The sequence below is a fragment of the Zingiber officinale genome, chromosome 2B (assembly GCF_018446385.1).
Source record: "Zingiber officinale cultivar Zhangliang chromosome 2B, Zo_v1.1, whole genome shotgun sequence".
NCBI classification, from domain to species: Eukaryota; Viridiplantae; Streptophyta; class Magnoliopsida; order Zingiberales; family Zingiberaceae; genus Zingiber; species Zingiber officinale.
In genome coordinates this window covers 664,238-736,326 of record NC_055989.1, presented here as the reverse complement: position 1 = coordinate 736,326, position 72,089 = coordinate 664,238, and the positions used below count along the sequence as shown (strand labels likewise).

The window sequence follows — 72,089 nt, the reverse complement described above, 5'->3', positions numbered from 1 at the left end:
ATCCTACAACGTCATTTTGGGACGACCGGCGCTCGGCGAATTCCGAGCGGTTGTCTCAACCTTCCACCAGAAGATAAAGTTCCCGGTGGAGGACCAAGTAGGAGAAGTGCCTGGAGATCAGCTAGCAGCTCGGCGGTGCTATATAGAGATGATTCGGGCAGAAGCTTGCTCCGCTCGGAAGGCGCCCCGAATCGAGGTACACGTCATAACCGAGAAACCTCCTGCTTTAATTTATGATGAAAAGGAGGAAGTTCAGATCCATCCAACCCGATCGGAGGCCACGACTTTTATCGCCTCGGATCTGGAGGAAGAATAGAAGGAGAAGCTGATCCAATGCCTCCAACGAAATCATGATGTCTTCGTCTGGTCGACACATGAATTGCCCGGAATTTCGCCGAGCATAGCGCAGCATGAGTTACATGTCCGACCGGACGCTCGGCCGATAAAGCAGAGAAAAAGAGATTTCAGTGCCGAGCAGAATGCCATCATCCGGTCGGAAGTAGAAAAACTACTGAAGGCCAACCACGTACGCGAGGTGCAGTTCCCGAGCTGGCTGGCCAACGTAGTATTGGTCTCCAAGCCGGGCGGCAAGTGGAGAGTTTGCATCGACTTTCGGGACTTGAACAAAGCATGTCCCAAGGATTTTTATCCTCTGCCCCGGATAGATCAGCTGGTGGACTCTACGGCCGGCTGCGAATTAATCTGCATGCTTGACGCCTACCAAGGATATCATCAAGTGCCGCTCGCCCGGGAAGATCAAGAAAAAGTAAGCTTCGTGATGGCCGTCGGATTGAAGAATGCCGGGGCCACCTATCAACGCTTGATGAACAAAGTATTCCGGGAGCAGATCGGGAGGAATCTGGAAGTTTATGTAGACGATATTCTTATTAAATCTGTCCGAGCGGTAGATCTCTACAAGGACATGGAAGAAACCTTCCGGACGCTGCGCAGATATGGAGTCAAGATGAATCCCCAGAAGTGTCTGTTCGGAGCAAAAGGAGGGCATTTCTTGGGATATATAGTGACCGAGCGGGGAATTGAAGCCAACCCCAGCAAGGTGAAAGCTCTGCAAAACATGCTTCCTCCTAGAAACACAAGGGAGGTACAACGGTTGACCGGTCGGATAACTGCATTGTCCAGATTCATCTCCAAAACCGCCGACCGGAGCCTGCCATTCTTCAAGATCCTGCGCAAGGCTACTAAGTTCCAGTGGGATGAAGAGTGTGACCGAGCATTTGAAGAGTTGAAAACATATCTAAATTCTCTGCCTGTGCTGGCCAAGCCGAGCGGGGGCGAGTCACTTTATATGTATCTATCGTCAACTGAGCATGCTGTAGGCTCAGCACTTGTGAGGGCGAACGGCGAAGAGCAGCCGGTGTATTTTCTGAGCCACATTTTAAAAGACGCTGAGTCTCGTTACACCGGGCTCGAGAAGTTGGCCTTTGCTTTGGTTCTAGCCGCTCGTCGCCTTCGACCGTATTTCTTGGCTCACACCATCATTGTCCGGACGAACAGTCCACTCGGAAGGGTGCTGTTGAATCCAGAAGCGTCCGGACGGCTCATCAAGTGGACGACAGAATTAAGCGAGTTTGACATCCAATATCAGACCCGCTCGGCGATTAAAGCCCAATCCTTGGCTGATTTTGTGACCGAAGTGCAAAGGCCTGAGCCGGAAGCTATGTGGAGAATATATGTGGATGGATCCTCCACTCGGCTCGGAAGTGGGATCGGAATAGTACTACTCTCACCTCAGGAAGAAAAGATGCACCTATCCGTCCGGCTGGATTACAAAGCTACTAACAATGAGGCAGAGTATGAGGCCCTTATAGCCGGACTGCAGGCAGCACGGCATGTGGGAGCCGGTCGGGTGACACTTTATTCGGATTCACAGTTGGCCGCTCAGCAGCTCTCCGGCACCTTTGAAATCAACTGTGTTCGGCTCAAACTCTACGCGGAGGCCTTTGAAAAACTCAAAGCTGCTTTCCGAGAGGTGCTAATTCAAAAGATTCCCCGAACGGAGAACCAGGCGACCGATGAGTTAGCCAAGCTCACGAGCTCGATAACGCCAGTCGCCCTTCAGCAACCAATTGAAAAAATACTGCTGGTAGCGCATGTCGATCGGATGCAAGGCCTCACGTTTCCAAGTGACTGGAGGACACCTATTATAGAATTCCTCCGTTCGGGCACCACACCATCTGAGGAATATGCAGCCCGGCTCCTCAGAAGAAGAGCCGGTCGGTTTACACTCATCGGAGATCAGCTTTACAAGAAAGCTTTTTCGCGTCCTTTGCTGAAATGTGTAAGCTCGGAAGACTCAGCTTACATCCTCCAGGAAGTACATCAAGGATCATGCGGGGGACATCCGGGCGGGCGTTTGTTGGCCAAGAAGATCCTCTTGGCCGGATACTTTTGGCCAACCTTACAAACAGATGCCGCTCGGACAGTATTTACATGCCTTTCATGCCAGAAGTATCATAACTTCATCCACCGACCGGCAGAGGAGATGAAGGCATCAACCATCTCATGTCCGTTTGATCAATGGGGAATGGATATTGTGGGTCCATTTCTGATGGCGACCGGGCAGAGGAAATTCTTACTAGTGGCGGTAGACTACTTCTCCAAGTGGGTGGAGGCCGAGCCGCTCGCAAAGATTACCGAACAAATGGTTACAAAATTCATCTGGCAACACATCATTTGTCGGTTCGGCATCCCCCGCCGACTAGTGTCCGACAACGGGCGGCAGTTCACAGGGAAAATGTTAGAAGAGTGGTGCAGGAGCTACGACATTGAGCAACATTTCACGTCTGTGGCTTATCCTCAGAGCAACGGTCAGGCTGAAGTCGCCAACAGGGAAATTCTCCGTATTCTGCGTGCTCGGCTCGACCATTTGGGGGGAAGTTGGCCAGATGAAGTGCCGAGCGTCCTGTGGGCCATCCGAACGACGCCAAAAGAAGGGACAGGAGTCACACCGTTCCATTTGGTATATGGCGGTGAAGCCGTCATTCCAGTCGAAGTCGGCGTTGATTCAATCCGGATCCAGAGCTATGATGACGACAACGCCGAACGAAGAAACATGGAGCTGGACTTGGTAGAAGAGGAGAGGGCGAAGGCAGCCGTTCGGCTGATGGCATACCGCCAGCGGATGAAGCAAACTTACAACCGGCGCGTCATCCCCAGATCATTCCAGGTCGGCGATCTTGTCTGGAAGAAAGTCAAGCCGGTTGGCGACGTCGGCAAGCTTGAAGCTCCATGGGCCGGTCCCTTCAGAGTCATCGAAAAGCTCCGCTCGGGCGCGTATTATTTGGAAGACAAGGACGGTCGGCAGCTAGATAGGCCGTGGAGCGTGAACCACCTCCAGCCTTACCGGGCGGGATGAAAGAAATGAAGAGTCAAAAGAGCGAAAATGAGACATTATCGTGGGTCGAAGGCCCTGTACCGTTCGGACGGCGGTAAATTATCTTAGCAAAAATGCTCGACAAAGCAGACCCTGAGCCGTTCGGCCAGGAATACGTTCTCCACACTGAGTGAAAGGTGCGCTAAATGTAACTGTATATGCTCCTCGGTCGCCTATGCACTTGCGATGCAGGAAGTAGAGGGATAATAGCACAGGGTATCCTCTGCGAAACGGAAGGCCAAGGTCGCTCGACCTTGTAAGGAGTTAGCCCTAAAGCCGTCTAGCCCAGACGTTAAATCGGAGAGCCGCGCCGATCGGCTATAAATATCCGCGCCGACGAGCACCGTCGTTAAAAATCGAGAGACGGGCCAGCGTCTATAAATAATCCGAGCGGAAAGCCGACGAGCACCGTCGTTAAAAATCGGGAGCCGCGCCGATCGGCTATAAATATCCGCGCCGACGAGCACCGTCGTTAAAAATCGAGAGACGGGCCGGCGTCTATAATCAAGCGGAAGCCGACGAGCACCGTCGTTAAAATCGAGAGCCTCGCCGATCGGCTATAAATATCCGCTACCGACGAGCACCGTCGTTAAAAATCGAGACGGGCCGGCGTCTAAATAATCCGGGCGGAAAGCCGACGAGCACCGTCGTTAAAATCGAGAGCCGCGCCGATTGGCAATATCCGCCGACGAGCACCGTCGTTAAAAATCGAGACGGGCCGACGTCTATAAATAATCCGAGCGGAAAGCCGACGAGCACCGTCGTTAAAATCGAGAGCCGCCGATCGGCTATAAATATCCGCTACCGACGAGCACCGTCGTTAAAAATCGAGACGGGCCGGCGTCTAAATAATCCGAAGCGGAAAGCCGACGAGCACCGTCGTTAAAATCGAGAGCCGCGCCGATCGGCTATAAATATCCGCGCCGACGAGCACCGTCGTTAAAAATCGAGACGAGCACCGTCGTTAAAAATCGAGAGCCGCGCCGATCGGCTATAAATATCCGCGCCGGCGAGCACACGAGCACCGTCGTTAAAAATCGAGACGGGCCGGCGTCTATATAATCCGAGCGGAAAGCCGACGAGCACCGTCGTTAAAAGTCGAGAGCCGCGCCGATCGGCTATAAATATCCGCGCCGACGAGCACCGTCGTTAAAAATCGAGAGACGGGCCGGCGTCTATAAATAATCCGAGCGGAAAGCCGACGAGCACCGTCGTTAAAAATCGAGAGCCGCGCCGATCGGCTATAAATATCCGCGCCGACGAGCACCGTCGTTAAAAATCGAGAGACGGGCCGGCGTCTATAAATAATCCGAGCGGAAAGCCGACGAGCACCGTCGTTAAAAATCGAGAGCCGCGCCGATCGGCTATAAATATCCGCGCCGACGAGCACCGTCGTTAAAAATCGAGAGACGGGCCGGCGTCTATAAATAATCCGAGCGGAAAGCCGACGAGTACCGTCGTTAAAAATCGAGAGCCGCGCCGATCGGCTATAAATATCCGCGCCGACGAGCACCGTCGTTAAAAATCGAGAGACGGGCCGGCGTCTATAAATAATCCGAGCGGAAAGCCGACGAGCACCGTCGTTAAAAATCGAGAGCCGCGCCGATCGGCTATAAATATACCAAGCGGAAGGACGAATATCGGAGTTTGAAACTGCGGAAACTATAAATATTAAAGCATTCAGGCCCGAAGGGGGGTTGGTCCTTCGACACTTGGCGTTTGTTGACTTCACGCAAGCAGGATACGTGCAGAGCGAGTAGATCTGCTCACTCGCACTTTATGCAATGAGCCAAGCCGATCGGACGCGTAAGGGAGAAAGCTTAAGAGCACGTCTGGCGAAAATTTTACAAGCATTAATGTTAAGCAAACAGAAGAATATTATGGACAATGAGTAGGAAGACAGGAAAAGGGGCATCGTTTCATTAGAAGAAAAATTAGGCCGAACGGCACGTACAAAAATTTCACATCCGCCGAGCGGAGGAAGTACAAAAAGTGCTTGAATAACCCACATCACTCCGGATCCTCAAAATTAAAAAAGGTGTCCGGGATGTCATCGATCATGGCCGCCAGTTCGGGAGGTGGAATGCTCAGGTCAGCAGGAAGATGCCCCCCCTTCTTGAAGTACGCCGTGGTGACCTTGACCGCCTCGAGGAAGGTTGAGGAGACGTTGCCACCAAACTTTTCGCCAAATCGCTCTGAGCGGATGTATTCTTGGCGCGCTACAGCTAGGCGACTCGGCTCTCCCTCCTTGTATTTTTTGAGCAACGCCCGGGAAGCAGTTAAGGAATCTTGGAGGGCCTTCAAGTTTGCTTCAGCCTTTGTGCATTCAGCCGAACAGACCTCCCGTTCGGCGTTCAGCTGGGCCTCCAGATCCTTAGATCGCTGATTTAGCGCATGGACATCTACTTTCATTCTGTCCAGGTCAGCGATCGCCTGCCTCTTCCGGCTACCGACGCGCTTCACCTCTTTGTCACGCTTCTTCACCAAGTCCTCTAGCCGAGCTACCTCAACAGCCAGGTCGGCAGCCTTCTTCTGTTCGGCCTCAAGAGCTTGTTTCTCCCGCTCGGCCGTGGGACCTTCCGACACTTGGAGTTTTTCCAGAAGGCCCTCCAACTCGGCTAGCCGATGGCTAGTGGCAATTTGTTCAGCCCAGCGCTGTAAGGGAAATAATAATGTCAGGAATCAAACAATAGCATGACACGGGAATGAAGATGGGTTTACCTGAGTGGCCTGCTGCATATTGTTATCGCCGAGCTGCTTGGGCGTCATAAGGGCCACCTGAATCTGGGCGTCCTCGAAGAGCTTGGCGAGCGGACCAGTCAGGGTTATTTCGTGAACGGGGCTCGATGGCCGATCGGCAGACAGTAAATATTCCTCCGATGGGAATCGGAGGGTAGTCTTGATAGTAGGGTGGCCGGACGGCGCTTCTTCAGTCGCGGCCGCCTGATGCGAGGACTCCCCTATGGTGGAAGTTTCGCCCAACCGACGCAAGCAGCGGCGAGGTCGGGAAGGAGAGCCAGAAGACTGTGCGGCAGGCGAAGCCATAGGGGTCCCGATCCGTGACGGCGTGCGGTCGGGCGAAGTTACGCCGATCGGTGCCTGTGGTTCCCCCTCTTGGGCTGATGGAAGGCGGGGGTCTCTTCGACATTTCCGCCGAACCTCCAAAGGTGGATCTCCAACCTGGGGAACGCCCAGCTCGGCGGGAGCCGAGGAAACAGGATCGATTTCCGCCTCAACCGCCGCCGAAGCGGATGAGGCAGCTTCTGTTTCAGGAGCGGACTGTGCCCCTCCCTCTCCTGCACCTGCCGGGCGGCTAGGGATTAAACCCCGCTCGGCGAGCTCCTTTTTGGTGGCCGCTTCAATTTCTACAGACTTCAATTTCAAGTGAGCGGTAGCCTTGGATCGCCACATGACGTCAGCTGCAGTGAAAGAAATTAAAATCAGTTAGACAAAAAAGACTAAGAGAGTAAAGAGTCCTTACTCATGCGGAAGGGGAGATTCGCCCGAACGGGAGATAATCCGAAAATATATAGCACCCCCTTCAAGAGCAACTGGTCGATCTTGTATCGCTGGCCGGACAACCAGTTCGCCGCATGAAGATAGGCTGGATTACTTCTGAGCTTGCCAAGCTCCGGCTGGGTCGGCACGGCGGTCTGCCATTGGGTGCGGAAGGCTGGCCGATCGGGAAGTCGGATGAAGAAGAAAAACTCCTTCCAGTGTTTGTTGGAGGTCGGCATGTTATCAAAAAATTTAAAGCCTATTCTACTTTGGAAGATAAAAGTGCCCGGCTCGGATTGTTTGGGGTAGAAGAAGAAATGGAATATCTTAGGGTCAAGAGGAATACTGTGCAACCTAAAGAGGACGACCATCCCGCTCAGCAATCTAAAGGAATTCGGCACAAGCTGGCCGAGCGGGATGCGGAAGTAATTACAAACCTCCAGAATAAATGGATGGGTAGGGAATCTAAGGCCGCCCTGGAATTGGTCTAAAAAGAAACAAATGGAGCCGATCGGCGGGTCATGTGGACGATCGGTCGGGCCGGCTATAATTATTTCGTGGTCATCAGGAAGCCCGTATGTCCGAACAAGGCGCTGGGCATGCTCCTCATCGAATCGGCTCTCCATGGTCAGGTACCAGGGGCCCGAAATGTTAACAGCGGGTTCGGAGGAACTCGCCATCTCAGAAAAAAAATCAAAGGAAGGGAAACGAAAGGAGCGAAATGAGCAGGGAAGACCTATTAAGTGAAGGCAGAGGACTCACTGGGAAGGAAACGGGTGGAAAGAATCACCGATGAGGTGATCGCCGCCTAAAACCAGACACTAGATCGCCGGAGGCCGCAGCAACAGAACGAAGCAGAAGGCAACGCGCGAGCGAATATGCGGCCAAAAAAGGGACGGAGGCTTTATACGGCCAAGGCCGGTCAGCCTCCGCCGTCCGATCTAGGTCACGAGAAACAAGGACGCCATCGGGCCGTCCATTTCAAACGGGGGCTTCCCATCGAAAGTGACGCCGCCGCCACACAAGGGTCGACACGTGGCGCCCTGTCACCGAGTGCAATTAATGCGCCCATACCGCGCATGCTCCGACTTAATGGAGAGGATTTGCATAATTTTCGAGGAGATCTAGACAAGCAAATATCAACATTAAGCGACAAGACAACCAAAATAAAGAGCCGAGCGACTGAATTTGGCAGAAGGGCCGGACGGCCCCAGTGATATTATAAGCTACGGAAAAGCGGCGACCGCCCGCTCGGACACATATAGTCCAGTCAGTCGGACTCACTGCCTCCTTCGACTAGACTTGAAGGGAAGGCAAGTGATCCGGCAGTAAGAATGGGGAACCCACTTCCTGAAGGGTCTCAGCCTGAGGACCGATGAAAGGCTGTGCGGTGGTTGGCCGAGCCGAGCGGATGGGTAGGTCCGAACAGAGCTAGAGATAAGCCCATCAATGGGCTCATGTTTCCGACGCCAAGGCAGGAAGACCGAAGGGCCGAGCGGGAGTCCGCTCGGCAGGGGCCAAGGGCCGAGGGGGTTGTCCGTTCGGCCAAATAGGGGCGAGGGTATAAAGGGTGCCGAGCGGCCTATGCGCTCGGCTCAGGATATGAGATATCAGCAGAAACATGTCTGATGATTAGGCCGTACACAAGATCGCACGATCTTGCCGTCACATCATGGAGAGGCTGATACAGTAACAGTATGGTCTCATGGACGTCTCCCTGACAGATCCATATTCAGACATGGCCCTTCTGACAGACCCATACCTGGGCATGGCCAAAGGCAGGTGGTTGCCTTGATTGGCACGCCCAGGCTTCTTTGAGAGATCTATATAAGGCTTCCATTTCTCCACTGGAGGTATGAAAAATCTTCATCTTGAAGCCACCTTTTTGTTATTCCTCGCCTGACTTGAGCGTCGGAGGGCCGTCGCCGGGGACACCCCTCCCGGCTCGGTTTCGTTGCAGGTTCACCGGAGCATTCGAGGATCTAGCAGGAAGCGCCACGTGCCCAGCGTCCACTGATTCCCGGTTCGGACAGGATCACTTTCTTTTTGGATTCACATCACATCCTTGTCCTTGCCCGTGTCATTGGCATTCATTCTATTGGTCGTCTAATCAATGAATTCAATGACTCAGCAATTTTTCTCTGTTGTAGATGTTGAATTGATATTGTGGTTAGAAAGACTAATACTTAGTCACTTTTGTTTCGTGCTTTTGCACTTGTTTATAATTTATTAATAGACAAGGAAAATATAGAACAATATAAATATAAATATACAAACACACACAACAAACTAAGATAAGTAATTTGACAACTCACATATATGATATATCATTGGATCGTGCTCGAGTGATCGATCTGGTCCCACGGAATTTTTCCCTTAGCCACCAGGGTAAATCGAGAAAAGTATATGATGGGCAATCCAGAAGCCCAACATCCTTTGGTTGCGCGTTTCATTTGAGGAAAAATTCCTACAAAGTGATACGGCGGAGATAGCAGTCGACGTGGAAGTCAAAGTTAGGACGGTCAATGTCAGGGAACCAACGAGCTTATCAAAAGTGGGCCGGACGAAGAGCGACTTCAACTATCGAGTTAGCCTAAAGGTTCCGATCAGCACAAAGCTTAGATCGCTTGTCCAACCGGGGTCAATATAGAAAGAACATTAGAGGCTCATAATTGACCAAACGAATGCTAGGCCGACCGGAGGGCATGTCTGGTCGGGCAAGCCATAGCCTACTGAACCGAGGTACTACGAAAGAAAGCAGTTGCTGGGATCGATCGGGCGGGGAGTCCTGGTTGAGCGACTATACCGCTCGGCTAAAACAGTGGGACCCTTCACATATCTCGTAATATCCATCTATGAGGAAATGCCGTTGACAACAGGGCATGGTCAACAGGCAAATGGTACGATGAAAGCTTCTACCATCATATCAAGGATTTGCATCAAGGATTTGTACATTAGTGTGAGCATTTAATCTGGGTGACAAACAATAAAGTAAGTCACATTACGTTGGTTTGTTCATAGGAATACTCGTTTGCCAAATCCATAGGGGCAAGATCGCTGAGTTGATTTCCAACATCTGCCCAAGCATCTATTAGATGACCCTCTAGCAGTATGGGGATGACAGATGAAGAGGTGGCTGGTGAAACAATTGTGTCCTGGGAAGATGGTAAAGCAAAAGTGATCAGCGATTCATAATGCCGACTCGATGCAGTACTAGTGGTTTTTGCACGAGGAGATACAAAAAATGTAGGCAGTGGGAAGTTGCTTGGTTGAGAGAGGCCCTCCTGTGTTGGGCTGGCTCCTTAGAGGGGATTGTTAGAAGGATGAGAAGATAAGGTTCATTTAGAGGATTGTGCTTCCTCTTGGATGAACTCTTCTGGAGCGGAAGGTACAAGCACGGGGGTGAGCCCATGGAAGATGCTCGTCTTTTAGGAGAAGGGATAATCTTGTTCCCTTTGCATTTGCGCTTCGGAGAACGTTGATTGCTCAACTTGGGGAGGTACGAAACATAGATTGGATCTTGGTTAAACTTTCCAGGGTCACGGGGAGGAGGAAAGGAAGATTGCCACTCGGTGGACCAGGTAGTAGGATTGGACATTTCCATGAAGAAGAAATGAGATTTTCAGCTTTTGTTCAAAGATAGCATGTCCTCAACGAAGACCGCCTTTGGCCGAGACTGGAAAAGAAAAGCTTCGAATTCTAATTTATTGGGATAGGAAAAGAGATAATGATTGCAGGGAGTAGGAGGGATGTCAAATAGACAAAACAACATGAACATCCCACACATATGTTGAAAGGCGTTTGGGACAAACTATTGTAATGAGATATGGAAGTATTGACTTATGACCGACAAAAAAGGATGGACTAGAGGTTGATTGCTAGATGGTTAGAAAATAAAGTGATGTGGTTAAGAGGAGGGTGATGAGGATGATCGTTTGGAGAAGGAAGGGTAAGATGATAATTATTAGGAATGACATACCTAGAGTATAGAAAATCTTAATCAGAGTCGTCAAAACTAGACTTGGTGAAAGTATACCAGGGGCAAGGGATTCTTTAGCCATAAGAAAGTGGAAAATGTGAGAGAAGTAGAGAATGAATGACTTATTGGATCGTGTAAGGCGTGAGAGAAAAAAGATTGAGAGAGAAGTTCGACAGAAAAGAAATTGGAGAAGATGAAGTGCGAAGTACTAAGGATGTTGGCTGCTTAGGGTTTTTATAAAGAACAATTTAATTGCAACCATTTGATCAAAACAACATGCTCTTGAAGAGATGTTGATTTGCAGGGAAAGGCGTACCAATGTGTCGCACGAAGTAGTGTGCGTCAGCGGTCACTCTGAGAGACAAGGAGTGATGCAATGTGGTGTCCACCCATAAATAGGCATTTATGATGGATATGACAATCAAAGCATTTTACTGCCCGAGTGCCTTTCAGCGCATGCTTGGTACTTTTTCACTGTGGAAGGGTTAGCCACTAATACATAGTTTTTGAAAAAATCGCTAAGTGCTGGGAGGTGCGAACAAGAGCACGAATAGTTAGATAACCCTTATAAAAAGGGTCGAGCGGGTGAAAACAGGACTTAGGTTCAATCAGTCGGCAACACCTCATTCGACTAGACTTGAAAGAAAGGCTAGTGATAAGAAGGTTCATGAAATGATCTAGCAGTCAAGGTTAAGATGACGTGGCAGCCAAGATCAATGACAATCAAAGTTGGGATAGGAGTGTACCCCAATCTAACCTCGTTGTTTCACCTAGTATCAAGGTTCTTGGATTTAGCTTGCGCAATGTGTGCTTGGTCAGCATCATAAAGCTCTATGTGTGCCCTATCAGATGAAAGACCGGTCAGGCCTAAAGCACTTAGCATCATAGGATATAAGTGTACCCGACCGGATGAAAGATCGATCGGGCCTAAAGCACTCAACATCGTAAAGCTCTATGTGCGCCCGACCAGATGGAAGACCGATCACGCCTAAAGCAGTTAGCATCATAAATATCTATGTGTGCTCAACCGGATGAAAGAATGGTCGGGCCTAAAGCACTCAGAATCATAAAGCTTTATGTTCGCACGACCAGATGAAAGACCGACGGAGCCTAAAGCAATCAACATCATAAATCTGTCCATGTATGTCCAACCCAAATCTTTCCATATATGTTCGTATGGATAAAAGGTCAGTTGGATTTGAAGCAGTTAACCTCATAAAGCTCTTCATGTACAGTCGGTCATAAGGTCGACCGGAATTAAGAAGCATAGTTGTATACTTATTGTTCAAAGGATTTTCAGTACACACAGTTTATCAGAGGGTTACCTAAGTAGATTTCTAGCATGCTTAACATATCATATGAATCTCTGATCAGATTTATGACAACATTCAATACATAATAGAGCAGCTCAATGCAAGGATAAGCATAAGGACAGTCATCCTTATTAGCCGACCAAGATATATTCAGCAGACAAGCAGCAGACAACATTTTAACAAGTTGTCAGAGTTGTCAGAGAATATTCCTTTAGGGCCTACTTCGAAGCTATCTTGTTTCCTATTAGGCAACCATTTATGACACCATACCCTTGTAACAGCTTCATCGAAGGTCTAAGCTAGAAGCGACAAAAGAGGTTCATTTGTGGATAGATAAAAGATTCCTCGGATACTCATTACACAACAAACTAAAAACTCCTACACACGATGACATCTCATGATCAAGGAGTTTATGAGAGGTGGTATAAAAAGGGGGGTCTTCTACGTTGGCAAGAAGCATAGTATCAAGGAACTATGACTCCTTTGTATAAAAAGGGGGGTCTTCTCCGTTGGTATAAAAAGGGGGGTCTTCTCCTACACACGATGACTCCTTTGTAGGGATCTTTTTCCCTAGTTTTTGCTCACTAACTCTCTGTTGGGTCATCGCCATATGCGCAGGATCACAAGGAAGCTTCACCAAGAAGGAAAAAGTCTTGCACAGTCAAACATCCATCCATCGTCACTAGTGCATCATCTCTGCAGTTCTCAAATAGGATCAACATACTTGATGAACCGAGCTAACCTACATGCATGCTATGAATGTGTAATGTATGATGAGTGCATAATAAAATGACACTCATGTGTATTAGCCATGTCTGAGTGTTATTCGAGTATACATCGAGCGACTTGTAAACATAAATATGCATCTTCCTAAAAATCAACTATGCATCAAACCTCATCCCTTTAAATATGTTGTGGTTACTCGCTTTCCAAATATGATGTACCCTAGAATACAAGATCTAAGGACTCCTCCTCATGTCGGTAGAAGGTTGCCCTTCTAATACTCCTGCTTAACGCCGACAGATAGCCTCCCATGTGTTAGCAACCATAGCATTTCTGTCAAACTATTTTTACCCATGGTTTCCTGGTCATGTTATCTCTGAAGTGATTATAGGCCTTCTGTACACTCGTTTACCCAGACGGGAATTCCACTCTATCAGTATTTGGCCTGCGGCTCATTTCTTTTCTATGGGGCCGAGTCGAGCTCGACTCGACCGTCCTTCTAATCTTCGTTAAGACGACGTAGGATTTATCCCACCATGCGTCTAACGCATGTATACTATATTTATCTCCCTTCATATCTGTGGGGCAAGCACTATGAGGGTCGTTAATGCAGCGGATCTACATTCTTTAAGAGTGTCCCTTTTTAATTTACCTCTCATTGGAACTATGGTGAGACGACCATTCCATCAAGAAATAGAACTAAGTACTACATGGCAAATACTCCAATCAACAAAGTGTCATTCCAATGGAATTTATTTCATTCCTCGACCCTTGATCGGAACATTATGTATGAGAAATATGATGTAATAATTTTTTTTTAATCAAATAGAATATCTTTTTCACAATTCTAATAATCAAGGATGTCTTTTTTTTTTAATTATTTTACTTATTTTTTTATGCACTTAATTGGGCAATAACCAATAAAAATTATTAATTACTAAACAACAATAATAAAAAAAATATAAAATCTGTAATTTATCAAAAATATCTTAAATATTTCTTATATCCACCTTCAATTCATTTTATTTAATTTTTATGTGACTTTATTTCTTTCTCCCCTAAAAAACACAATCATCCTTAAATAAATATTTACAACATATTTCTTTCATATTTAAATAAAAATCATTAATTATTCACTCGACTTGGTGATCCGGTAATGATTTATTACATTTAGTGGCATCTATAAAATTAACAAAAATATAATTTGACTAGTCAAGTGATATGACATGGTTTTACTTTTATTAAAAACTCTGCCGGAATTTTTTTTAATGTTATACAAGTTAAATTTCTACAGAGGTAGCAAGAGGGTTTGAGGAATGATAGGCACCAAATGGGAATGTAATTAGTATTTAACAGACACATAATTTAATATTTCAATGAACTATCATATGAATATATTAGGTGTTTAGTAGATTCTACAAAGGACGAATTATTAAATTTTAAATATATATTATATATTAAGCAGATTCTAAAACGGAGTAACTATTATTATATTTTAAGTATACATTGTCTCCATATTTGGCATCGTACGGCTCGCTATATATATAAGTACAAAAGGATCCTTCTGATATATCAGAAGATATAGCAATTTAGATTCCAGACATGACTCTTACCCCATGGCTACTCTTTCTTCTCCTTGTCGTCTTCTCCAATCCCTTGGTCGCCTCTCCTTCTTCTTCTGCGAGCCGTTACATTATTCAAGTGGAAGAGCCAACTTAACCGCTGTCGGAAGGGAGCCTGAAGAGGTGGCACGAATCTTTCCTGCCGCCGGCCGTCGAGCAGTCTAGCGTCGATCGGCGGCTACTGCACTCGTACAGCGATGTATTCAGCGGGTTCGCCGCCATGCTGACGGAGGAAGAGCTACAGGAGATACGGAAGAAGAATGGCTTTGTGCGCGTGTTCCCCGACCGAGTGCTGCACGTAATGACCACCCACACTCCGGATTTCCTCGGGCTCAAGGTCGGGAGTAAGGGGCTCTGGGACGACTCGAATCTCGGGAGCGGAGTCATCATTGGAGTTCTCGACACCGGCGTGACGCCCGGCCACCCTTCCTACGACGACGAGGGGGTCCCGCCTCCACCCTCGACGTGGAAGGGATCCTGCGACCTCGAGACCGGTTGCAACAACAAGCTCATCGGAGCCAGGTCGATGATCACCGGTTGGCGTCACCCCATTGACGAGGGCGGCCACGGGACCCACACTTCCGCCACGGCTGGTGGTAACTTCGTCCGAAACGCGAGCTACTTCGGCTTCGCCAAAGGCACGGCCGCCGGAATGGCCCCTCGGGCTCACCTCGCCATCTACCAGGTCTGCGGCGGTGACGGCAGCTGTAATTCTGCCGATATCCTCGCCGGGTTGGACGTAGCTGTCAAGGATGGCGTCGACATCCTTTCTCTCTCGCTCGGTGGCCGTTCTACGCCTCTCGACCAAGATCCCATCGCCATCGGTTCATTCGCGGCGGCAAGGAAGGGCATCTTTGTCAGCTGTGCTGGCGGCAATGATGGACCTGACTACTTCACCCTCTCCAACGAGGCGCCATGGATGCTCACTGTTGCAGCAAGCAGCGTCGATCGAAGCTTCAGGGCATCCGTGAAGCTTCCCAATGGGAAGGTAATCCCCGGAGAGTCTCTCGACCAACCTAGCAACTTCCCTGAGAGCTATCTTCCCCTATACTACTCCTCCGAGTCCCCGTCTTGCGCCATGGATCCTCCTAATGATAGCCAGAGGGGTAGCATCTGGGTATGCGAGGTCGAACTCGGCCACCTTTTACGTGTAGCGGCATTTGCCAAGTCCCGCGGAGCCAGGGCATTGATCTCCATTTCCTCAAAAACAGAGGGCGCTACCATCTCGATTAGGAAGATGGACTTTCCCGGAGTAGTGCTCACCATCCAAGAAGGTTCCGACCTCATATCGTATTTGAACTCTGCTTCTAACCCCTCTGCGTCGATCGTCTTCAACGGGACAGTTCTCGGCGTATCCCCCGCCCCCGTTGTGGCTTACTTCTCCTCCCGGGGGCCATCTCAAGCAACACCGGGAATCCTCAAGCCAGACATCTCCGGCCCTGGCCTTAACATCTTCGCAGCCTATATTCATTCCAGTGACACTCCGGATCAGTACTATATTATATCTGGCACGTCCATGGCGACGCCTCACCTCAGCGGTGTCGCCGCGCTCTTAAAGGCCGCACATCCTACTTGGTCGCCGGCAGCTATCAAGTCGGCAATCATCACCACGGCAGACGCCGACGTCTTTGATGAGTTACTTGAGCCGGCGCTCTATTTCGCCAAGGGCGCAGGACACGTTAACCCTAACAAAGCTGCCAATCCCGGTCTTATTTACGACATCACCGACGATGATTATATCTCCTACATCTGTGGCAAATTCGGCGAAGAAGGCGCAAGAAATATAGCGCGCAGAGTCGTGGACTGCTCGAAGATTGTGACCGAAGAGGAGCTCAACTACCCATCGATTTTGCTAGCCCCCAAAGGCAGGACGGAGGCTAAAGTGACCCGGACGGTCACGAACGACGGACCAGCAAAATCGAGCTACACGGTGTCAGTGAGCATATCGAAGACTGCTGTGTCGACTACTGTCACCCCCACTAAATTGACGTTCACTGAGCTAAACGAGCAGAAGTCATTCACTGTGAGCGCAAAATGGGGTGCCGGCGGACCTCCCACTTCCGGCAATCAATTAGTGGAGGGAAAGTTGACTTGGACCTCCGATGATGGTAAGTATGTGGTGACCAGCCCATTTGTCGTCTCCGCCCTGGAGTGATGTAGTGCAAGCTCATTTTGTCTTCTTCCTTACAAATATTATTATTCCTGGTTAGTAAGAAGAATGTATGAATGAATAAATCAGGTTGGGGACTCGAATCAATAAATATTTTTCCCTTTTAATATCATAAATTAATAATATTATTGATCCCTCTAAAATGAACAAAATTCTATTCCTAATTAATTTGGACTCGTCTTCCCCGTGTCATTGGCATCCACTCCATTGCTCGTCTAATTAGTGTATTCAATGACTTAGTAATTCTTCTCTGTTATAGATGTCGTATTGATATTCTGGCTAGAAAAGCTAATAGTTAGTCATTGTTATTTTGTGCTCTTGTTTATAATTTAATAATAGACGAGGAAAATATAGAATAACCTAAATATAAACATACAAACACATGCAAAAAAACTAAGATAAGTGATTTGGCAACTCACAAACTCCTACTCCATGATATATGATATATCATTGGATCACTCCTAGAATGTCTTTATATTTTATAGAGGTGGAGAAGACTCTTATAAATTTGAGTTTACAACATCATCAAGGATATATAATATTAGATAAAATAAATTCAACATAAGAAAATATTACATAACTCGAGCTTTCTTTTAGTTTGTTATCAATTGTTATTGCTAGCTTTCAATCTCATTTGTTTTAAGTGGCCAACCATTGATACCAACATCTCCAATCAATCCCCTCTTATAAAGCTCTTGCTACTAATAGCTCTGTTGAATCTGTCATATCTGTCGATTATTAATTTACCTTAGTTGGTTATTGTTTAAGTTGAGTCAATTGAACTTTCATGTATTTGACCGCCCTAGCTTGTAATGACTAGTTGAGTCGTTTGATCCTGTATTTAGTTAATTTATCTTCCATAGCATTTGAGTCACCTCACAACCATAAGTTTTTTAGATAAACAACTATCTTCTTAGAATTTTGTTGATGTGTTAGTCAACTAATCTCACCTATTAGTTCATTAGTCTTGCTTTAGTTAATCACTTGGTTGATTGACTACTAGAATGATATTTTATTTATTAGCATTCCAACTTGACTCAATTGTTGATTGACTTACTCAACCATCAATTGATTAAAATGAGTCTTCAATTGATGGAAACTAACTTCAGTCACTCAAGTACTGAGTGCTCACCAAATGAACTCATTTCTATGAGACTTTCTCAATTTGTCTAATATTAGTTTATCGCAATTTATTTGGAATTCACGTGCTTAGAAATCGTGTATCTAGGACTTCATTCTTTATAAACCAAGATTTCTACTACCCAACTTTAGTTCCACGTTGATTCAGTAGCACTTCAACATGCATAGACTACTCCAATGGAACTTCTACTAATCTAGCATCTAATAAACTCTTGATTTGTTAAAACGTCATTACTTTCCAAGCATCTGATTCACCTTAACCGGCATACTTGTACTTTCACCATTTGTCAATACATCCCAATTAATTCGATACATTATGCATTAATACCAAATTAATTATTTTACACGATTTCTAAGATATAATAAACTACTCTTAAATGGTAAATCATTCCTTCTATGTCTAAGGATTTCTAGTCATTGATATCTCTATCAAGTAGCCAGGATGTTAACTCCTAATCCAAGAGAGCATTGAATCCTCTATTAACTCAATACTATTCTCTCTATGCTTTACTATACATCCAAATACCTTATTAATCACAATCCAATTAAAGACTACTTTTAACGACGCTAAAGTACATAACTACATGCATAGAATAAATGAAGGTCTCAAGTCAAAAGATCAGTTACACTCATTCATAAGTGGAATGACCAATGATGCTTAATATGCGGTTTCCTCTTTAGCAGGTTATGTACAATGTATACCTCTAAGCTCAAGACACCCTAAGTACAACTTGGATATCCATCCCTGAGTCTATCTCGATCTAATCATAATCAACGTTGATCTAGATTTTCATGTCTCCTCTAGATATCTATCCGACCAAAAACTATTTTCAAATTAGTATACTCATTAATCTGTGGGACTTTATCATTAATCATATATGTACAAAAAAGTAAATAATTAACAACAAATACTTGTCTTTATGAAATAATTATCCAAAAAATACATAAGGAGTGTCTTGACATATAAGTGCACACACTAATATTAAGAACTCTATTTTGTTCTACAAGCAAAGTGGGTCATCCACCACTTCTAGATGCACCCAAGGCTTCCCTTTGGTCTTGAAATATTCCATTGATAAGGCAATTGTAGTTGCTAATCAAAATCATAAAAAATGCACTCTTGAAAATAAAAATAGGTGTTATGTCCATTCCTTGGATGCGATTGGACATTCTCAATTCAGCAACCAAAATATTGTGTGCTTCAGTATAAGTAAGAACACTCCCCCGAATTCCAACTTCCGAAATCATATAAAAAAGGAGGGCTGTGTTAAGCTCGAAAAACAAGCATAATTTTTGTTAATAATCTTGTGTCCTTGGATCATAATTGTAATGCTATTTAATTATAGTTAACTCCAATAGCCTATGCTAGCTTATGCCTTCTTGTTGTTGTATGAAGACACATGATAAGGACTTAAATATACAAGTATCGAAGGATTGTCTTTTAGGTTCCCTTCGTCGCCTAACTTTGGACCAAATATGGCTTGGTGATGCTTTCATTGGTTGGCGTTTGACATTCAATTATATTATATAATCATAACTTCTCTATTTTTAACTAACTGTTCATAATGATGACATAATGATTAGAAAGGATTGAATTCTATATTTATTAATATATAATCTACTTTGAATTATTAGGCATTCTCATTGCTTTATGCTATGAATATAATATCCTTTAGCATTTTGTTTTTCACAACTTACTTTCTTTTCTGAGGACAAAGAAGGAAGGTAAAGTTTTGTTCTTCAAAGTTTCTTTCTTTTCTTTCCTATTCTTGATCTAGTATCTTTCCTATGATTAAAAACATTCTATTCATGGGAAAACCAATCTTAGTTGATTGCCTAGTTGGCTCAACCATCAATTGATAGGGGCAAGATCGCTGAGTTGATTTCCAACATCTACCCAAGCATCTGTTAGATGACCCTCTAGTAGTATGGGAACAACAGATGAAGAGGTGGCCAGTGAAACAATTGCGTCCTTGGCAGATGGTAGAGCAAAAGTGATCGACGATTGATAATGCCGACTCGATGCAGTACTAGTGGTTTCTGCACGAGGAGATACAAAAAATGTAGGCGATGGGAAGCTGCTTGGTAGAGAGAGGCCCTCCTGTGTTGGGCTGGCACCTTGGAGGGGACTGTCAGAAGACGAACTCTTCTGGAGTGAAAGGTACAAGCACGAGGGCGAGCCCATGGAAGATGCTCATCTTTAGGAGCTGGGGCAAGGATAATCTTGTGCCCTTTGCATTTGCGCTTTGGAGAACGTTGATTGCTCAACTTGGGGAGGTACGAAACATAGATCAGATCTTTCTTAAACTTTCTAGGGTCACGGAGAGGAGGAAAGGAAGATTTCCACTCAGTGGACCAGGTAGCAGGATTGGACATTTCCATGAAGAAGAAATGAGTTTTTCAGCCTTTGTTCGAAGATGACATGTCCTCAAAGAAGACTGCCTTTGGTCAAGACTGGAAAAGAAATGCTCCAGATTCTAATTTCTTGGAATAGGAAAAGAGATATGGAAATATTGACTTTGTGGGGAGTAGGAGGGATGTTAAATAGACAAAACAACATGAACATTCCACACATATGTCGAAAGGCGTTCAGGACAAACTATTGTAATGAGATATGGAAATATTGACTTATGACTGACAAAAAGGGAAGGACTAAAGGCTGACTGCTAGTTGGTCAGAAAAGAAATTGATGTGGTTAAGAGGAGGGTGATGAGGATGATCGTTTGGAGAAGGAAGAGTGATATGATAATTATTAGGAATGACATACGTAGAGTATAAGAAATCTTAATCAGAGTCGTCAAAACTAGACTTGGTGAAAGTATACCAGGGGCAAGGGATTCTTTGGCCATAAGAAAGTGGAAAGTATGAGAGAAGTAGAGAATGATTGACTTATTGGATCATGTAAGGCATGAGAGAAGAAAAGATTGAGAGAGAAGGTTCGATGGAAATAAATTGGAGAAGATGAAGTACGAAGTACTGAGGATGTCGGTTGCTCAGGGTTTTTATAAAGAACAATTTAATTGCAACCATTTGATCAAAACAACATGCTCTTGAAGAGATGTTGATTTGCAGGGAAAGGCGTGCCATTGTGTCGAACGTAGTAGTGTGCATTAGAGGTCGCTCTGAGAGACAAGGAGTGATGCTATGTGACGCCCAACCATAAATAGGCATTTGTGTTGGACATGACAATCAAATCATTTTACTGTCCGAGTGCCTTACAGCGCACCCATGGTACTTTTTTACTGCGGAAGGGTTAGCCACCAACACATAGTTTTTGAAAAAATCGCTAAGGGCTGGTGGGAGGTGCGAACAAGAGCACGAATAGTTAGATAACCCTTATAAAAAGGGGCGAGCGGATGAAAACAGGACTTGGGTCCAATCAGTTGGCAACACCTCCTTCGACTAGACTTGAAAGGAAGGCTAGTAATACGGATGATGATAAGCAGGTTCAGGAAATGATTTGGCAGTCAAGATTAAGATGACGTGGCAGTCAAGGTCAAGGTGATGTGCCAATCAAAGTTGGGATAGGAGTGTACCCCCTATCTAACCTCGTTGTTTGACCTAGTATCCAGGTTCTTGGATTTAGCTTGCGCATTGTGTGCTCGGTAAGCATTATAAAGCTCTATGTGTGCCCTATCAGATGAAAGACCGGTCAGGCCTAAAGCACTCAGCATTATAAAACTCTATGTGAGCGCAACTAGATGAAAGACCGGTCAGACCTAAAGCACTCAACATCGTAAAGCTCTATGTGCGCCCGACCAGATGGAAGACCGATCACGCCTAAAGCAGTTAGCATCATAAATATCTATGTGTGCTCAACCGGATGAAAGAATGGTCGGGCCTAAAGCACTCAGAATCATAAAGCTTTATGTGCGCACGACCAGATGAAAGACCGACGGAGCCTAAAGCAATCAACATCATAAATCTCTCCATGTATGTCCAACCCAAATCTTTCCATATATGTTCGTATGGATAAAAGGTCGGTTGGATTTGAAGCAGTTAACCTCATAAAGCTCTTCATGTACAGTCGGTCATAAGGTCGACCGGAATTAAGAAGCATAGTTGTATACTTATTGTTCAAAGGATTTTCAGTACACACAGTTTATCAGAGGGTTACCTAAGTAGATTTCTAGCATGCTTAACATATCATATGAATCTCTGATCGGATTTATGACAACATTCAATACATAATAGAGCAGCTCAATGCAAGGATAAGCATAAGGACAGTCATCCTTATTAGCCGACCAAGATATATTCAGCAGACAAGCAGCAGACAACATTTTAACAAGTTGTCAGAGTTGTCAGAGAATATTCCTTTAGGGCCTACTTCTGAAGCTATCTTGTTTCCTATTAGGCAACCATTTATGACACCATACCCTTGTAACAGCTTCATCGAAGGTCTAAGCTAGAAGCGACAAAAGAGGTTCATTTGTGGATAGATAAAAGATTCCTCGGATACTCATTACACAACAAACTAAAAACTCCTACACACGATGACATCTCATGATCAAGGAGTTTATGAGAGGTGGTATAAAAAGGGGGGTCTTCTACGTTGGCAAGAAGCATAGTATCAAGGAACTATGACTCCTTTGTATAAAAAGGGGGGTCTTCTCCGTTGGTATAAAAAGGGGGGTCTTCTCCGACACACGATGACTCCTTTGTAGGGATCTTTTTCCCTAGTTTTTGCTCACTAACTCTCTGTTGGGTCATCGCCATATGCGCAGGATCACAAGGAAGCTTCACCAAGAAGGAAAAAGTCTTGCACAGTCAAACATCCATCCATCGTCACTAGTGCATCATCTCTGCAGTTCTCAAATAGGATCAACATACTTGATGAACCGAGCTAACCTACATGCATGCTATGAATGTGTAATGTATGATGAGTGCATAATAAAATGACACTCATGTGTATTAGCCATGTCTGAGTGTTATTCGAGTATACATCGAGCGACTTGTAAACATAAATATGCATCTTCCTAAAAATCAACTATGCATCAAACCTCATCCCTTTAAATATGTTGTGGTTACTCGCTTTCCAAATATGATGTACCCTAGAATACAAGATCTAAGGACTCCTCCTCATGTCGGTAGAAGGTTGCCCTTCTAATACTCCTGCTTAACGCCGACAGATAGCTTCCCATGTGTTAGCAACCATAGCATTTCTGTCAAACTATTTTTACCCATGGTTTCCTGGTCATGTTATCTCTGAAGTGATTATAGGCCTTCTGTACACTCGTTTACCCAGACGGGAATTCCACTCTGTCAGTATTTGGCCTGCGGCTCATTTCTTTTCTATGGGGCCGAGTCGAGCTCGACTCGACCGTCCTTCTAATCTTCGTTAAGACGACGTAGGATTTATCCCACCATGCGTCTAACGCATGTATACTATATTTATCTCCCTTCATATTTGTGGGGCAAGCACTATGAGGGTCGTTAATGCAGCGGATCTACATTCTTTAAGAGTGTCCCTTTTTAGTTTACCTCTCATTGGAACTATGGTGAGACGACCATTCCATCAAGAAATAGAACTAAGTACTACATGGCAAATACTCCAATCAACAAAGTGTCATTCCAATGGAATTTATTTCATTCCTCGACCCTTGATCGGAACATTATGTATGAGAAATATGATGTAATAATTTTTTTTTAATCAAATAGAATATCTTTTTCACAATTCTAATAATCAAGGATGTCTTTTTTTTTAATTATTTTACTTATTTTTTTATGCACTTAATTGGGCAATAACCAATAAAAATTATTAATTACTAAACAACAATAATAAAAAAAATATAAAATCTGTAATTTATCAAAAATATCTTAAATATTTCTTATATCCACCTTCAATTCATTTTATTTAATTTTTATGTGACTTTATTTCTTTCTCCCCTAAAAAACACAATCATCCTTAAATAAATATTTACAACATATTTCTTTCATATTTAAATAAAAATCATTAATTATTCACTCGACTTGGTGATCCGGTAATGATTTATTACATTTAGTGGCATCTATAAAATTAACAAAAATATAATTTGACTAGTCAAGTGATATGACATGGTTTTACTTTTATTAAAAACTCTGCCGGAATTTTTTTTAATGTTATACAAGTTAAATTTCTACAGAGGTAGCAAGAGGGTTTGAGGAATGATAGGCACCAAATGAGAATGTAATTAGTATTTAACAGACACATAATTTAATATTTCAATGAACTATCATATGAATATATTAGGTGTTTAGTAGATTCTACAAAGGACGAATTATTAAATTTTAAATATATATTATATATTAAGCAGATTCTAAAACGGAGTAACTATTATTATATTTTAAGTATACATTGTCTCCATATTTGGCATCGTACGGCTCCCTATATATATAAGTACAAAAGGATCCTTCTGATATATCAGAAGATATAGCAATTTAGATTCCAGACATGACTCTTACCCCATGGCTACTCTTTCTTCTCCTTGTCGTCTTCTCCAATCCCTTGGTCGCCTCTCCTTCTTCTTCTGCGAGCCGTTACATTATTCAAGTGGAAGAGCCAACTGAACCGCTGTCGGAAGGGAGCCTGAAGAGGTGGCACGAATCTTTCTTGCCGCCGGCCGTCGAGCAGTCTAGTGTCGATCGGCGGCTACTGCACTCGTACAGCGATGTATTCAGCGGGTTCGCCGCCATGCTGACGGAGGAAGAGCTACAGGAGATACGGAAGAAGAATGGCTTTGTGCGCGTGTTCCCCGACCGAGTGCTGCACGTAATGACCACCCACACGCCGGATTTCCTCGGGCTCAAGGTCGGGAGTAAGGGGCTCTGGGACGACTCGAAGCTCGGGAGCGGAGTCATCATTGGAGTTCTCGACACCGGCGTGACTCCCGGCCACCCTTCCTACGACGACGACGGGGTCCCGCCTCCACCCTCGACGTGGAAGGGATCTTGCGACCTCGAGACCGGTTGCAACAACAAGCTCATCGGAGCCAGGTCGATGATCACCGGTTGGCGTCACCCCATTGACGAGGGCGGCCACGGGACCCACACTTCCTCCACGGCTGGTGGTAACTTCGTCCGAAACGCGAGCTACTTCGGCTTCGCCAAAGGCACGGCCGCCGGAATGGCCCCTCGGGCTCACCTCGCCATCTACCAGGTCTGCGGCGGTGACGGCAGCTGCAATTCTGCCGATATCCTCGCCGGGTTGGACGTAGCTGTCAAGGATGGCGTCGACATCCTTTCTCTCTCGCTCGGTGGTCGTTCCACGCCTCTCGACCAAGATCCCATCGCCATCGGTTCATTCGCGGCGGCAAGGAAGGGCATCTTTGTCAGCTGTGCTGGCGGCAATGATGGACCTGACTACTTCACCCTCTCCAACGAGGCGCCATGGATGCTCACTGTTGCAGCTAGCAGCGTCGATCGAAGCTTCAGGGCCTCCGTGAAGCTTCCCAGTGGGAAGGTAATCCCCGGAGAGTCTCTCGACCAACCTAGCAACTTCCCTGAGAGCTATCTTCCCCTGTACTACTCCACCGAGTCCCCGTCCTGCGACATGGATCCTCCTAATGATAGCCAAAGGGGTAGCATCTGGGTATGCGAGGTCGAACTCGGCCGCCTTTTACGTGTAGCGGCGTTTGCCAAGTCCCGCGGAGCCAGGGCATTGATCTCCATTTCCTCAAAGACAGAGGGCGCTACCATCTCGATCAGGAAGATGGACTTTCCCGGAGTAGTGCTCACCATCCAAGAAGGTTCCGACCTCATATCGTATTTGAACTCTGCTTCTAACCCCTCCGCGTCGATCGTCTTCAATGGGACAGTTCTCGGCGTATCCCCTGCCCCCGTTGTGGCTTACTTCTCCTCCCGAGGGCCATCTCAAGCAACACCGGGAATCCTCAAGCCAGACATCTCCGGCCCTGGCCTTGACATCTTCGCAGCCTATATTCATTCCCGTGACACTCCGGATCAGTACTATATTATATCTGGCACGTCCATGGCGACGCCTCACCTCAGCGGTGTCGCCGCGCTCTTAAAGGCCGCACATCCTACTTGGTCGCCGGCAGCTATCAAGTCGGCAATCATCACCACGGCAGACGCCGACGTCTTTGATGAGTTACTTGAGCCGGCGCTCTATTTCGCCAAGGGCGCAGGACACGTCAACCCTAACAAAGCTGCCGATCCCGGTCTTATTTACGACATCACCAACGATGACTATATCTCCTACATCTGCGGTAAATTCGGCGAAGAAGGCGCAAGAAATATAGCGCGCAGAGTCGTGGACTGCTCGAAGAGCGTGACCGAAGAGGAGCTCAACTACCCATCGATTTTGCTAGCCCCCAAAGGCGGGGCGGAGGCTAAAGTGACCCGCACGGTCACGAACGTCGGACCAGCAAAATCGAGCTACACGGTGTCAGTGAGCATATCGAAGACTGCTATGTCGGCTACTGTCACCCCCACTAAATTGACGTTCACTGAGCTGAACGAGCAGAAGTCATTCACTGTGAGCGCAAAATGGGGTGCCGACGGACCTCCCACTTCCGGCAATCAATTAGTGGAGGGAAAGTTGACTTGGACCTCCGATGATGGTAAGTATGTGGTGACCAGCCCATTTGTCGTCTCCGCCCTGGAGTGATGTAGTGCAAGCTCATTTTGTCTTCTTCCTTACAAATATTATTATTCCTGGTCAGTAAGAAGAATGTATGAATGAATAAATCAGGTTGGGGACTCGAATCAATAATTATTTTTCCCTTTCAATATCATAAATTAATAATATTATTGATCCCTCTAAAATGAACAAATTCTATTCCTAATTAATTTGGACTCATCCTCCCCGTGTCATTGGCATCCGCTCCATTGCTCGTCTAATTAGTGTATTCAATGACTTAGTAATTCTTCTCTGTTATAGATGTTGGATTGATATTCTGGCTAGAAAAGCTAATAGTTAGTCATTTTTATTTTGTGCTCTTGTTTATAATTTAATAATAGACGAGGAAAATATAGAATAACCTAAATATAAACATACAAACACATGCAAAAAAACTAAGATAAGTGATTTGGCAACTCACAAACTCCTACTCTAGGATATATGATATATCATTGGATCACTCCTAGAATGTCTTTATATTTTATAGAGGTGGAGAAGAGTCTTATAAATTTGAGTTTACAACATCATCAAGGATATATAATGTTAGATAAAATAAATTCAACATAAGAAAATATTACATAACTCGAGCTTTCTTTTAGTTTGTTATCACTTGTTATTACTAGCTTTCAATCTCATTTGTTTTAAGTGGCCAACCGTTGATACCAACATCTCCAATCAATCCCCTCTTATAGAGCTCTTGCTACTAATAGCTCTGTTGAATCTGTCATATCTGTCAATTATTAATTTACCTTAGTTGGTTTATTGTTTAAGTTGAGTCAATTGAAATTTCATGTATTTGACCGCCCTAGCTTGTAATGACTAGTTGAGTCGTTTGATCCTGTATTTAGTTAATTTATCTTCCATAGCATTTGAGTCACCTCACAACCATAAGTTTTTTCGATAAACAACTATCTTCTTAGAATTTTGTTGATGTGTTAGTCAACTAATCTCACCTATTAGTTCATTAGTCTTGCTTTAGTTAATCACTTGGTTGATTGACTACTAGAATGATATTTTATTTATTAGCATTCCAACTTGACTCAATTGTTGATTGACTTACTCAATCATCAATTGATTAAAATGAGTCTTCAATTGATGGAAACTAACTCCAGTCACTCAAGTGCTGTGTCCTCACCAAATGAACTCATGTCTATGAGACTTTCTCAATTTGTCTAATATTAGTTTATCTCAATTTATTTGGAATTCACGTGCTTAGAAATCGTGTATCTAGGACTTCATTCTTTATAAACAAAGATTTCTACCTACCCAACTTTAGTTCCACGTTGATTCAGTAGCACTTCAACATGCATAGACTACTCCAATGTGTTGATGCAATATTCCTTAGGTCAAGGTTGACCGTGTTGACTAAGCTTGAATTGAGTCCAGCTCAATATTCCCTAGGTCAAGGTTGACCGTGTTGACTAAGCTTGAATTGAGTCAAGCTCGAGTCATGATGTGTGGGTTTCAATGTTTGACAATACATGTAGACAACACATGAAGATTGCAGATGCGATTGTTCATGTGGGGAGATTGGCAAGGAGAGTCAAGTAGGTCAAGGTTGACTGGATACTTGACTGGAAAGACCTAGTGAGTGAAGCTAGGTAGAAGAAAATCCTGGTGAGTGAAGCCTGGTGAAAGACCTAGTGATTGAAGCTAGGCGGATGGAAATCCTGGTGAGTGAAGCCAGGTGAAAGACCTGGTGAGTGAAACTAGGCAGAAGGAAATCCTGGTGAGTGAATCCAGGTGAAAGACCTGGTGAGTGAAACTAGGTAAAAGGAAGTCCTAGTGAGTGAAGCCAGGCAGGTGAAAGACCTAGTAAGTGAAGCTAGGCAGAAGGAAGTCCTAGAGAGTTACGCTAAGCAGAAGAAAGTCCTAATGAGTGAAGCCAGGCAGTTGGAAGTCCCGGTGAGTGAAGCCGGGCAATGGAAAGTCCAATTAGGTCAAAGGGATTGACCAGATACTTGGCACGAGGAGGAAAGTCCAAGTAGGTCAAAGGGATTGACTGGATACTTGGCACAAGGAGAAAAGTCCAAGTGGGTCAAAGGGATTGACCGGACACTTGGTGAGGGAGTCCTAGCAGGTCAAGGGTGACCGGATACTAGGCACGATTAACCAACAGGTCATAGTTGACCAGATGTTGGTTTAGGAGGCTTTAGAATTGATTTTGGGAGAAAATTATGAGCTGGATCGATCAACTGATCGATTGATTGATGCCCAATCGATTGGCCGATCAATTGGGTGAGTCTTCGCGACAAGTCTCCTCCCAATCGATCAGTGGATCGATTGGGACGAGTGTGCGATCACACAGAACAGTGCTGGATTGATCAGCCGATCGATCCAGAGCCCCCAATCGATCAGTGGATCGATTAGGAAGTGCGATCTTCACACGATAAGCCTTGGATCTATAAGACGATCGATCCAAGCAATTCCTGAGAGCACAGAGGCGCTCTGGATTGATTAGCCAATCGATCCAAAGTCTTCCCGATCGATTGGGAGCAATCCAATCGATCGGGATCTGACTGTTGGCACTGGATAAAGCCGTTGGCGTGCGATTCCTACGGCAGAGCTTACACTGTTCACTTCCGATCATCTCAGCGCTTCCACAGCAACTCCACAAAGTTCTCACCGCCAGATCTTCAAGGTTCTTGGAGGTTCTTCCGAGTCAAGAGGCGGATCTACAGCGGAAGAAGAAATCTAGGGTTAGGGTTTTCTTATGCAAACTTGTAAGCTTTTGCTTGTATTTTGTTCCCTTTCCCTTTCTTCTTGTAGTGTGAACTTGTAGGGCTTCTCCGTCTTTGGTAGTTACCATAAAGGAGTGTTATTCATAGTGGAGGGTGTGTGAGTGCGTGGATCCTTGGATTAGTCACCTCTTGTGAGGTGGATACCAAGTAAATCCTCTAGTTAGCCTTGTGTATTTTGTTTCTTTGTATTTTCGCTGCACATCTTTGAAGAAACAAGCAACGAAGAGCACGACGAGTGTATCGAGTTATTCACCCCCCCTCTAGCTACATAATCGGTCCCAACAAGTGGTATCAGAGCAAGGTTTCTCTTCACCGGAATCATCGCCGGAAAGGGAAAAAGCTAGAAGGTGAAGAAGTTGAAGCAAATTCTACAAGTCGAAGACTTCATCAAAAGGCTCAACTTCAACATGGAATTCCAAGACGGACTTGGATTCGATACAAGGGTGCCTCCGCCATTCACAATGATGAGCTTCGATCTTTGGAGATCAAGGATCAAAAATTTCTTGATGGTGGAGATAGAGCAACGGTTTGCTCTTATGGAAGGTTTTGAGGCTCCAACAAATTCAAAGGGTAAAACTCTCAAGAGAAGCAAGTGGAGCCAAGAGCAAATTCAAAGTAGCGAGGCAAATGACAAAGTGACCAAACTATTGGTCAATTTATTGCCAAGCAATATTTTGGCTCAAGTCAGAGAATTCAAAGATGTCAAGGAGCTTTGGAGCAAATTGACAACAATTAATTAGATCTCCTCCACTGTACAAATTCAAGAAGAATCCAAAGAGGGTGACTCATTGGAGCAAGATCAAGAGAAGGAGGACTCCGAAGTTGAGAGATGCTCAATTTCAAAAGAAGAGGTCCAAGAAGTCTCATCTTCAATGGAGTACAATGAAAAGGGCAAAGAGGGAGTATACTCTTTGTTTCATATACAAGATGAAGATGAATAAGCCTCCACCTCTAGGATTGAGGGGGAGCAACCTTCGGTGACACCGGATCAAGAAGAAGGAGGAGTCTCCACATCCGGGTCAAGAGAAGAAAAGGATGAAGAAGCTTCTACCTCCACAAGTCGAGTCGAATCTATTGGAGGAGCATCATTATCGGATCAAGAGGAAGCCTCTACCTCCGGATCAAAAGGAGAAGATGTCATCCCTACACATGAAGGTATAAATGTTTCAAATAAAAATAAAAATCATATCGTATGTTTTGAGTGTAGGGAGCATGGGCATTACAAGAGCAAGTGCCCCAAATTGGCCAAGAAGAAGGGCCAAGTGGCACTAAAGGGCAAAGTGAAGCCCAAGGAGACCGTCCCCACAACGAAGAAGAGCAAGGAGCACATTGTGTGTTTCTCTTGCAATCAAAAGGGACATTATAGGAGCCAATGTCCCAAGAGGAAGAAAGCGGTCAAGACTCATGGAGGAAGTACAACTCAAGGGGGAGCCTCCAAGGTAAAAAGAAAAGTATCATTTATTGAGTCTATCCCCTTAAATAATGGTAAAAAGCATGCTAGTTCTAATATTTATCATTTTAATGCTATTTACCATAAGAATAGAAAGCATGAGAGCTTTAAAGAAAAACATGTGGCTCTACATGCTAAAACTACCACACCTAGGTTTAGGAAGGTAGATGAAAATCTAGGCAAGAAAACTAAGGATTTTAGTTATAAGCCTAGAAACAAAAATGCTCAAGGATTTAGTGAAAAATCAAAATCCAGGGAATTAAGGGAAGAGAATCAAGTCTTGAGGTCAAGACTTGATAAAATGGAAAAGACCCTAAAAAGGATGGAAAATATCCTAAAAGGGCAAAAAGAGCAAAACCTAGGTCTAGGAGTACAACAAATGTCATCCAATGGCCATAAAAGTTTGGGATACAAACCCAAGGCTAAGAAGGATGTAACTTCTTACCATAGGGTTCCATATAACTATGGAACTGAGTCTAGGTCTAAGGGTCAAGTCAAAAGTACAAGGAAAGTTATCCCTAGAAGTATTTTTGCAACTAAAGTGACTAAGACTTCTAAGAAGTCTAACAAAGTCACTAAAAAGGTCACAAGGGAAGAAATCCCTAGGGTTGACCTAGAAAATGTGACCAAGGCTTCTAAGAAGCCTAACAAGGTCACTAGGAAGGTATCTAGGGAAGTTATCCCTAGTGAATACCTAAAGCATCCAAGGAGCACCAATAGGTTTTGGGTTCCTAGGAGCATTTTCTCTACCCCATAAATGAGTTAGTGAGTGTCAACTCAAATTGAAAGGGTAGTTAACCTAATCATGATGAAGTTGACACTCCAAGAGCATTTTCAAGGTTATTGTTAACCTTTGAAAATGATAAGGATTAAATGTTTACTCTTGGGAAGAGTAAAATGTGTCACATTTTGAGAAATTGGATAATATTCTAAGTGACACAAATAGGGAACATCAAAAGAACTACCAAGTTGGGATTCTGATATGTTTTTAGGAAATTAAAGGCAATATATGCCTTAACTTAAAGTGGTTACTCTTTAAAAGAGTAAACTGTGCCAAAATTTGAGGAATATGGTTAATTTAAATTGGCACAAATTAGGAAAAACAGAAGAAATGTCAAATTTGGATTATTGGCATTCTCTTGGGAAATAGTAGGCAATCTAGGTTTTAAATTTTAATTTAGTTAAGGGTTATGGATACTTAGATAGATAATCTAGGTATTTCTTTTATGCTAATTTGTCATGCTTTGTTTTCCCATAATATGTCATGACATCATATTTATTTCTGCATTCACATTTTATTATGAAAAATATAAAAATATCATGTCATGTCATACATACATCATGTAGTTATAGGATATTTTCGTTTGAAAAAAAAAATCTTTTTTATGTATGTCATAACATTATCATGCATTATTTTAATTCCTTGTAAATTAATGACTAATGACATTTATTAACAAGTAACATCCTTGGTGGATGTTCATAACCTCAAAATGCCTAGATAGATATGTATGATCCCTAGATTAGGGCAAAACCAAAAGTTTACATCTCACTAAGAACTATAAGGTGACTTGTATGTGTTTTTAGTACACATTAAATACAAGTGAGATGTTAGGATGATGAACAAAACTTAAGATGTTGATTTAGTGCACTTTTGAGTTTTAAGTTCATCAAAACACATAGTTATGTGTTTTGCAATCATTGGGAAAGCTAATGTACAAGTCATGTGCATTGAACCCAAGGAACATGGTTGGATATTGGTTTTGAAAATCATTTTAAAATGCTTTTGGAAAACCTTGGTGAAGGCTATCTTTTGATAGTAATCATCATTGAATAGTTGAGCACGAACTTGAAGAAAACAATAAAGTTTTTACAAGTTTTCTAGTTTGTGTCAATCTTGGAAAATATGAAGTATTTTCTTAGAAAACTATTTTTCCATGATAATATATGCCCTAAATAATGTCTACAACGATTTTTATGATTTTTGGAATTTTGTAGATTTTTCTAGGGGTTTATGAAATTGACTGAAATTGTATTTCAGTCTTTTCAAAGCTTCAATCGATCAGTGGATCGATTGAAGGGTCTCAATTGATCGGGCGATCGATTGAAGGGTCTCAATCGATCAGGCGATCGATTGAAGGGTCTCAATCGATCGGACGATCGATTGAGAGCAAGCTTCTCGTGTACAGAAGCTTCCTGGATCGATCCACCGATCAATCCAACCCTCCTAAATCGATCAGTGGATTGATTCAAGCAGGTTCAATCGATTGGGACCCAACTCCAATCGATTGAGAATGCTGATTTTGGCTAGTAAAGCCTGATTTTAGCATTTTGAACCATCTTTAGTCTAGGTAACCATTCCTAACCCCTTGGAAAATATTTGGCAAGTTTTCTAGTTTGTGTCAATCTTGGAAAATATGAAGTATTTTCTTAGAAAACTATTTTTCCATGATAATATATGCCCTAAATAATGTCTACAACGATTTTTATGATTTTTGAAATTTTGTAGATTTTTCTAAGGGTTTATGAAATTGACTGAAATTGTATTTCAGCCTTTTCAAAGCTTCAATCGATCAGTGGATCGATTGAAGGGTCTCAATTGATCGGGCGATCGATTGAAGGGTCTCAATCGATCAGGCGATCGATTGAAGGGTCTCAATCGATCAGGCGATCGATTGAAGGGTCTCAATCGATCAGGCGATCGATTGAAGGGTCTCAATCTATCGGGCGATCGATTGAGAGCAAGCTTCTCGTGTACAGAAGCTTCCTGGATCGATCCACCGATCAATCCAACCCTCCTGAATCGATCAGTGGATTGATTCAAGCAGGTTCAATCGATTGGGACCCAACTCCAATCGATTGAGAATGCTGATTTTGGCTAGTAAAGCCTGATTTTAGCATTTTGAACCATCTTTAGTCTAGGTAATCATTCCTAACCCCTTGGAAAACATTTGTATACATTTAGGGGGAGTTTTCATGATAAAAACAAGAATGGATTGGTTAAGGAAGACTAAGTAGAAGTTTAGGTTGAGGTTTGGTTTCATTAGTGAATTTTTGAACCTCAAAACTTCTAAATTTGGGTTTCTAAAGATTTAGGGATTCCAAGTGATTGTTGGTGCAATGACAGAAGTTACGTGCATGTCTTTAGGGGGAGTTACTCTTTAAGGACATGAAAATATAATTTTCATACACCTTGGAAGGTGGTTAACCTTCTGTCGTGAAAATACTGAAGGGTGGGCATTTGACTACAATGGAGTGTGGATATCTTCATTGTTCAAGTGGTGCATGCTCATAGATGAGCATGTGATGATAATGAAGAGTATGGGACCTTCATTGAATCGTGTGTGAACATAACAAGTGGCTCGGTTCCAACGAGTGGTATTCACACAACAAGTGAATACAACAAGGGAATATACCAAGTGGTATATGCTCAAGGATGAGCGTGAAGATTAATGAAGGGTATGGGACCTTCATTAGTGTGTTGTGAGCAACGAGTGAAGTTGTGAGCAACGAAGGGTAACTCTTCAGGAGGAGAGTCTATTTTTGATGAGTGCTCACAGATGGGAAATGTTTGTGATATGTGCCAATAGGGGGAGAATGAGTGTGGTTAAGTTAGGCCTATATTACCTAATGGGGGAGTTTGCCCTCTAGAAAAGAAGGAGAATGAAGGGAACCATCATTCACATATTGGCATAAAGGAAGTTGAGGCTATGGGATTAGCCTAACTTAAAGGAGGTATTGTCAAACATCAAAAAGGGGGAGATTGTTGGTGCAATATTCTCTAGGTCAATGTTGACCGTGTTGACTAAACTTGAATTGAGTCAAGCTCGAGTCATGATGTGTGGGTTTCAATGTTTGACAATACATGTAGACAACACATGAAGATTGCATGTGCGATTGTTCATGTGGGGAGATTGGCAAGGAGAGTCAAGAAGGTCAAGGTTGACTGGATACTTGACTGGAAAGACCTAATGAGTGAAGCTAGGCAGAAGAAAATCCTGGTGAGTGAAACCAGGTGAAAGACCTAGTAAGTGAAGCTAGACAAAAGGAAATCCTGGTGAGTGAAGCCAGGTGAAAGACCTGGTGAGTGAGGCTAGGCAGAAGGAAATCCTGGTGAGTGAAGCTATGTGAAAGAACTGGTGAGTGAAGCTAGGCAAAAGGAAGTCCTGGTGAGTGAAGCCAGGCAGGTGAAAGACCTAGTAAGTGAAGCTAGGCAGAAGGAAGTCCTAGAGAGTGACGCTAGGCAGAAGAAAGTCCTGGTGAGTGAAGCCAGGCAGTTGGAAGTCCCGGTGAGTGAAGTCAGGCAATGGAAAGTCCAAGTAGGTCAAAGGGATTGACCAGATACTTGGCACGAGGAGGAAAGTCCAAGTAGGTTAAAGGGATTGACTGGATACTTGGTACAAGGAGAAATGTCCAAGTGGGTCAAAGGGATTGACCGGACACTTGGTGAGAGACTCCTAGCAGGTCAAGGGTGACCGGATGCTAGGCACGATGAACCAACAGGTCATAGTTGACCAGCTGTTGGTTTAGGAGGCTTTAGACTTGATTTTGGGTGAAAATTATGAGCTGGATCGATCAGCCGATCGATTGGCTCATGCCCAATCAATCGGTCGATCGATTGGGCGAGTCTTCACGACAAGCCTCCTCCCAATCGATCAGTGGATCGATTGGGACGAGTGCGCGATCACACAAAATAGCGCTGGATCGATCAGCCGATCGATCCAGAGCCCCCAATCAATCAGTGGATTAATTGGGAAGTGCGATCTTCACACGATAAGCCTTAGATCGATCAGTCGATCGATCCAAGCAATTCCTGAGAGCACAGAGGCACTCTGGATCGATTAGCCGATCGATCCAAAGCCTTCCCGATCGATTGGGAGCAATCCAATCGATCGGGATCCGACCGTTGGCGCTGGATAAAGCCGTTGGCGTGCGATTCCTTCGGCAGAGCTTGCACTGTTCACTTCCGATCATCTCAGCGCTTCCACAGCAACTCCACAAAGTTCTCACTGCCAGATCTTGAGGGTTCTTGGAGGTTCTTCTGAGTCAAGAGGCGGATCTACAGTGGAAGAAGAAATCTAGTGTTAGGGTTTTCTTATGCAAACTTGTAAGCTTTTGCTTGTATTTTGTTCCCTTTCCCTTTCTTCTTGTAGTGTGAACTTGTAGGGCTTTTCTGCCTTTGGTAGTTACCATAAAGGAGTGTTATTCATAGTGGAGGGTGTGTGAGTGCGTGGATCCTTGGATTAGTCACCTCTTGTGAGGTGGATACCAAGTAAATCCTCTAGTTAGCCTTGTGTATTTTGTTTCTTTGTATTTCCGCTGCACATCTTTGAAGAAACAAGCAACGAAGAGCACGACGAGTGCACCGAGCTATTCCCCCCCCCCCCCCCCCTCTCTAGCTACATAATCGGTCCCAACAAAATGGAACTTCTACTAATCTAGCATCTAATAAACTCTTGATTTGTTAAAACTTCATTACTTTCCAAGCATCTGATTCACCTTAACTGGCATACTTGAACTTTCACCATTTGTCAATACATCCCAATTAATTCGATACATTATGCATTAACACCAAATTAATTATTTTACATGATTTCTAAGATATAATAAACTCCTCTTAAATGGTAAATCATTCCTTCTATGTCTAAGGATTTCTAGTCATTGATATCTCTATCAAGTGGCCAGGATGTTAACTCCTAATCCAAGTGAGCATTGAATCCTCTATTAACTCAATACTATTCTCTCTATGCTTTACTATACATCCAACTACCCTATTAATCACAATCCAATTAAAGACTACTTTTAACGACGCTAAAGTACATAACTACATGCATAGAATAAATGAAGGTCTCAAGTCAAAAGATTAGCTACACTCATTCATAAGTGGAATGACCAATCATGCATAATATGCGGTTTCCTCTTAAGCAGGTTATGTACAGTGTATACCTCTAAGCTCAAGACACCCTAACTACAACTTGGATATCCATCCCTGAGTCTATCTCGATCTAGTCATAATCAACGTTGATCTAGATTTCCATGTCTCTTCTAGATATCTATCCGATCAAAAATTATTTTCAAATTAATATACTCATTAATCTGTGGGACTTTATCATTAATCATATATGTACAAAAAAGTAAATAATTAACAACAAATACTTGTCTTTATGAAATAATTATCCATAAAATACATAAGGAGTGTCTTGACATATAAGTGCACACACTAATATTAAGAACTCTATTTTGTTCTACAAGCAATGTGGGTCATCCACCACTTCTAGATGCACCCAAGGCTTCCCTTTGGTCTTGAAATATTCCATTGATAAGGCAATTGTAGTTGCTAAACAAAATCATAAAAAATGCACTCTTGAAAATAAAAATAGGTGTTATGTCCATACCTTGGATGCGATTGGACATTCACAATTCAGCAACACAAATATTGTGTGCTTCAGTATAAGTAAGAACACTCCCCTAAATTCCAACTTCCGAAATCATATAAAAAAGGAGGGTTGTGTTAAGCTCGATAAACAAGCATAATTTTTGTTAATAATCTTGTGTCCATGCATCATAATTGTAATGCTATTTAATTATAGTTAACGCCAATAGCCTATGCTAGCTTATGGCTTCTTGTTGTTGTATGAAGACACATGATAAGGACTTAAATATACAAGTATCGAAGGATTGTCTTTTAGGTTCCCTTCGTCGTCTAACTTTGGACCAAATATGGCTTGGTGATGCTTTCACTGGTTGACGCTTGACATTCAATTATATTATATAATCATAACTTCTCTATTTTTAACTAATTGTTCATAATGATGACATAATGATTAGAAAGGATTGAATTATATATTTATTAATATCTAATCTACTTTAAATTATTAGGCATTCTCATTGCTTTATGCTATGAATATAATATCCTTTAGCATTTTGTTTTTCACAACTTACTTTCTTTTCTGAGGACAAAGAAGGAAGGTAAAGTTTTGTTCTTCAAAGTTACTTTCTTTTCTTTCCTATTCTTGATCTAGTATCTTTCCTATGATTAAAAACATTCTATTCATAGGAAAACCAATCTTAGTTGATTGCCTAGTTGGCTCAACCTTCAATTGATAGGGGCAAGATCGCTGAGTTGATTTCCAACATCTGCCCAAGCATCTGTTAGATGATCCTCTAGCAGTATGAGAACAACCGATGAAGAGGTGGTTGGTGAAACAATTGCGTCTTGGGCAGATGGTAGAGCAAAAGTGATCGGCGATTGATAATGTCGACTCGATGCAGTACTAGTGGTTTTTGCACTAGGAGATACAAAAAATGTAGGCGGTGGGAAGCAGCTTGGTTGAGAGAGGCCCTCCTGTGTTGGGCTGGCTCCTTGGAGGGGACTGTTAGAAGACGAACTCTTCTGGAGCGAGAGGTACAAGCACGGGGGCGATGTAAAATATCGAAAATAGGCGAATATTAATAAGGGAATTTTCCGGAATTTTTGGAAATTTTTCGAGAATTTTTCGGAGCTTGTATGGACAAGTTTACGGGGATAAAACAGGGTTCCGGGAAAGCCTGTTTGGGCTACCCCATTTAAGCGAGGAAATGTTTATTTCTTAAATTCCTTTTTATTTTTATTTTGTTTTCTCTTTTTCTTTAATTCCTCCTCTTCTTTCCCCGCACACCCGACGCCGAACCTCGCACGCCGAGTTTCCCTTCTCCTCCCGATCCCTCTGCCCTAACCACCTCGAGACAGTTCCTCTTCTCTTCTTCTTTTCTCCCCCTCGCGTCTGATCACAGCCGACACTGATGCCTTAGCCTTCCTCTACGCCGAACCTTTCCTCTTTCTCCTTCCTCGCGACGGCCATCTCCACTGCCGCCAGCCGACGCGGATCACCGACCCTAGCGCCACACCGATGCTTCTGCCCTAGCCACCTCGCGCCGCCACCACAGTCGACGCCGCCCGGAGAAGTGCCGACGGTCGCCCTTCTGTGCCGAGCCCTATCTCCGATCGCCGAGCAGAGCAGGTCTCTTGCTTCTACCTTAGCTCTGTGCCCTAGCGTCCGACATCTCCTGGTACAGCCGAGTCTTCCTCTCGCACGAAATCAGCACAGCAGTGCCCTTTCGCCACTGTCCTTGTGCCCTAGCACCGGTCGGCCAGTCGTCAAGTGCTAGCAGCAACTTTGATGGATCCTAGGTCATCACAAGCAGTAGGAGGGAAGAGGTAATATGTATGATTGTTGATTTGGGATCTTATGTTGGATTTGTTGGCTGATAACAGTGGTATTTGTCATTGATTTCTCACAGCAGCTTCTCCGAATCTCGGCAGTAAGTTCTTCAGGATTTGAGCAGTGTTGAGGCATCGGAAAATTTGGGTAAGGTTTGTGTTAAGTTAAATACTGCATTTGGTGAGGTTGGGTTAATTGGATCAGGCTAAGTTGTGGCTTTACTGGTGGTTCACTTGATTTCGTTTTGAGGGTTTTTCCCTAATTTAGGGTTAAAGAAATTTATTTAGCTATTTATAGGAATTTAGCTAAATAATTGTATATCTATTGGATACAGGACTTTGACGCGAGACGAGTATCTCGACGTTAGATTTGGACCAGATTGGATATTCCTATTGGAGGCGGGTACTTTTGACCTATTGTCTTTGATATGCTTAGTAATGAAATTAACATGTTGCATTAATTATGTTTCTTATTTGTTTCGGTTAATCACTGCCCAATACATGTTACCTGTTTGATTGGTTGTTTGTTTGCATCTTGTATTGATCTCGTACCCTATTTTTCATGCTCATGGGTAGTGATATAACCATGTTTCACATGTTCAGGACCTAGGTTTGATACCTTATTGATCAGTATATCTTGATATGATTTATTCACTATGGTGCCCATTGTTATATGTCCAGAGGTTGGGTTAGTATATTACCATGCTTAGTGACATGCACAATTCGCATGATTGCATGCTGTGTGAGAGATTGCTCCATTATTGTCGAGCACTTTGCCCGTTTTCATCACTGTTCGGTGCTCCGTTGTGACGCTCATGGGTAGCGTGACACAGCGTGGTAGCACGTCAGTTTGACTCTTCCGGTGCTCCGTTGATCCGCTCATGGTTAGTGTGACGCAGCGTGTAGCACGTTAGAGATTCCTCCCCGTCATAGCGTACTGGGAGATGAGAGCATTGCGCTCCCCCATTTATGATTTGGGGTAGGAGTACGTATGTACTCTGACAGCATCCCGTCCACTCGGTCACTCATCAGGGGTAGTGATGCAGAGTGCACGGTTGTCACAACTCTACCCACTCGGTCCCACTTTTGTTATGAGTTGGCTGACTGGCGTCAAGGGTGACCATGACATTGGCATCATATGCATGATGCATTTATTGTTCGTGATTGTGTTTGCTGCATTTATATGCTGTATATTGTTTGGATACCTATGTTTGACATGCATACAGGTCTTCTATACCTTTCAGACTGTTTGTCCTTATACCGGGTCCTGGTTAGTACAGTTCCTCTCCTGTTTACTTCAGATGCATATTTTTATCTTTCTTATATCAGGAGACTGTACGCATGATTAGTGTTAGGTGTTATTTCTTTACTTTGCATATCAATTGTACCTGCTGAGTGTTGGACTCACCCCGCCTCCATCGTTGTTATTTTCAGGTTGATGCTGTTCGGAGGGAGTTCCAGTCGCTAGTCCTCACTGCACGTAGTGCTAGATCCCTGCAGACCTCGAGGATTTATTTACCATTTGGTTTGGTTCTTATTTGCTTATGTGTGTACTTGGTTATTTGGATACTTGGGCATCGTATGTTTTTCTTTTGATATTGATGGATGTTCTATTCGATATTTTTTTTTTACTACATGCCTACCTGGACGGCAGAAGAGGTGAGTTCGCCGGATTTGAGCTTTACGAGTGTGTTAGAGTGTATACTAAAAGCCTAGCTTTTGGTATAAACATTAATCTAGAAATAAGAATCGCATTGGTCAAATGTCTACATTTATGATAAATGTAGTTGCTCAATTAATTTATATTGTAGATAACATGGTGTGTGGTGTCACATACAGAAGATCATGTTATCGGTTCCTTATAAATTATAAACAGTAGCTCACGACCAAGATGGAAAGGAACAAACCATTGGAAGGTCGTAGTGTAATTAGGTATTAGTTTATCTTAACTATATGATTACACTAGTACACTTAGAGTGTATTGAGTAGGACCATTTGAGGTCGTTCCTTTTATACTGACTTTATAAAAGAATAAAGACCTCAGTTATTATGGAAGTGTGTGCTCTTAATCCTAATATAATAACAAGCACATATATTTGATATTTATTTCTTTAATTTATCAATGGGTGAGATTTAGTTCGATAAATCAATAAACCCGATAAGTTGGGAAATGGTATCACTTATAGTGTGTGTTGTTGATTATAGAAGGAAACTGTGTCCTAGAGATACTAGGTTGATAATGTCCTCAAGAGGAGCTCATAAGGATTGTCATGTTAAACCCTGCAGGTGGACTTAGTCCGACATGATAATAAGGTTGAGTGGTACTACTCTTGGACTTAGATATTAATTAAATGAGTTGTCAGTAACTCACTTAATTAGTGGACATTCGATATCTTAAACACAGGGAGACTAACACACTCATAATAAGAAGGAGCCCAAAATGTAATTTGGGATTGGTGCGGTAGTTCAATAATAGTTCTTTAGTGGAATGAATTATTATTGATGAAATTTAGTTGTGTGTTCGGGGCGAACATGGGATGCTTAATTTCATCGGGAGACCAAAACCAATTCCTCCTCTCGGTCCCTATCGTAGCCTCTAGTATATAGAGATTTATACCCACCGCATACCCACCTTCTTACCCATCCAATGGGGCCGGCCAAGCTAGCTTGGAACCCAAGCTAGGGCCGGCCAAGATCAAGTGGATGAGTCATGTAGGTGGACGGCCAAAGCTTGGGTCCCAAGCTTAGGTGGCCGACCACTAGAATATTAAAAGGATTTTTATTAAAATTATTTCTTATGTGGATATCATGATTTTAAAAGAGAGTTTAAAAATTAAAAATTTCCTTTTATAGTTTTCTACAAAAGATTAAGAGAAGAGATTAATCTCTTTCCTTATTTGTAGTTTAAAAGGATGGTTTTAATTTTTGGTAAAAACTTTCCTTATTTGTAAATCATCTACATGTTTAAAAGAGAGTTTAAAATTTGAAATCTTTCCTTATTTGTTGATTAAAGGAGGATTTTAAATTTTAAGAAAACTTTCCTTTTTAACCATGTTCATGATTTAAAGAAAAGTTTAAAATTAATAATTCTCTTTTATTAGTTTCTACAAAAGATTGAGAAAAGATTTGATATCTTTCCTTATTTGTAGATTAAAAGAGATTTTAATTTTTAGAGATAACTTTCTTTTATCCACATGTTTAAAAGAAAGATTTTAATTTATTAAATTTCCTTTTATAAACCAATCATGAAGGATTAAATTATTGGAGAAATTTTATAAATTTCTGGAGACAAATTAGGAAGTTTTAATTAATTAAAACTCTCCTTGTTTGTAGCTTTGGTGTGGGCCATGTAAATTGAGAAAAGGAAAATTGTTTTAATTAAATAAATTGTACCTTTTCATGGCAAAAGAATTAAGGAAGTTTTTAATTAAATTTCCTTATTTGCCAAGACCAAGGATTATAAAAGAGAGGGTAGAGAAGGCTTCATGGTGAACAACCTCTATTATTTCTCTCTCTCTTTTCCTTGGTGTTGTGGCCGGCCAACCTCTCTTCCTCTCTTCCTCTTGGTGGTGGCCGAACCTTCTCTATTTGCTTGGAGCTCTTGTGGTGGCCGGATACTACTTGGAGAAGAAGAAGAAGGAGAATCTTGTATCCCTTGGAGCTTGGTTGGTGGAAAAAGATCTTCATCTTTTGGAAGCTTTGTGCTTGGCCGAAACTTGAAGAAAGGAGAAGAAGGTGCTTTGGTGGATTCTCATCTCGGAAGATCGTTGCCCACACAACGTCCGAGGTTAGAAGAGGAATACGGTAGAAGATCAAGAGGTCTTTCTAAAAGGTATAACTAGTAATTTTTCTTTCCGCATCATGCTAGTTATTTATGGAAATAATACCAAATACAAGAGGCTTACGATTCTAGTATTTCGAATATGTTTTTCGAAGTTGTATTCTTTTGTTTTATTTTTCCTTGTGATTTGATTGTTCTTTTCGGTTAACCTAAAGTTATTTTAGGAAATTAAATATTAGATTTCTATAAAAGGTTTTGTCTAGTCGGTGGTGGTTGCTCCCATATCCAAGAAGGTCATGTGCCTCGCCACGTCAGTACTGGGAACCAATTATGGAAATTAATATTTAATGAAATTAATAACTTAGGTGATTTGGATCGAACGTGTTAAGTTCCGCAGGAGATCCAAGTCAAAACCTAAAAGAACAAATAGATTAAGTTTTGGATCAAACGTGTTAAGTTCCGCAGGCGATCCAAAATTTAATTTAAAAGAACACATGGTAGCTAGGAAAAGGTTCAGACCTTTGTACAAAATTTTTGTACAGTGGAACCTCTAGGCTTTCCGAGTAGCAACCAACAATTGGTATCAGAGCTAGGGTTTTGCCTCTGTGTATTTGGTATTAGTTTAATTATGCACATGTCATACATAATTTAGGCAGGATAATAGTAGGATGTGCTAACTTTGTGGATGCAGGATCCAACTATTATGGCTTATAGTTATTATGTGTGTGATTGGACCCTTGGACATGTCAAGGGCATTTTATTGTGTGTGCATGATTGTATTATAAAATACAGGCGTATTTAGTTTTATTAGGATTTTATTTTTGATCTAGATACATGTACATTCCTTTTATGGAATATAGGATCAAAATGTAAAATTCTATTTATGTCATGGATCGAATCTTGTAAAGCGTGGAACCTTCGAGGTCCGACGCAGTGGAACTAGGAGCAAGATGGATGCGACAGCTAGACCCGATGGCGGTGGCCAAATATGGCAAAGCTTGGGATGACAACACACGGAGGACAACTAGAGATAAAAGTCATAATAGTTGAAAATTAGATTTTCTATTTATTGCTTTTATATTGTCGTGTGTGCATGTTAGTATACATGACTAGTAGGCTAGCATAGTTAAAATTCTCGCTTATAAATAACTAAGTGGGAGAGGGATTTTTAAATAAATCCATGGTCTCCATTCTGGTTTGTAAGTGATGCAAACAAGCTTGCGTTTGCTCGAGTGCCTTCCTCCATAACGGATGAGCTTGTTTGTGGATCACTAGAGCAGACTTCCATTTTGGATGACTATAGGAAGTTAATTAAGGCGTGTGATCTTCCCCAACGGAAGGGGCATAATCTTATTAATGGACTTAGTGTCAAGTAATGGTATACACTTAGACACATCTAATAGTATCCTCCCCATCGGAGTCACTGCTATTATTTGTGTGACCAAATGAAACCAACTATTAATTTGTCATAAAACTAGGTTGACAAGATAATAAAATTAAAGGGTTAAAACCCCTCTTACAAATGATTAATTTTGTATACGTCCACACTAACGTGGCATACAAAATTAACGGTGTTTGAGATAATTTTATTTGTCATAAAGATACGTTGACAAGATAGTTAATGGGTAAAACCCTCCTTTTACAAATGTTGAATTTGTATACGTCCACACTAACGTGGCATGCAAAATTCACGGTGTTTGAGGTGTTGGTGAATTTAAATAATATTGTTTGAGGAATCAATAATTTATTTTAAATTCAAAAAGTTTTTGACCAAATATTTGATCAAAGACAGATCAACTATTAATTTTATTCGCCATAAAGTAAAGTTGACGAGATAATAAAATTAATGGATAAAATCTCCTCTTTGATTTTGTATACGTCCACACTATCGTGGCATACAAAATTCATGGGGATTTTAAAGAATTGATCTTGACCAAATATTTTTGTGATTCTTAGGATTTATGATGTTTGTCAATCCCCAGTAGTCATACTATAGAAAAGACTTATTAGTCCCAATTGTAATGATTGGAAACAGGACTTGGACATTAAGGTAGACTGTCTTCTAAAGAACTAAGAACAATTTAGGTGTATTTAATTCATTAGTTGAAACATGTCTAGTGGTGTTATCTACCAGAACCTAGAGTGTAGATACAAGATGTCATTAATCATGTCTGCAATTCATTGCAGGGTTCTAGGAAACCCGACAACTAAATGAAAGGTAAATCACCGTCCACATGGGTACTACTGTAAAAGTGGTAGCTGTTGCAGTGGGAGATGTTTATCCTTTGATAAGAATAAAATATGGATTTTAAGTAATTGTCTTTACGTACCAAGTTTAGAAAGAACCTGATTTCAGTTTCTAAACTATTATAGATATTGTGTCTATTTTGATAACAAAGTTGTTATCAAGAAAAATAGGGAAGTTATCTATTCTGGTATGATGGTTGACAATTTATAATCCAATAACTCCCACGATGCAACAAATGGAAATTAGTAACACATCTTCTAATTTTAAGAGAAAGCAACCTTCCGAATTGAACCAATTATATCTTTGGCATCTAAAGCTAGGTTATACTTGAGTAGGATTCATTGGTAGCTGATGAACTTCTGGGTTCATTGGTAGTGGAAATCTTTCCAACCTACGAGTCTTACTTGGAAGGAAAATAACCAAGAAGCTTTTAATTCCAAGGGGTATAGAGTCAAAGATATGTTGAAATCGGTTCATTCTGATTTGTGTGATCCTATGATTATCCAGACAAGAGGTAGTATTGAATATTTTGTCTAATTTATAGACAACTATTCAAGATACAAATAAATTTACTTAATGTACCGCAAGACTAAGTACTTTGATTAGTTCAAAGAGTACAAGGTTGATGCGGAGGAATAAAGTACAAAGTCACTATGGAAGATCGTAGTGGCAAGTACCTCTTGAGAGATTTTAGGAGTCACTTATCAGAAGTTGGATTTCAATCCTAACTAACTGCATCTGGTACACCCCAACAGAATGATGTAGTAGAAAGAAGGAAAAGAACTCTTATGGAATAATTAGATGATGAGTTATTAAGAAAATTACCAAATTTGTTTTAAGGATAAACTCTGAAAATGAAAGTGAACATAGTGCCTTCCAAGTCATAACTCTCTACTCATATAGAATTGCTGAATAGGCGTAAGCCTATTTTGAAGCATATTCGGATTCAGGTAATCCAGCATATATGTTAAAGAGAGATAATGATAAGTTGGATAGGAGTTCACTTGTTTGTAAGTTATCCTAGATAAACAAAAGTAGGTTTATAGTCTTAAAAATCAGAAGGTCATTGATAACATCAATGACTGATTTTTAGAAAAGGACTATATAATGAACCACATGCTCATAAGTAAATTTGTTCTTAAGAAAATAATAAAAGACATGTCTAATCTAGTACCAACTGTACAAGATGAGATACCACAAGAAAACTGCAACACGTATCACAAATGATACACAATTGCAGAAAATGCCTTGTCGTAGTGGGAGGGTTGTTAAGCAACCTTAAAAGATTCATGTTTTGGGAGAGTTTTTGAACTCGATCTCTGGAGGACATGAACCTGATCTCCAGACATATGACGAAACACTCCAAGGTAAAGAGGCAGAATCTTGGCAAAGAGTAATGAATAATAGAATTAGAGTATATGTATGCTGATAAAATCTGGAAACTTGTAGAACCACCAAATGGGGTAAAAGCCGTTGGGTGTAAAGGTCTATAATAGAAAAGAAGGATAGACAGGAAGGTAGAAACCTTCAAAGCAAGGCTTAATGAAAAAGGAAACTTTTTCACTGGTAGCCATGCTTAAGTCTATCGGATTCTTTTATCTATTTGGCAAGTGGATGTCAAGACAGCATTCCTTAATGGAAGTCTTGAAGAAAGCATCCATATAAAGCAACCAGAAGGGTTCATTGCAAAGCGCTAAGAGCATCTTGTGTGCAAGCTCAATCAGTCTATGGACTGATACAAAGCTTCAAGGTCTTGGAACATCCAGTTTATCAAAGTAATCCACACCTATGGATTTATTGAGTAAACGGATAAAGTTTTGTGTATACAAAAGATGTGATGGAAACGTGGTGGTATTTCTTGTACTATACGTAGATAACATTTTTGGTAGTTGGAAACAATATCAAAATGTTGTCAGAAGTAGGGGTATGGTTGTCCAAATAATTCGATATAAAGGACTTGGGAGAATGTATATATTTTTAAGATCAAAGTAATAAGGGATCACAAGAAAAAATATATTTATTCCAAGCTTGATACATCGGAAAAATCCTTGCTCGTTTTAAGCATGCAAAACTCCTCAAAAGGTTTCTTACCTTTTAAGCATGGAGTGTCTTTATCTAAAGAGATGTCTCCAATGACATTAAAGGAGATTGAGGACATGTAGGCAGTTCTTTATGCTTCGGCAGTTAGACAACCTAATGTATGTTATGCACGAGATCTGAAATTTGTTTTGCCAAGGGCATAGTAAGCAGATATCAAAGTAACCCTTGACAAGGACATTGGACTGCAGTAAAGCATATATTAAAGTACCTTAGAGGCGCTAGAGATTATATGCTAGCTTACAAGGCAGTTAATTTGGTCCTAGTGGGTTGCATGGATTTTGGCTTCCAATCGGATAGGGATAATAATAAGTCAACCTCGGGGTTTTGTGATTACTTTAGGAGGTATAGTCATAACTATGGAAGAGTAATAAGCATAGGTGTTTTTCTGGACTCCACCATAGAAGCTTAGTATATGGCAAGCCTCTGAGGTAGCCATAAAAGCTGAATGACTCAATAACCTCAAGATAGACTTAGATATGATTTCTGGTTTGTCCAAAGATTGTTACAATTTAATAATGTTGGTGCAGTATCAAACTCGAAGAAACCATAAGTCTATAAGGCAAGTAATCACAATAGAGCGCAAGTACCACCCAATACGAGAAATCGTATAAACGAGGAGAAGTTGTTGCTGCCTAGATTGCATCAGGTGATGACCTATAGATCTTTTCACTAAGGTCCTTAAGGCAAGAGCTTTTGATGGACATGTTGAAGGGTTGGGAATCAGATGTATGGCAGCAGATATGGCAGCTTAGTCTTTTAGTATAAGTGGGAGATTGTTAGAGTGTATACTAAAAGCCTAGCTTTTGGTATAAACATTAATCTAGAAATAAGAATCGCATTGGTCAAATGTCTACATTTATGATAAATGTAGTTGCTCAATTAATTTATATTGTAGATAACATGGTGTGTGGTGTCACATCTAAGATCATGTTATCGGTTCCTTATAAATTATAAACAGTAGCTCACGACCAAGATGGAAAGGAACAAACCATTGGAAGGTCGTAGTGTAATTAGGTATTAGTTTATCTTAACTATATGATTACACTAGTACACTTAGAGTGTATTGAGTAGGACCATTTGAGGTCGTTCCTTTTATCTTGACTTTATAAAGAATAAAGACCTCGGTTATTATGGAAGTGTGTGCTCTTAATCCTAATATAATAACAAGCACATATATTTGATATTTATTTCTTTAATTTATCAATGGGTGAGATTTAGTTCGATAAATCAATAAACCCGATAAGTTGGGAAATGGTATCACTTATAGTGTGTGTTGTTGATTATAGAAGGAAACTGTGTCCTAGAGATACTAGGTTGATAATGTCCTCAAGAGGAGCTCATAAGGATTGTCATGTTAAACCCTGCAGGTGGACTTAGTCTGACATGATAATAAGGTTGAGTGGTACTACTCTTGGACTTAGATATTAATTAAATGAGTTGTCAGTAACTCACTTAATTAGTGGACATTCGATATCTTAAACACAGGGAGACTAACACGCTCATAATAAGAAGGAGCCCAAAATGTAATTTAGGATTGGTGCGGTAGTTCAATAATAGTTCTTTAGTGGAATGAATTATTATTGATGAAATTAAGTTGTGTGTTCGGGGCGAACACGGGATGCTTAATTTCATCGGGAGACCAAAACCAATTCCTCCTCTCGGTCCCTATCGTAGCCTCTAGTATATAGAGATTTATACCCACCGCATACCCACCTTCTTACCCATCCAATGGGGCCGGCCAAGCTAGCTTGGAACCCAAGCTAGGGCCGGCCAAGATCAAATGGATGAGTCATGTAGGTGGCCGGCCAAAGCTTGGGTCCCAAGCTTAGGTGGCCGGCCACTAGAATATTAAAAGGATTTTTATTAAAATTATTTCTTATGTGGATATCATGATTTTACAAGAGAGTTTAAAAATTAAAAATTTCCTTTTATAGTTTTCTACAAAAGATTAAGAGAAGAGATTAATCTCTTTCCTTATTTGTAGTTTAAAAGGATGGTTTTAATTTTTGGTAAAACTTTCCTTATTTGTAAATCATCTACATGTTTAAAGAGAGTTTAAAATTTGAAATCTTTCCTTATTTGTTGATTAAAGGAGGATTTTAAATTTTAAGAAAACTTTCCTTTTAACCATGTTCATGATTTAAAAGAAAGTTTAAAATTAATAATTCTCTTTTATTAGTTTCTACAAAGATTGAGAAAAGATTTGATATCTTTCCTTATTTGTAGATTAAAAGAGATTTTAATTTTAGAGATAACTTTCTTTTTATCCACATGTTTAAAAGAAAGATTTTAATTTATTAAATTTCCTTTTTATAAACCAATCATGAAGGGATTAAATTATTGGAGAAATTTTATAAATTTCTGGAGACAAATTAGGAAGTTTTAATTAATTAAAACTCTCCTTGTTTGTAGCTTTGGTGTGGCCGGCCATGTAAATTGAGAAAAGGAAAATTGTTTTTAATTAAATAAATTTTTCCTTTTCATGGCAAAAGAATTAAGGAAGTTTTTAATTAAATTTCCTTATTTGCCAAGACCAAGGATTATAAAAGAGAGGGTAGAGAAGGCTTCATGGTGAACAACCTCTATTATTTCTCTCTCTCTTTTCCTTGGTGTTGTGGCCGGCCAACCTCTCTTCCTCTCTTCCTCTTGGTGGTGGCCGAACCTTCTCTATTTGCTTGGAGCTCTTGTGGTGGCCGGATACTACTTGGAGAAGAAGAAGAAGAAGGAGAGAAATCTTGTATCCCTTGGAGCTTGGTTGGTGGAAAAAGATCTTCATCTTTTGGAAGCTTTGTGCTTGGCCGAAACTTGAAGAAAGGAGAAGAAGGTGCTTTGGTGGATTCTCATCTCGGAAGATCGTTGCCCACACAACGTCCGAGGTTAGAAGAGGAATACGGTAGAAGATCAAGAGGTCTTTCTAAAAGGTATAACTAGTAATTTTTCTTTCCGCATCATGCTAGTTATTTATGGAAATAATACCAAATACAAGAGGCTTACGATTCTAGTATTTCGAATATGTTTTTCGAAGTTGTATTCTTTTGTTTTATTTTTCCTTGTGATTTGATTGTTCTTTTCGGTTAACCTAAAGTTATTTTAGGAAATTAAATATTAGATTTCTATAAAAGGTTTTGTCTAGTCGGTGGTGGTTGCTCCCATATCCAAGAAGGTCATGTGCCTCGCCACGTCAGTACTGGGAACCAATTATGGAAATTAATATTTAATGAAATTAATAACTTAAGGTGATTTGGGTCGAACGTGTTAAGTTCCGCAGGAGATCCAAGTCAAAACCTAAAAGAACAAATAGATTAAGTTTTGGATCAAACGTGTTAAGTTCCGCAGGCGATCCAAAATTTAATTTAAAAGAACACATGGTAGCTAGGAAAAGGTTCAGACCTTTGTACAAAATTTTTGTACAGTGGAACCTCTAGGCTTTCCGAGTAGCAACCAACAGTTGAGCAGGGTGGATTTCGAGTCAGAGTACTATTGTTTGTGATTACTATATTTAACTGCGTGGTTGTGACAGCCAGAGTCTGAATATCTATATAAACTGCGTGGTGATTATTTTTTTTATTTATTGTTATTATTCCAGCCGCGTGTGGCTAAGGTATATGTGTTATGTAGAAGTTTCATATTGTCCGCCGTACAGGGGAGATGCTGTCGAAATTTCTTCGGACAGGGACTCCTCTGGGGCGTGACAATTTAGTGGTATCAGAGCCAGGTTTGGCGATACTTGGTTGGTTTCCGTGTGTTGGATTTTGAGATTTATCTGATACCAATTTATTGGTATCAGAGCAGGGTTATGATACCTGCTTTTGGTGTTCTGGAGATTTATCGGATACCTGTTGTTGGTATTCTGGATATTTGGGTTAACCAGGTTTACGAGTCAAACTGGGCATTTTCGGATTTTCGATATGGTTATGTTTCGGATTTCCATTTCGGATTTATTTGGATTTCCGACGATTTTTCTCGTTCGGAATTTTGAGGTCAAAATGGGGACTGGACAGCGACGGAACATCTCCAGACAGCAAATAGGTATGATGTTTATTTTATGATTGATATACCTGTATTAATATCTGTAATTTAATTTAACAGATATGAGACGGGCTACTCGTATTGCTGCGAGACGTGGTGCTGGACGACCACGTGCGAGGACTATGGGATCTCTGGATATGCCAGAGATGCCCACTGTTAGTGAGTCTGTCAGTCAGGGACAGACTCAGCATGCTGCGGGCACGTTGGGCTTTCAGACCCCGACGGCTCCTATAGAGGTACCTACCTCGGTTCTGCCGAGCGTACCTATCCCTACAGTAGTTCCGGTACCATCAGGGGTACCATTGGCGTACCCGACATCCGCTCCAGCGCAGCCTTCGGCGTATTCAGTACCACCGCCACCTGGACCTACAGCGTACCCGATACCAGTGGCACCTGTACCCCCAGTGCCTACAGTAGCAGCAGCTGCACCATATCCGGTACCATTACCTACCGTACCTCCAGCTGCGGCCACTTTTATTTCCCCGTCAGTACCGTCGACGGCTTATGCTCGAGTTTATACAGCAGCACCAGGAGTTCCTCCTCCGGTTTATTCCGTGGTACCACCTGTAGTATCAGCTCTATTGTTTCTGCCAGCTCCTGCAGCCGTCCCGACACAGCTCACTGATATTGTCGCTGCACGAGCTAGGATTCCAGCATTGGCTGAGTCGATGAAGACTCGTTTCACTCTTTTCCGTGAGGATCTCGATCCGAGTATGGCTCTGTCATGGATAGAGACTATGGAGCAGACTTTCTTCTATATGGCTTGCTCCGAGTGGGAGAAAGCAGAGCTGGCTGCCTACCATTTACGGGATGAAGCTAATGCCTGGTGGATTACTCAGCGTTCTATTATTGGTGAGACTGGACGGGTTCATGCGATTACCAGGGAGGATGCACAGCGAGCCGACGGATCCGTTTTCCGCGGTATGATTTCCATTTATGCATTTTCCGCTGATATATTGATTGATACTGGTAGCTCGCACTCTTTTAATCCCGTACCTTTATGCGGGAGATTGGTAGATTACCTACTTTTAGATTGCAGCGTTTGACCGTCTCCCTACCGTCCGGTGATACTTTAGATGTCACCCAGGAGGTCAGAGGTTGCCCATTAGACTTTGGCAACATGATACTTACGGTAGATCTTCTAGTATTGGAGATGGTTGAGTTTGATATCATTCTTGGCATGGATTGGCTGTCAGTATACCATGCTACCGTTGATTGCCAGACGAGGGTGGTCACCTTCCAGCCTCCGAACCAACCCTCGTGGAGTTTCACTGGCAGCGATTATCTCGATGATTCAGGCGCAGAAGCTGCTATCTCACGGCTGTCATGGTTTCTATTATCTCTTATTAATGCGAGGCGGTAGTAGTTCGCGACTCTCAAGCGTTCTGTAGTCGGAGTACCGGATGTATTTCGGAGCTGCGGTTTGCCTCCCGAAGGCGGTGGAGTTCGCTATTGGTGATTAGGGAACCGCCGACATCAGCTCCGTGTCGTATGGCAGAAAGAGTTGAATGAGTGAAGGTTCAACTCCGGGAGCTTTTAGACAGGGTTATTCGCCTAGTGTTTCACCATGGGGTTCTCTAGTTCCATTTGTCAAGAAAAGGATGGTACTATAAGGTTGTGTATTGACTACAGACAGTGAATGCGATTACCATCGAAATAAATATCCATTACCGCGGATCGAGGATTTGTTTGATCAGCTCGGTACATCGGTGTATTCTAAGATTGATCTGCGATCCGGATATCATCGGTGAGTCGAGACTCGAGATATTGACGACTTTCCGTACGGATCGGTCATTATGAGTTTTGGTAATGCCATTTGGGCTTACCAATGCTCAATGGTGTTTATGGACTTGATGAACCGCATCTTTGGAGTATCTGGATCAGTTTGTTATCGTTTTCATTGATGACATATTGGTCTACTCGCGTTAGATGAGAAGCACGCCGCATCTTAAATACGATTATGGAGATTATTCGGCATCATGCGAAGTTCGACAAGTGTGCATTCGGCTATCTTGATCGGTTTTCTAGGACACGTGGTCTCTAGTTGAGGTATTTCAGTTGATCCTCGGAAGATCGAGGTTGTCACGGTTGGGGCGGCAAGTCGATTCGAGAGATCCGCAATTTTACGGGATTGGTGGATATTACGGCGTTTATCGAGGGTTTCTCGCGTATTGCTATGCCATTGACACGTCTTACTAGGAAAGGCGTGAAGTTCATGTGGACAGAGGATTGCGAGACCAGCTTTCAGGAGCTGAAGCGGAGATTAGTGTCGGCTCCAGTTTTGGTTTTGCCTTCTGGAGAGGATGGATTTGTACTCTACACCGACGCGTCTCTACAGGGTTTGGGTGCCGTTCTGATGCAGCACGGCAGAGTAGTCTCTTATGCTTCTCGTCAGCTGAAGGAGCATGAGAAGAACTACCCAGTTCATGACCTGGAGTTAGCCGCCATCATTTATGCATTGAAGATTTGGCACCATCATTTATACGGTATCACATTTGAGATTCTCACTGATCATAAGAGTCTCAAATATATTTTCACTCAGAAGGAGCTTAATCTCCGACAGAGGAGATGGATGGAGTTCCTGAAGGACTACGATTGTACCATTAGCTGCCACCCGGGTAAGGTAATGTGGTTGCCGATGCACTTAGCAGGAAGTCCAGAGGGACTTTGGCTTGCCAGAGTTTCGATTCTGAGACTTGGTTGAGGTTTCTCGAGTTAGACCTTGAGGCGAGGATCTGAGCGGGGTATTGGTTACCATGGTTGCTCGATCGTCGATCGGGCGAGGATCCAGAGGCTCAGTGGTGATCGGCATTGTCGGTTCATTGGCGATCGGATAGCTTCAAAGCCGAGTTCACACGAGGCGAGGAGGTATTATATACTTCCGAGCAGATTATGCGTACCTCGGTCTCATCCGGTCTTACAGGAGCTACTTGGGAGGCTCACCGTTCTCGATTTGCGATCCATCCAGGCGGGACCCGTATGTATCGAGATTTGAGGCGTTCCTACTGGTGGAACAGTATGAAGAAACATCGCGGATTTCGTAGCTAGATGTCTTGTTTGCAGCAGGTGAAGGTGAGCACCAGAGACCTGCAGGGTTACTTCAGTGGATTCCTATTCACGAGTGGAAGTGGGATCACATTACCATGGACTTTGTGGTAGGATTGGAGGACACGGCGAGGTCACGACACGATTTGGGTAATCGTTGATCGATTAACCAAATCCGCGCACTTTAGCGATTCAGGACTGATCCCTGGATCGAGGGATATCACAGTGTCGAGATCATGGACTACATGGTGTTCTATTGAGTATTATTTGGATAGAGATCCACGGTTCACGTCTCGTTTGGCGAGTCTGACGAGGCCTTGGGTACCGACCGTTTGATCTGACCTTCCATCCACAGACAGATGGACAGTCAGAGTGGACCATTCAGACTTTAGAGGACCTGCTGAGGTCATGTGTTATGGATTTCGGAGGCAGTTGGGAGGACCATCTGCCGTTAGTAGAGTTTACCTATAACAACAGCTTTCATTCGGGTATCTAGATGGCACCGTTTGAGGCGTTGTATGGTAGACCTTGTCGGACACCCGTCCTCTGGGATGAGGTTGGAGAGGCCCAGTTGTTGGGACCTCATAGAGTTCAGCAGGATGCAGAGTTGGTCCGTACTATCAGACGGAGGATGTCAGAGGCGTAGGATCGCCAGAAGAGTTATGTTGATCGGAGACGCAGACCACTAGAGTTCTCTGTTGGCGACCATGTATTTCTGCGAGTTTCACCCACAAAAGGGGTGAAAAGATTTGGCCTCAGAGGTAAGCTAGCTCCGCGGTACATTGGCCCTTTCGAGATCTTGGAGAGGATCGGAGCGGTAGCTTACCGTCCCTGTCAGGCGTTCACGATGTATTCCACGTATATATGCTGCGGAGATACATGCCCGACCCGACGCATGTACTGGCAGATATTCCAGTTCCAGTTCAGCCTGACATTACATATGAGGAGATTCCGGTACAGATTCTCGACCGGAAAGAGCGTCAGTTGCGGAACAAGACTATCCGGCTGGTTAAAGTCGGATGACAGCATCATTCGGATGAGGAGGCTACTTGGGAGCTCGAGGATACGATCCGAGCTCGATATCCCCTTCTTTTCACTTGAGGTATGTGATTTAATTTACCGTTCAGTATTTTGTACTCTATATCTGTTTTTAGTACTTGCTGATGGTAGATAACAAAATTTGGGGACCAAATTTTTATTAGTGGGGGAGAATGTAAAATACCGAAAATAGGCGAATATTAATAAGGGAATTTTCTGGAATTTTTGAAAAAATTTCGGAGCTTGTATGGACCAGTTTACGGGGATAAAACGGGGTTCCGGGAAAGCCTGTTTGGGCTACCCCATTTAAGCGAGGAAATGTTTATTTCTTAAATTCCTTTTTCTTTTTATTTTGTTTTCTCTTTTTCTTTAATTCCTCCGCTTCTTTCCCCGCACACCCGACGCCGAACCTCACGCGCCGAGTTTCCCTTCTCCTCCTGATCCCTCTGCCCTAACCACCTCGAGACAGTTCCTCTTCTCTTCTTCTTTTCTCCCCCTCGCGTCCGATCACAGCCGACACTGATGCCTTAGCCTTCCTCTACGCCGAACCTTTCCTCTTTCTCCTTCCTCGCGACGGCCATCTCCACTGCCGCTAGCCGACGCGGACAACCGACCCTAGCGCCACACCGATGCTTCTGCCCTAGCCACCTCGCGCCGCCACCACAGTCGACGCCGCCCGGAGAAGTGCCGACGGTCGCCCTTCTGTGCCGAGCCCTATCTCCGATCGCCGAGCAGAGCAGGTCTCTTGCTTCTACCTTAGCTCTGTGCCCTAGCGTCCGACATCTCCTGGTACAGCCGAGTCTTCCTCTCGCACGAAATCAGCACAGCAGTGCCCTTTCGCCACTGTCCTTGTGCCCTAGCACCGGTCGGCCAGTCGTCAAGTGCTAGCAGCAACTTTGATGGATCCTAGGTCATCACAGGCAGTAGGAGGGAAGAGGTAATATGTATGATTGTTGATTTGGGATCTTATGTTGGATTTGTTGGCTGATAACAGTGGTAATTTGTCACTGATTTCTCACAGCAGCTTCTCCGAATCTCGGCAGTAAGTTCTTCAGGATTTGAGCAATGTTGAGGCATCGAAAAATTTGGGTAAGGTTTGTGTTAAGTTAAATACTGCATTTGGTGAGGTTGGGTTAATTGGATCAGGCTAAGTTGTGGCTTTACTGGTGGTTCACTTGATTTCGTTTTGAGGGTTTTGTCCTAATTTAGGGTTAAAGAAATTTATTTAGCTATTTATAGGAATTTAGCTAAATAATTGTATATCTATTGGATACAGGACTTTGACGCAAGACGAGTATCTCGACGTTAGATTTGGACCAGATTGGATATTCCTATTGGAGGCGGGTACTTTTGACCTATTGTCTTTGATATGCTTAGTAATGAAATTAACATGTTGCATTAATTGTGTTTCTTATTTGTTTCGGTTAATCACTGCCCAATACATGTTACCTGTTTGATTAGTTGTTTGTTTGCATCTCGTATTGATCTCGTACCCGATTTTTCATGCTCATGGGTAGTGATATAACCATGTTTCACATGTTCAGGACCTAGGTTTGATACCTTATTGATCAGTATATCTTAATATGATTTATTCACTATGGTGCCCATTGTTATATGTCCAGAGGTTGGGTTAGTATATTACCATGCTTAGTGACATGCACCATTCGCATGATTGCATGCTGTGTGAGAGATTGCTCCATTATTGTCGAGCACTTTGCCAGTTTTCATCACTGTTCGGTGCTCCGTTGTGACGCTCATGGGTAGCATGACACAGCGTGGTAGCACATCAGTTTGACTCTTCCGGTGCTCCGTTGATCCGCTCATGGGTAGTGTGACGCAGCGTGTAGCACGTTAGAGATTCCTCCCCGTCATAGCGTACCGGGAGATGAGAGCATTGCGCTCCCCCATTTATGATTTGGGGTAGGAGTACGTATGTACTCCGACAGCATCCCGTCCACTCGGTCACTCATCAGGGGTAGTGATGCAGAGTGCACGGTTGTCACAGCTCTACCCACTCGGTTCCACTTTTGTTATGAGTTGGCTGACTGGCGTCAGGGGTGACCATGACATTGGCATCATATGCATGATGCATTTATTGTTTGTGATTGTGTTTGCTGCATTTATATGCTGCATATTGTTTGGATACCTATGTTTGACATGCATACAGGTCTTCTATACCTTTCGGACTGTTTGTCCTTATACCGAGTCCTGGTTAGTACAGTTCCTCTCCTGTTTACTTCAGATGCATATTTTTATCTTTCTTATATTAGGAGACTGTACGCATGATTAGTGTTAGGTGTTATTTCTTTACTTTGCATATCAATTGTACCTGCTGAGTGTTGGACTCACCCCGCCTCCATCGTTGTTATTTTCAGGTTGATGCTGTCCGGAGGGAGTTCCAGTCGCTAGTCCTCACTGCACGTAGTGCTAGATCCCTGCAGACCTCGAGGATTTATTTACCATTTGGTTTGGTTCTTATTTGCTTATGTGTGTACTTGGTTATTTGGATACTTGGACATCGTATGTTTTTCTTTTGATATTGATGGATGTTCTATTCGATATTTTTTTTTTACTACATGCCTGCCTGGACGGCAGAAGAGGTGAGTTCGTCGGATTTGAGCTTTACGAGTGTAGTTGAGTAGGGTGGATTACGAGTCAGAGTACTATTGTTTGTGATTACTATATTTAACTGCGTGGTTGTGACAGCCAGAGGCTGAATATCTATATAAACTGCGTGGTGATTGTTTTTTTTATTTATTGTTATTATTCCAGCCGCCTGTGGCTGAGGTATATGTGTTATGTAGAAGTTTCAGATTGTCCGCCGTACAGGGGAGATGTTGTCGAAATTTCTTCGGACAGGGACTCCTCTGTGCTATTTATCTCCCTTCATATAAGTGGGGCTAGCACTATGAGGGTCGTTAATGCAGCGGATCTACATTCTTTAAGAGTGTCCCTTTTTAGTTTACTTCTCATTGGAACTATGGTGAGACGACCATTCCATCAAGAAATAGAACTAAGTACTACATGGCAAATACTCCAATCAACCAAGTGTCATTCCAATGGAATTTATTTCATTCCTCGACCTTTGATCGGAACATACAGAAATATGACGTCATAATTTTTTTAATGAAATAGAATATCTTTTTTACAATTCTAATAATTAAGGATGTCTTTTTTTAATTATTTTACTTATTTTTTTATGCACTTAATTGGGCAATAACCAATAAAAATTATTAATTACTAAACAACAATAATAAAAAAATATAAAATCTTTAATTTATCAAAAATATCTTAAATATTTCTTATATCCACCTTCAATTCATTTTATTTAATTTTTATGTGACATTATTTCTTTCTCCCCTAAAAAATACAATCATCCTTGAATAAATATTTACAACATATTTCTATCATATTTAAATAAAAACCATTAATTATTCACTCGACTTGGTGATCCGGTAATGATTTATTATAGACACCAAATGGGAATGTAATTAGTATTTAACAGACACATAATTTAATATTTCAATGAACTATCATATGAATATATTAGGTGTTTAGTAGATTCTACAAAGGACGAATTAATAAATTTTAAATATATATTATATATTAAGCAGATACTAAAACGGAGTAACTATTATTATATTTCAAGTATACATTGTCTCCATATTTGGCATCGTACGGCTCCCTAGCTATATATATAAGTACAAAAGGATCCTTCTGATATATCAGAAGATATAGCAATTTAGATTCCGGACATGACTCTTACCCCATGGCTACTCTTTCTTCTCCTTGTCGTCTTCTCCAATCCCTTGGTCGCCTCTCCTTCTTCTTCTGCGAGCCGTTACATTATTCAAGTGGAAGAGCCAACTGAACCGCTGTCGGAAGGGAGCCTGAAGAGGTGGCACGAATCTTTCCTGCCGCCGGCCGTCGAGCAGTCTAGTGTCGATCGGCGGCTACTGCACTCGTACAGCGATGTATTCAGCGGGTTCGCCGCCATGCTGACGGAGGAAGAGCTACAGGAGATACGGAAGAAGAATGGCTTTGTGCGCGTGTTCCCCGACCGAGTGCTGCACGTAATGACCACCCACACGCAGGATTTCCTCGGGCTCAAGGTCGGGAGTAAGGGGCTCTGGGACGACTCGAAGCTCGGGAGCGGAGTCATCATTGGAGTTCTCGACACCGGCGTGACGCCCGGCCACCCTTCCTACGACGACGAGGGGGTCCCGCCTCCACCCTCGACGTGGAAGGGATCCTGCGACCTCGAGACCGGTTGCAACAACAAGCTCATCGGAGCCAGGTCGATGATCACCGGTTGGCGTCACCCCATTGACGAGGGCGGCCACGGGACCCACACTTCCGCCACGGCTGGTGGTAACTTCATTCGAAACGCGAGCTACTTTGGCTTCGCCAAAGGCACGGCCGCCGGAATGGCCCCTCGGGCTCACCTCGCCATCTACCAGGTCTGCGGCGGTGACGGCAGCTGCAATTCTGCCGATATCCTCGCCGGGTTGGACGTAGCTGTCAAGGATGGCGTCGACATCCTTTCTCTCTCGCTCGGTGGCCGTTCCACGCCTCTCGACCAAGATCCCATCGCCATCGGTTCATTCGCGGCGGCAAGGAAGGGCATCTTTGTCAGCTGTGCTGGCGGCAATGATGGACCTGACTACTTCACCCTCTCCAATGAGGCGCCATGGATGCTCACTGTTGCAGCTAGCAGCGTCGATCGAAGCTTCAGGGCCTCCGTGAAGCTTCCCAGTGGGAAGGTAATCCCCGGAGAGTCTCTCGACCAACCTAGCAACTTCCCTGAGAGCTATCTTCCCCTGTACTACTCCACCGAGTCCCCGTCCTGCGACATGGATCCTCTTGATGATAGCCAGAGGGGTAGCATCTGGGTATGCGAGGTCGAACTTGGCGGCCTTTTACGTGTAGCGGCATTTGCCAAGTCCCGCGGAGCCAGGGCATTGATCTCCATTTCCTCAAAGACAGAGGGTGCTACCATCTCGATCAGGAAGATGGACTTTCCCGGAGTAGTGCTCACCATCCAAGAAGGTTCCGACCTCATATCGTATTTGAACTCTGCTTCTAACCCCTCCGCGTCGATCGTCTTCAACGGGACAGTTCTCGGCGTATCCCCTGCCCCCGTTGTGGCTTACTTCTCCTCCCGGGGGCCATCTCAAGCAACACCGGGAATCCTCAAGCCAGACATCTCCGGCCCTGGCCTTAACATCTTCGCAGCCTATATTCATTCCCATGAGACTCCGGATCAGTACTATATTATATCTGGCACGTCCATGGCGACGCCTCACCTCAGCGGTGTCGCCGCGCTCTTAAAGGCCGCACATCCTACTTGGTCGCCGGCAGCTATCAAGTCGGCAATCATCACCACGGCAGACGTCGACGTCTTTGATGAGTTACTTGAGCCGGCGCTCTATTTCGCCAAGGGCGCAGGACACGTCAACCCTAACAAAGCTGCCGATCCCGGTCTTATTTACGACATCACCAACGATGACTATATCTCCTACATTTGTGGCAAATTCGGCGAAGAAGGCGCAAGAAATATAGCGCGCAGAGTCGTGGACTGCTCGAAGAGCGTGACCGAAGAGGAGCTCAACTACCCATCGATTTTGCTAGCCCCCAAAGGCGGGGCGAAGGCTAAAGTGACCCGGACGGTCACGAACGTAGGACCAGCGAAATCGAGCTACACGGTGTCAGTGAGCATATCGAAGACTGCTGTGTCGGCTACTGTCACCCCCACTAAATTGACGTTCACTGAGCTGAACGAGCAGAAGTCATTCACTGTGAGTGCAAAATGGGGTGCCGGTGGACCTCCCACTTCCGGCAATCAATTAGTGGAGGGAAAGTTGACTTGGACCTCCGATGATGGTAAGTATGTGGTGACCAGCCCATTTGTCGTCTCCGCCCTGGAGTGATGTAGTGCAAGCTCATTTTGTCTTCTTCCTTACAAATATTATTATTCCTGGTTAGTAAGAAGAATGTATGAATGAATAAATCAGGTTGGGGACTCGAATCAATAAATATTTTTCCCTTTTAATATCATAAATTAATAATATTATTGATCCCTCTAAAATGAACAAAATTCTATTCCTAATTAATTTGGACTCGTCTTCCCCGTGTCATTGGCATCCACTCCATTGCTCGTCTAATTAGTGTATTCAATGACTTAGTAATTCTTCTCTGTTATAGATGTCGTATTGATATTCTGGCTAGAAAAGCTAATAGTTAGTCATTGTTATTTTGTGCTCTTGTTTATAATTTAATAATAGACGAGGAAAATATAGAATAACCTAAATATAAACATACAAACACATGCAAAAAAAACTAAGATAAGTGATTTGGCAACTCACAAACTCCTACTCCATGATATATGATATATCATTGGATCACTCCTAGAATGTCTTTATATTTTATAGAGGTGGAGAAGACTCTTATAAATTTGAGTTTACAACATCATCAAGGATATATAATATTAGATAAAATAAATTCAACATAAGAAAATATTACATAACTCGAGCTTTCTTTTAGTTTGTTATCAATTGTTATTGCTAGCTTTCAATCTCATTTGTTTTAAGTGGCCAACCATTGATACCAACATCTCCAATCAATCCCCTCTTATAAAGCTCTTGCTACTAATAGCTCTGTTGAATCTGTCATATCTGTCGATTATTAATTTACCTTAGTTGGTTATTGTTTAAGTTGAGTCAATTGAACTTTCATGTATTTGACCACCCTAGCTTGTAATGACTAGTTGAGTCGTTTGATCCTGTATTTAGTTAATTTATCTTCCATAGCATTTGAGTCACCTCACAACCATAAGTTTTTTAGATAAACAACTATCTTCTTAGAATTTTGTTGATGTGTTAGTCAACTAATCTCACCTATTAGTTCATTAGTCTTGCTTTAGTTAATCACTTGGTTGATTGACTACTAGAATGATATTTTATTTATTAGCATTCCAACTTGACTCAATTGTTGATTGACTTACTCAACCATCAATTGATTAAAATGAGTCTTCAATTGATGGAAACTAACTCCAGTCACTCAAGTGTTGAGTCCTCACCAAATGAACTCATGTCTATGAGACTTTCTCAATTTGTCTAATATTAGTTTATCTCAATTTATTTGGAATTCACGTGCTTAGAAATCGTGTATCTAGGACTTCATTCTTTATAAACCAAGATTTCTACCTACCCAACTTTAGTTCCACGTTGATTCAGTAGCACTTCAACATGCATTGACTACTCCAATGGAACTTCTACTAATCTAGAATCCAATAAACTCTTGATTTGTTAAAACTTCATTACTTTCCAAGCATCTGATTCACCTTAACCGGCATACTTGAACTTTCACCATTTGTCAATACATCCCAATTAATTCGATACATTATGCATTAACACCAAATTAATTATTTTACATGATTTCTAAGATATAATAAACTCCTCTTAAATGGTAAATCATTCCTTCTATGTCTAAGGATTTCTAGTCATTGATATCTCTATCAAGTGGCCAGGATGTTAACTCCTAATCCAAGAGAGCATTGAATCCTCTATTAACTCAATACTATTCTCTCTATGCTTTACTATACATCCAACTACCCTATTAATCACAATCCAATTAAAGACGACTTTTAATGACGCTAAGGTACATAACTACATGCATAGAATAACTGAAGGTCTCAAGTCAAAAGATCAGTTACACTCATTCATAAGTGGAATGACCAATGATGCTTAATATGCGGTTTCCTCTTAAGCAGGTTATGTACAGTGTATACCTCTAAGCTCAAGACACCCTAAGTACAACTTGGATATCTATCCCTGGGTCTATCTCGATCTAGTCATAATCAACGTTGATCTAGATTTCCATGTCTCCTCTAGATATCTATCCGATCAAAAACTGTTTTCAAATTAATATACTCATTAATCTGTGAGACTTTATCATTAATCATATATGTACAAAAAAGTAAATAATTAACAATAAATACTTGTCTTTATGAAATAATTATCCATAAAATACATAAGGAGTGTCTTGCCATATAAGTGCACACACTAATATTAAGAACTCTATTTTGTTCTACAAGCAATGTGGGTCATCCACCACTTCTAGATGCACCCAAGGCTTACCTTTGGTCCTGAAATATTCCATTGATAAGGCAATTGTAGTTGCTAAACAAAATCATAAAAAATGCACTCTTGAAAATAAAAATAGGTGTTATGTCCATACCTTGGATGCGATTGGACATTCTCAATTCAGCAGCCCAAATATTGTGTGCTTCAGTATAAGTAAGAACACTCCCCCAAATTCCAACTTCCGAAATCATATAAAAAAGGAGGGTTGTGTTAAGCTCGAAAAACAAGCATAATTTTTGTTAATAATCTTGTGTCCATGAATCATAATTATAATGCTATTTAATTATAGTTAACTCCAATAGCCTATGCTAGCTTATGGCTTCTTGTTGTTGTATGAAGACACATGATAAGGACTTAAATATACAAGTATCGAAGGATTGTCTTTTAGGTTCCCTTCGTCGCCTAACTTTGGACCAAATATGGCTTGGTGATGCTTTCACTGGTTGGCGCTTGACATTCAATTATATTGTATAATCATAACTTCTCTATTTTTAACTAACTATTCATAATGATGACATAATGATTAAAAAGGATTGAATTCTATATTTTTTAATATCTAATCTACTTTAAATTATTAGGCATTCTCATTGCTTTATGCTATGAATATAATATCCTTTAGCATTTTGTTATTCACAACTTACTTTCTTTTCTGAGGACAAAGAAGGAAGGTAAAGTTTTGTTCTTCAAAGTTACTTTCTTTTCTTTCCTATTCTTGATCTAGTATCTTTCTTATGATTAAAAACATTCTATTCATGGGAAAACAAATCTTAGTTGATTGCCTAGTTGGCTCAACCATCAATTGATAGGGGCAAGATCGCTGAGTTGATTTCCAACATCTGCCCAAGCATCTGTTAGATGACCCTCTAGCAGTATGGGAACAACAAATGAAGAGGTGGCTGGTGAAACAATTGCGTCCTGGGCAGATGGTAGAGCAAAAGTGATCGGCGATTGATAATGCCGACTCGATGCAGTACTAGTGGTTTCTGCACGAGGAGATATAAAAAATGTAGGCGGTGGGAAGCTGCTTGGTTGAGAGAGGCCCTCCTGTGTTGGGATGGCTCCTTGGAGGGGACTATTAGAAGACGAACTCTTCTGGAGCGAAAGGTACAAGCACGGGGGCGAGCCCATGGAAGATGCTCATCTTTAGGAGCAGGGGCAATGATAATCTTGTGCCCTTTGCATTTGCGCTTTGGAGAACGTTGATTGCTCAACTTGGGGAGTTACGAAACATAGATCGGATCTTGCTTAAACTTTCTAGAGTTACGGAGAGGAGGAAAGGAAGATTGCCACTCGGTGGACCAGGTAGCAGGATTGGACATTTCCATGAAGAAGAAATGAGTTTTTCAACCTTTGTTCGAAGATGGCATGTCCTCAAAGAAGACTGCCTTTCGTCAAGACTGGAAAAGAAATGCTCCAGATTCTAATTTCTTGGAATAGGAAAAGAGATATCGAAATATTGACTGTGTGGGTGTTAGTTAGTCCTAGGAAAACCTTACCGGCTTCACTGTACAAAATTTTGTACAAGTGTCGAACTTTTCCTTAAATTACCTATTGTGTTCTTTAGAAGTTAAATTAGGAATCGCAGACGAAACTTGACATCATTGATTCCAAATTTAACTTATCTGTTCTCACTACAACAAAAACTGTAAACGACAACGGATATTATCCGTTGTCGTAGGGTGAAAAAACCGTTGTAACTGAGGGCGTTGTAGAATGTATGGCCCTACGACAACGGTTTTGAATCCGTTGTCTTTGTAGACATTTGACAACGATTTTTATCCGTTGTTGTATATATGCTCAAAATTTGGCTACGAAGGATACGACAACGTTTTAAAATCGTTGTAGTAGATAATTTCAACAACATAAATAAACCGTTGTGGTAGACTTTTTTTACAACAGATATAAACTGTTGTGGTAGATAATATTTGACACGTTTTGTTTTTTTTTACAACAGTTTTAATATATTTTACAACGGATAAAATCGTTGTCTTTTATCACTTTTTACAAAAAAAAATTTCGTTGTGGTTTACCTAGTTTTTACAACATTTTTAACTGTTGTCTTTAATGTTCATTAATACCAAACAACCAATCTTCTTTTACTATAAGCAAACCACTAATACAAAACTAAATATTTACTACATTAAATCCAAAATAAACATCTATATATAATTCATCTTGTAACCACATATACAAAAATATACAAAATGAGTTGTTACTCATCAAAATGCACATGTTTTCCATTACTGTTCTCCATATACATTAAATCACATGTTTTCCATTTGTTGTTCTCTATATGACTTTTAATTTACAAATTAGCAAGGCAAGCTACATCCTAACAAAGCTCACTTCTTGCATCAAAAAAACTCAAGCCTCACGAATTGCCGACCTGCAAGAGAAAAATTTAACAAAACTTATCAAATTCCAGAATTCCAGATTATAGTATACATGACAACACGAATTCCTGGAAAACAAACAATACAAGATAGAACAGATATTAGGTGTTGTTTCATGCTACACAAGTCAAACAAAATGATACAAATCAGTGTGTATCAAGAAACAGTCGGCAACATCCATTCACGCAGGACAAAATTACATTATACTCAACACAAAAGAAGGAATGATCTTTTCTTCCTTGAGAATTATACCTCCTTGTCACTCGTTTGACCAAACTAACATGCAGTATATAGAGTGAACTATTAAGAAATCAAACTACAGTATATAGATGTTTTCTATAAAACGTTAAAGATGTAAACTCATCCTTACCACCTTGCATACATGGAGACTGTGAGATAGGAGGAAACACAGGATTGAGTCATGGCATATAGATGAAAACCATAAGGAGAGAACAAACAAGAAATTTGTAGAGCAACTCATAAGATACAAAAGGTCATCATCTAACAATTCATAAAGAGATAACTTCCACATTGTCAGTCCTTGCATAATTCAGAAACAAGTAAATAAGCTACTTACACAACCCAACCATTATTAATTTTGGACCACAAAGAAACATACCAAGAAACACTGTTCAATGCATGTTTGGCAACCATTTTTTAGGAAAAGGAAGTAGAAGTCCTGACCAAAGATAACACATGGTTGCTAAACAAAATTATAAGGACACCACGACTTTACCTATAACTAAATTCACAAAATGTTTAATAAGCAAGATAAAACATGGATGTATATTAGGTATTGACATATCAAAGCAAAAGATGAGAACAAAGAGAGGCAATAAATAAGGGAAATGTCAGCTAATTCTGCTCATGGTAGAAATGCAAGAATGAAGTATTGAGAAAAGGAGATAGCTAGCTGTGAACAAACAAATTATTGGCACTAAGGAATCAAAATCAATACGTCATAGAGTCACAAACAAAGTGTTAAACCATCTTTTGAAGTCTGGTAAGTTATACCTAGTAATGAATATAGTCTGTACGCAATCCACCCATTCAGACCACAACATCACTGAATCTGCCCATAAATCACATGTTTTCCATTAATGTTCTCCATATGTAGGTACTGCATGAACTGTAACCAGAGAATAAATATTTCGCATAGCTCTAATATCTTGACATGAGAGAAGTATTTCCAGAATTTCAGGACAACACTCAATGTCTGCAAAATAGAAGAGAAAAAATTTATTCAATATAAACTTATGCAATACAAACTTATAGTCTCTAAGAAATAAAACTTATGCAATACAAATTCTTGTTGTGGCATTACTTAATTAGTCACAGTCAAGTTGTAGAATTAATCATGTTCTAGATAATAATGGTGAGGAACCTTTCTCTTCAAATAAGCAAGGTCACTGTTATAGGCTTCCAATATGTAGCACCTTCATCTCCTTGTATCATATCAGGATGAGCCTCTAAAATGGAAAATGTATTTAGGAATAACATTCATGATCAATATGAATAACTAAATAGCATTTGGATTGAGATTGTTCTAAATTGACTTGGATACCCAGCAACAGTGATACCAAAATAATCTCCATATTTAGCTCGAATATGCTACACCTGTAAGCCAATTGCAAAATACATCCATTAACACAATAAAAAAATGTCTAAAATAAGATAAACTTTCAAGTACAAATACTTAATCGCTAAAAAAACAAGACTATTACTTTCATTGGTCATGGAGACCATAGCCCACATATTTAGTTATGTATATTTCAAAAGGACAATTTACAAAATTAGTGTATCTTGATGTTCAGTGTTCAGTCAGTGAAGATAAAAGATAAAGAGGATTCTCAACAAAGGCCACTCGCGAGTTATTAAAATCCCCATAAATGAAGCCAAAAGACTTTAAAATGTATGAAAGAAGTATACCAGATCAAGGGCGCATGCAAATCCACTAGCCACTTGAACAAACTTATCTTGACCATGAGGAGGATCCCCCTTGAGTGCCAGGACATTTTGAATACCATTGGCCTTGATGGTATTCAGAGCATGGTCGATCTTCTCCACAGGCATATTCGTGCATGTTAAGTGCATAATAGTTTCCATGCAGACCTGCAAAAGGAAGTCAGGAACTCACGAACAGCAAGCAAAATTGTGGTTTCAAAATATGCCTTCGAGCTTGTGGATTTGGAACTATTGGGCCATAAATTTTGTATAAGTAAATTCACGAAAATGTTCTTCCTTAGAATAAATTCACCACGAGAAATATGAAATCCCACGAAGTTAATCATTACAACGGGAAATTCAAAGTCCAGGACTACAAGCCATCACAGTTCAAAAAGGGAAAAGTAGATGTAATATGACAATAAATTCAACCATCAGCAGTCCAGAAAACATCAAAGATTCAAGACAAAAGAGCTACTAACGAAATGACCTTGATATTAAGCTACAAAGGAACTAGTTTACCTTTAATGCTATCGCAATAATCACATCCAGAGAGAATACACAAATCAATGAACTAATCCATAGTGAGTCTTAGCTCTTCAAGAACCTGAAAAATAAGGATGAGAATAAATATAGTAATTCAATTAGCAATAAGCAGAATAAATATACCTTTGAAACTTCAAATTTCATCACATAGATTTTTTTGGAACTAGGATCCATTAAATGACGGAAAAACCTTGGTGCCCCAAAAGTTAAAGTATCCATATATGTCTTCTGAGGCAACCGCAAACACCTAGAGATTGCTAATAAACAAATATGTTTAGGATTTTAAAGTTAAAAAAATAAAATAGATTGTGTTACATTGCATCATTTTACCTTGTCACTTTTGCAAAGAGATGCACATTGAGCTTCTTCTTCATAGGGTGCCTTTAGATCAGAAAGATGAGTTTAGCTTCTAAAATAAGAGATACAATACTTGTATATTAAGCAATTGCATGCAGCTTTAGGAAATGTTTGCAAGAGAAAGTAAAACTGTATTATTGTTAGTTCAAATTCTTGTAGCAAGGATAAAGAATTCAATAAGTGAAAGTGGACTAGTTTACCTCAATAGTAGGCACACCTATTAGTCTTAAGAGACGTTTACAATCTTCATTATGTTGTTTGGTTACCTGTGAAAAAACTCTACAGTCAGCTACTGGAATCAAATTCTTCAAGAAAGTAATTTGAAAGTTCAAAATATATTTAAAGAAACTTTATTTAAGGAACTGGTACTGCCGACTTGTTTTGAGTATCTGATATCAACAGCTAACAATAGCAATAAAAGAAACAATCACAAATCTACCTAGACAAGATAACATGTTATTACGATATTAATAGACATCAACTTATGCCCTTGAGAAACATATGATCACATTATTACCTTAAAGAAAATCCAATTAGATGCACATCTTATTAAAATTTTAGTTTTTTAAAATTCAGGAGAGCTGGTTAATGGTATACAGGACCACGATTAATGAATTAAAATCAAAACTTCTTATCTTAATACTGACTAAACAACAAAAGGAGTATAGAAGAGGTCACATGCTAATTTTATGGTGGAAAGCAGATCAAACTTGGATCATTTGTCATCTTTTCATAATCTTCTTAATGTAAGACTGACTTCGACATCAAAGATTCTGTTGCCTTCTCCAGGCATGGAAAAATTAGCCTATTTTGACTAAAACTTGTTGACTCTCTTTGTTAGAAAATGGGCAGTCTTCTTGGAGCATATAATGCAGAAATATACATCTCTGACTCTGCTGTAGTTCTATAGACATGAACAAAAACAACAATAAACAAGGATGTCATGGCTAAAATCCTGATGCCTTTGTAGTCTACTATAGACCCTGCAGAAGAAGCTTGCTTACATGCGAAACAAACGTATGTTTTCATATTCTTCTCCGATCTATGAATTATTCTGATACATCAATGAACAACCAAAGCCTGTAGCGGCAGCAAAAGCTGCTAAATTTAACTAAAAAAGAAGAAATGATGATTTTTTTCAAAAGGAAAAGAAAAGAAAATACTAATTTGGAAAACTCCGTCGGCATAAAAAAAGCAACTTCTCCAAGGATATCTACAAGAAAGGATGCACACAATTTCGGCAAAATCCAACAATTCTCGCCCGTAATTTCCACCAAATTCCAACCACGGGAAGTAAAGCGCCAGGAAAAATCAAAACTTTACCTGACCTCGATAGGCGACGCCACCGCAAGATTAGGGCCATCATCCGTCGAAGCAATCGGTGCTCCATCACAGATCGATCCCAAGCTAGAGTTTTCCCAAAATGATTCGGAGTGACACAACGAAGCGAGTTGGGAGAGAGAGCAGGAAAGGAGGAGGAGGAGGAGAAGGACAAAGGGAAGGCTCCAAGGCCAATCAAGATCGATTTGGTCCACCATTTATTTCTTCTCCACCATAGAGAGGGATCAAACAAGAGAGAGTATGATGATCTTCTTTGCTTTAACCGCCAGCCAACCCATGTTCTACTTATTTACAAGCTCATAAACAAGTGGAGGGCGCCGACCTGGAGGAGCACGGGTTGTGGCTTCCCGCCGCTGTCCTCTTCGCCTCTTCCCAGCGGCGTGAAGAGCTTGTGCGTGCTGCTATATAGGGAAACAGGTTCAAAGAACCCTCTTCCAAGGCCAGACGGCGAAGCGGCGGCTTGCGCCCTAGAGAAGGCGATGAAGACTGCGTCGTCGCTCTTGTCGATGACGAAGCTGGCACTACCTACATTAGCATGCAGGCAGCGGGTCCAGGCTTGCTCCAGAAGAGGGGAAGATGCAAGGAGCACACCAAGGACATGGCCTGTCTAGAACCTTTAGGAGGCAAAGGTAGACAAATCAAGAGTGAGGGTGAGAGTGAGAGAGAGAGGAGAGCACACCGTCATGGAGGAAGATCCAGCGGTCGGCAGGATGGTGTGAAGAGATTGTATGGGGAGAGGGAAAGAAAAATGGCTTAGGGTTCAGGAACGCGAAGGGGAAAACACGGCGCCGAAAAATATTCAGAGAGAGGGAAAACAAAACTGCGCGCGAGGGGAAAAAAAAGACCAAAGTCAAATACAACGGTTTTATCAAAACTGTTGTCGTAGCCACTAAAAAGCGCTTAAAGACAACGGATTTAGAAAATCGTTGTAAAAAGTGTTGTTGATTCTGTAGGACCGTTAGATTCGATAGAGGGGGGGTGAATATCGATTCGAAAAAGACGAATATAATCGCAGCGGAAAAATAAAATAGACACAGATGTTTTTACTTCGTTCGGAGCCTGTGACGACTCCTACTCGAAGGCCCGTGGTCCTTGACCACTTTCGTTGGGCAATCACTAACAAGTCGAAATATGATTACAGAATAAGTACAGGAAATGCTAGTAATAAAGCAATACCGACAAAAAAAATTAAATGAAAAACGGAAGAGCACTTTTGTCGGAGCGTAGTTGACGTCGCACTTGAACGTCGAGCAGCAAGATCAGCAGTAGAAGAGTTCTCAGTAAAAGTTGATGTTGAAGCTCCTGCCTGGGGCTTCTTTTATATGCTGTTCCGGGCGCCTGGAGTGTGACGTAACTGCTCAAACCAAGATGCTCCACGTGGCGACGACTTGGCTGGATAAAATTTGCCTTCCGGGCGCCCGGATCCCCTCCGAGCGCCCGGACCACCTTGTTCCAGAACGACTCCTTTTTCCTGCAAAACAAGGTTAGTCCGAGGCAAATATACATCCTGTAAAACAAATTGTTAGCACAGTTAAAGTTCAACAGATGACTTAGATTCTGTCTTTCCGAGACCGGAATCTAGTCACGATCTCGACTTAGACATCCGAAATGGATCTAAGCCGGATCGACGCCTAATGTCCCCTTCCCAGGAACGCGTCCTCACAGTCACTCCCCTCCAGTGACTTACCTCACTTACCTGCCAGACGTCCGGTCAGCCTGTCGACCCGTCTGGACTTCTCGCCAAACGTCCGGTCAGCCCGTCGACCCGCTTGGACTTCTCGCCAGCTATCCGGTCAGCCCGTCGACCTAGCTGGACTTCTCGCCAAGCGTCCGGTCAGCCCGTCGACCCGCTTGGACTTCTCGCCAGCTATCCGGTCAGCCCGTCGACCTGTCTGGACTTCTCCTGCACACCGATCAAAGTGTCAGACAACAACAAGACTAACTTAACCTATTTGTCATTCATCAAAACCTGGGTTAAATCGTTAGTGCTAGCCGCACCAACAATCTCCCCCTTTTTGATGAAATGAAGGCCCGTGGTCCTTGACCACTTTCGTTGGGCAATCACTAACAAGTCGAAATATGATTACAGAATAAGTACAGGAAATGCTAGTAATAAAGCAATACCGACAAAGAAAATTAAATGAAAACCGGAAGAGCACTTTTGTCGGAGCGTAGTTGACGTCGCACTTGAACGTCGAGCAGCAAGATCAGCAGTAGAAGAGTTCTCAGTAAAAGTTGATGTTGAAGCTCCTGCCTGGGGTTTCTTTTATATGCTGTTC

At 42.1% G+C, this 72,089-nt stretch overlaps 3 protein-coding genes across 3 annotated transcripts; all 3 read left to right on the top strand.

Moving 5' to 3' along the window:
- The first annotated feature begins 14,522 nt into the window (after window positions 1-14,522).
- LOC122048056 (subtilisin-like protease 4) lies at window positions 14,523-16,684 on the top strand. The gene has a single exon (XM_042609663.1). It carries the CDS (start codon window positions 14,750-14,752, stop codon window positions 16,682-16,684), a length of 1,935 nt encoding a protein of 644 aa, XP_042465597.1. The 5' UTR covers window positions 14,523-14,749.
- A 7,514-nt stretch (window positions 16,685-24,198) lies between these two features.
- On the top strand, window positions 24,199-26,489 carry LOC122048916 (subtilisin-like protease 4). The gene has a single exon (XM_042610428.1). The coding sequence runs from the start codon at window positions 24,270-24,272 to the stop codon at window positions 26,442-26,444; it is 2,175 nt and encodes a 724-aa protein (XP_042466362.1). The 5' UTR covers window positions 24,199-24,269; the 3' UTR covers window positions 26,445-26,489.
- Window positions 26,490-58,827: 32,338 nt separating this feature from the next.
- Window positions 58,828-61,100, top strand: LOC122048054 (subtilisin-like protease 4). Its single transcript, XM_042609662.1, has one exon. The coding sequence runs from the start codon at window positions 58,841-58,843 to the stop codon at window positions 61,013-61,015; it is 2,175 nt and encodes a 724-aa protein (XP_042465596.1). The 5' UTR covers window positions 58,828-58,840; the 3' UTR covers window positions 61,016-61,100.
- Window positions 61,101-72,089: the final 10,989 nt, after the last annotated feature.

Bases quoted from the DNA above. Each gene is read 5' to 3' on its own strand.
- LOC122048916 (XM_042610428.1), top strand. From the start codon at position 24,270: ATGACTCTTACCCCATGGCTACTCTTTCTTCTCCTTGTCGTCTTCTCC.
- LOC122048056 (XM_042609663.1), top strand. From the start codon at position 14,750: ATGCTGACGGAGGAAGAGCTACAGGAGATACGGAAGAAGAATGGCTTT.
- LOC122048054 (XM_042609662.1), top strand. From the start codon at position 58,841: ATGACTCTTACCCCATGGCTACTCTTTCTTCTCCTTGTCGTCTTCTCC.